Raw genomic sequence first — 72,089 nt, forward strand, 5'->3', positions numbered from 1 at the left:
TCCTCCGCCGGCGCCACCGCGCCACCGCGCCGGTTAGGGCCCCGCACTGGTGCGGCCCCGCCCCTCCGTCGCCGGCCCTCCCGCCTCCGGCGTCCCCCGCCGAACCCGCGCCTCGCCAACCTTTGCCCCAGCTCCGCCACCGGCCCCGCGCCTCCCTCAACTCCGGCGAGTTCTCCGGCCGCCTCGATATCCGTGCAACAGGTTGACTTTCCCCCCTCCAAAATTCGTCTAAGTCCTGATTATTTTTGCATAATCATGCCATGTTCATCGCGTTGTATCTCTGCATCCGTAGCTCCGTTTCGTGCGTGTAATATGTCAAATTGTTCGCCTCGACGAGTACTTCATTTCATTACATTGAATCATTTTCATTTAAGCTCATCTTGATGCCCGAAATGCTGTTGGAAGAGTGCATGTTGCTGTTAATCTGCTGAAACTGTTATAACTTGCTCATTTGTCATTTTTGCCATGATTGATGTGTGCATCATATGAGGTTGATGTCTACATGTGTTTGATCTATGATATGCCATCTTTCCAGGGGTGCCAACCATGTATTTTTGTGATGCTTGTAGTGAGTGCATCGAGCTTGTTAAGTAGTGTACTTGCTGTTGCTGTTTTCCTGACAGATTCTGTTATATTTTGTTGCTATGTTAACCTGCTGCTACAAGTCATTTCGTGCATTATTCTGGAGATGTTCACTAAGGATGTTTTGTTATACATGTTATGATCTATCCATTCATGCCCTTGGTTGCAATTATAGCATGCTGGAACATTTTGTTATCTTGCTCCAAAGTTGCTAAATAATGTTGTTGTCAACCTGTTAACATGAAGTTCAGTTTTGGTCATGTGTTTTTCTAGTGACCCATGCACTCTATGAACTTGATCTTGCCATGCTTAGCTTCATAAACATGTCTTCTTACTGTTGGTTACCTTGCCATGCCATGTATTGCTCTGTGGTGAGTGGTTCAAGCTCATGAACATGCCTACTTATTGTTGTTTCTGCCATGTATGGATCTGTCATATAACTTGTCATGTTTACATGGGTGCCATCATATTTTCTGTGCCTTTTGGCTCATGGTCAGTAAGGGACTTTTGATATATGCTTTTATTAGATTCATGCCATGCCTTTGTTTGCCATGATAAGTTCCTGTAGCAGGTTGTTTGATAGCTCTAAACATTGCAACCTGATGTTATTTCTGCTAAAGTCTGAAACTGTTATTATTTGCAATCTTCCCATGTGTGTTTGAACATGTTCTAGTGATTTCTGGAGATAGCTCAGTGTTTATGTTTTGTTATGCTTTACCTGTACTTCATGCCCATGCCTTTTGTTATTATGTTGGGGTGTTGTCGCATGTTGTTTTGATGCTCGCAATATGCCTAGTTGCTGTTTTGGACAGATTGTTGTTATGACTTGTATAGAGTGTATGTGTTGAACCGTTGCTCCGTTTTGAGTGTGCTCTATATGAAACTTGCTTGATTTTGCATGTAGCTTCATATTAACATGTTGCATCCTTGTTTTGGTGTGTTTGCTTGATGTTTGTATGCATTTTGCATCAATGCCATGTTTGACTTGTTTTGCTCATATTTTCTAGGCCGTAGCTCCGAATCTAATGAACTTTATATGTAACTTGACTAGAATCTCATGTAGATCATCTTGGTGCATCTTAACTTGCTGTTTAACAACTTGAACATAAGGTTTGTTCAGATCTGCACCAATTTCGAAATTTACATATGAGGACTTACCGGAATTGTTATATGTTGTTCCCGGGCTCATTTAAACTTGCCTTGATGTGTTGTTCTTGTTTGCATCATCTCTTGCCATGAGTAGCTTCATCTAGTTTTGTCATGCATCATGCTTGTTGTGCATCATGTCGTGTCTATGTGTGGTGTGTTTACCATGTTATGTGCTTCTTCTCGATAGTTCCGGTTTCGTTGCGATCGTGAGGATTCGTTTGTCTACGTGTGGTTTGTCTTCGTGGCTTCATCTTCTTCATGGACTCGTTCTTCTTCCTAGTGGGATTTCAGGCAAGATGACCATCACCCTGGATCTCACTACTATCATTGCTATGCTAGTTGCTTCGTTCTATCGCTATGCTGCGTTACCTATCATTTGCTCTTCAAGCCTCCCAAATTGCCATGAACCTCTTACCTTTGACACCATTCCTAGCAAACCGTTGTTTGGCTATGTTACCGCTTTGCTCAGCCCCTCTTATAGCGTTGCTAGTTGCAGGTGAAGTTGAAGATTGCTCCATGGTGGACAGGGTTATGTTGGGATATCACAATATCTCTTATATTATTAATGCATCTATATATTTGGTAAAGGGTGGAAGGCTCGGCCTTATGCCTGGTGTTTTGTTCCACTCTTGCCGCCCTAGTTTCCGTCATACCGGTGTTATGTTCCCGGATTTTGCATTCCTTACGCGGTTGGGTGATTTATGGGACCCCCCTGACAGTTCGCTTTGAATAAAACTTGTCCAGCAAGGCCCAACCTTGGTTTTACCATTTGCCTCACCACCACCTATACCCTTCCCTTGGGTCGGCCAACCCAAGGGTCATCTTTATTTTAGCCCCCCCGGGCCAGTGCTTGTCTAAGTGTTGGTCCGAACTGAGCTGCCTGCGGGGCCACCTCGGGGAAACTCGAAGTCTGGTTTTACTCGTAGCTAGTCTCATCCGGTGTTGCCCTGAGAACGAGATATGTGCAGCTCCTATCGGGATTGTCGGCGCATCGGGCGGCTTTGCTGGTCTTGTTTTACCATTGTCGAAATGTCTTGTAAACCGGGATTCCGAGACTGATCGGGTCTTCCTGGGAGAAGGAATATCCTTTGTTGATCGCGAGAGCTTATCATGGGCTAAGTTGGGACACCCCTGCAGGGTATAAACTTTCGAGAGCCGTGCCCACGGTTATGTGGCAGATGGGAATTTGTTAATGTCCGGTTGTAGATAACTTGACACCAGATCCGAATTAAAACGCATCAACTGAGTGTGTAGCCGTGATGGTCTCTTCTCGGCAGAGTCCGGGAAGTGAACACGGTTTCTGTGTTATGATTGACGTAAGTAGGTGTTCAGGATCACCTCTTGATCATTACTAGCTTCATGACCGTTCCTTTGTTTCTCTTCTCGCTCTCATTTGTGTATGTTAGCCACCATATATGCTTAGTCGCTGCTGCAACCTCACCACTTTACCCGTTCCTTTCCCATTAAGCTTTGCCAGTCTTGATACTCATGGTAATGGGATTGCTGAGTCCTCGTGGCTCACAGATTACTACAACAACAGTTGCAGGTACAGGTTATGCGATGATCATGACGCGAGAGCGATGCTTGCTTGCGTTGAGTTCTTCTTCTGCTTCTTCTTTGATCAGGGGATAGGTTCCAGGTCGGCAGCCTGGGCTAGCAGGGTGGATGTCGTTTGAGCTTCTGTTTGTGTTTCATCCGTAGTCGGATGTTGTTCTTGTATGTTGTATTGTTGTTTTCGTGTGGCATTGTATGCCTTATGTATGTATCCCCATCTATTATGTAATGTTGATGTAATGATATCCACCTTGCAAAAGCGTTTCAATATGCGGGTCTATCCTTGGTGGGACCTTCGAGCTCCTTTTGGATAGGGTCGCATATTGGGCGTGACAAGCTAGGTTTGGGCCAGGTAGGTTTCCCTGCTCTGTTTTATTTCTGTTCTGTTTTCCTTTATTAATTCATTTTGCCACTATTTTGAACTCCAAACAAATTGAAAACAGTGACAACATTCTCTAAATATTTTATATTGCACAATGGGACTATCCAAAGGCACATAAATTATTTCAGAGTTATCTAAAATTATATTCCACATATTAAGAATATAAAACCAAATCCAAATACAATATTGATTTAAATTCAATGCCCAAAATAATTCCTTAAAAATGTTCATTATTTTTGGTTTGGAACAAAGCCCTTGCCAAAAATACCAAATATCAATAAGGATCATTTTGGTTTCATTGAATGCAAATTTTAATTGAACCTAGTTGATTCAAGTGGTGCTTTGGTTTGAACATCCCCATTTCAAAATTAAGCAAAATTTAAATATGATGCACACATGAAGCTAGCCTAGTGCAATAGCAGAAGCTAGGGATGTGACAACTCGCCCCCACTAAACAAGAATCTCGTCCCGAGATTCAAGCGTAGGGTAGGATGAAGGGGGAACGCAAACTAACATAATCTTCATGATCCAAGTGGCACTTCATCAGAACGTTTGAATCGATCACCATCTTTGACCCGATGTCTTCCTCTGAGAACTCCAACTAACATGACAAGAAGAGGAAAGGAAAACTCTAGAAGAATCGATCTTCTCGAAGACCGAACAACTCAAGATCAACTCATGGGATGAGACATTGACACATCTCTCGAGCTGAGACACGAAGCATACATCTGAAGAAATGGAGTGAGACAGATGTCGAAGGCTCGCTAGGTAGACAACAATTCCAGACTTAAGAATGTGGTGATCGGTTGTCGATGTAGCGAGGAGTTGAATTGCCATGATAGCATAACGGGGCACCTTAGGGAAGGTGACTCGTAGGAATATCCCTTAAGTGGCAAAAAGAATTACCTTTGATTCAGAGATCATCGAAACTCTTCTCACTAGCCTAAGGCAATTTACAATTGATCATTTGAAAGAGCTCGAAGGAATAGCATACTCGGACTAGGATGGATGATGTGGACTACCTTGTTGAAGACAACGCAATGGATGACTTTTACTTATCACCGGAAATGGATGGGACCCATGACAAGTCCACTTTTAAAGATGATCTTGGACAGCAACCGCTGAGAAGGGCAGCCCATGGGAAATTAGTACAATGGCGGTGCAAGCTGGGAACAAAATGCAACTGTTGGGAATGTTCCAACCATCATATCTTCCTGAGATTCAGATCTGGTTGGTGTCAGAATATTCCAGACTCATCAAGTCTAGAAGGAAAAATGAAAGTTTGCAACACAAATCGACGAGATGGCGTTGCAAGATTCTCAGGTAATGGACTATGGTAGTAATCTCCAAAACATGAGCGGGTTCTGCTACACACATGTGAACACGCTGTCCCAGACAAACATGATCACATGGTAGTCTTACAATAAAACACTACCGAGTTCTGGTAGGGAACCATCATTTAGGATATCGAAATCTTGTGCATGAACTAGTATTTGCACAACAACTCCTTTTCCTTGAACAAATCAGTCAGTGGCTTGGTGTGCTACGGAATTCATATGGAATGAAGATGATCAGTCTAATAGACCACAGAATACTTCGCACGAGCATAACTGACTTGGGATGATTCCAGAGGAGGTAAAAATATACTTTCTCGAATTCACGGCGGCAACTTGCATCAAATGCACATGAATTAGAGGAAGTCACTTCTTTCATCCAAGCATAAGCTTCATGAACGGAACACGAAGGCATTGCTTACAGAATTTTCCAACACTAACTTGATGTTCAACATGTGTCATGGGGGAGACAAAATGCTGCTGATGGGCTCAACAGCAACTCATCGGAATTTCCATATCACTGGACTTCCGCCATCATGTGAACACGGTGATAGTGTTGGTCAGACCAAAAGATGTAATGGTGTATGCTCGAGGGATCAACCACGAGTAAGACAACATTACGAATATCGTTGGTTCTGATTTGATTTGACGATATCCCATAATCAAATTAAGGATTGGATAAGATATAGCACCGACAACTGATCACGAGGATCAATCAATGAAGATATCATCTTTCTTCAACAAACACACAAACGCAAGGATATCCCTTTGGAAATGAACTAAGAGGGACAAGCTTTCATCTTCCAACTCTCCATGTTGTTGTCTAGCTCAACCAACTAGCTCAGGGGTATCCAACACAGATTCTTGGAGACTGGGTGGCTTGGAGGAAAACCAACATGATCACGAACTCAACATAGCGGTCAGGTGAAACCTGGTCATACTTCCAAGAAGATATTCGGAACATCACGAACCACCGATATGTTACTAAGCTCGAGAACAATCTTGCTTTTTAGGGCAAGACGATGTGACCAAACAAGAGAGGGATTGATGCAATCCTAACTCTTGATCGAAGGGTGCACCAGGAAAAATGGACTAGGTAGCACGATCAGTCTTAGAATGATAATTCAGTAACCAGCACGCTAAGAATGAGAGTATTGTCCATTAACTACCAAGCAACGGAGTTGCTAGGAGTATTGATTTCGCACATCATGATTCACTTGTCGGTATTCCGGTCACAGCAACACGGGAACCGAGGAATGAACAACGATGGCAAGAGGTATCACTGTATCAAGAATTCATAAGATGGTGTGCAATTCCCATGACATTCTTGACATAAGACGGTAATACTTCAGGGTAGAACAGAATCAAAAGCTGGATTGGCATTTTGATCTGCGAAATACAACTACTTTGACCCAATCCTAGATATGGATGAGGTACTGGAGTTTGTTTCTCCTAGTCATTCTGAAATAGAATGGCTTGACGGACCACAAGAATAATAAGTATCGATGAACACGATTGCCAACTACTCCTTACTATCAATTGATAGACGAGGGCCAGAAAACAACTAAAGAGGGACAACTCAAAGGAACATACGATTTTCTGAGTTGTGGATGCATAGACTAGCATGTCGAACGAGTTCAACATATTTCTTCCGGATAACCCATGCAGAAAGGTAGAACTGACAGAGTCACAATTATGAATGGAGAACTCCTCAAGAGTACTCTGATTGTCAGCTTTTGGTTCAAAGAACTTCTGCCTTAATGGTTCATGGTATTTGGAAGAAGGAAATACCACGGACCTCGAGGACTATCGCAAAGGTTACTAATATCCTAAAGGTACGAGCAACACTATCAACACGAGGTAAGTAGAGTGAATCTTGGGTCAAGAAGCCCGGAATAGAATGCCTACTGACTAAGTGGCATCACGGGATGCTTTTGAGAATGATGGCTAGAATCATCACACTGGGAACACAAAACATGGCTAGATTACCTGGTGATCCTCTAAGACACCTAGGGTCATAATACTAGCTCCAACATATATGTCAAGGCAACATAGTACCTCAACTCAGCAATTTAGTGTGGTTAACCTGGCCTAAAAGACATCGGAATGAAAAGAAGGGATTTGCAAATGCATCAGACTATTTAGAAACCTGGGATGACTCGAACAGCATAACGGCTGTAAATGCTCGAAAAGATTTGAGACATCCTGCAAATGGTCGCATAACCACTCAACATCACCATATCAAGGTTCTGAGACCAGCTATGAACATACCGAAGTAGTAGGAACTGAACCGAGGCTTAAGTCCAACAATTCTATAAGTCTACGGATTAGAAACACGTGATCCTAATAGAAAGAAGAGATAGCCTAGTTCCTTAACCCCGTAGGAAAGATAAGATGACTCGGATCAGAGGGCATGAGGTATAAGGAGTAAAAAGAGCCTTTCGTTCCATCCCACAATCAATTCCCCTACATATAACTAAAGCATTTCTAGACTCAACTTCGACCAGTTCGGCTTGGTAATCCTACAGGCAGTCAAGCTCTGATACCAAAGTTGTCAGGACCCCGACTCAATGCCACATCGATCTAGCATGTAACACCTCATATCACTTTGCGGCCTCACGCACGGTATTCCCACGGGTGTCGCCTTACCTTTGCCCGGGACCGTTTGCGCCTTTTGGCACACGTATATGATAGTGTCGCTAGCATCCATATGATAAGGAGCCCGGGTGACATGGCTAGTCGTAAACCCAAAGTGGCACAAACTTACAGGGACAGGCATCCATGACCCAGCATCGAACGTGTCGGTCATCAGCGAGTGAATCCAGGCTGTAGCACTGGGCTAGCAGGACTCCGGTGAACCGGGCTGTAGCAGGCTAACAGGACTCCGGTATTCATCGCGTGACATTTCCCCGAAGGGACAGACACAGGAACGAAGAAGGACACATGCCGGCCAGCCTAAGTGTTCCGGAGCAGTAGCAAGCTACCATGGCTCAATGGAAGCACTAGGAGACATTTCCCGGTAAGAGAGGCTACTAAGGATAAACAACTAGATAGTCAGATCCCACACATACCAAGCATTTCAATAACATACACACAATATGCTCGATATGTGCAAATACAACATGGCATCACAACATGACTCTACAACTCAAGTATTTTATTCAATAGGCTCCGAGGAGCAAGATATTACAAACATGGGTCTCATGACCTAGCATTCAGAGCATACAAGTCAAAGCACAAGCGGAAGCTCAACATGTCTGAGTACAGACATCTACAAATGAAAAAGGCTGAGAAGCCTGACTATCTACTAGATCCTGCCGAGGGCACAAGATCGTAGCTGAGGTAACAAGCTAAACGTCGAGGTCCAAGCGGAACTACTAGCGAGACTGAAGTCTCTCTGCAAAAACATAAAATAGGCAAACGTGAGTACAAATGTACCCAGCAAGACTTACATCAGAACTAACTACATATGCATCATTATCAACAAGGGGATGGTGGGGTTTAACTGCAGCAAGCCAGCTTTGACTCGGTGGCTATCCTAAACTACGACTGCAAGTAACTCTTTGAGGTGGCGCACACGAGTCCACATATTCACCATATCAATACACCACTATGGATCCGCTCCCGTCTCCCTATGAGGACGCCATCCATAGCACTCACGCTTATCTTGCGCATTTTAGAGTATCCACTTTCACTTGTCTATGAATTGTTTACAGGGACAGGCATACATGACCCAGCAACGAACGTGTCGGTCATCAGCGAGTGAATCCGGGCTGCAGCAACTGGGCTAGCAGGACTCCGGTAAACCGGGCTGTAGCAGGCTAACAGGACTCCGGTAGACACCGCGTGACATTTCCCTGAAGGGACAGACACAGGAACGAAGAAGGACACATGCCGGCCAACCTAAGTGTTCCGGAGCAGTAGCAAGCTACCAGGGCTCAGTGGAAGCACTAGGAGACATTTCCCGGTAAGAGAGGCTACTAAGGATAAACAACTAGATAGTCAGATCCCACACATAGCAATACACATTACACGTACGCATAACATGCAAGTATGTGTTGTACAACATGGCATCACAGCATAACTCAACAACTCATATAGATAAGGCTCAAAGAGTCATCATAGCATTATTACAAACAGGGGTCACATGACCCAACATTCAGAGCAAACAAGCAACAAGCGGAAGCATTACATGTCTGAGTACATACATCTACAAATGGAAAAGGCTGAAGAGCCTGACTATCTACAACATCCGATCAAGATCGTAGCTGAGGTACAAGCTACTTGTCGAAGCCCATGAGATCACTAGTAAGACCGAAGTCTCCGCTGCAAAAACATAAATAAAGCAACATGGGTACAAAGGTACTCAGCAAGACTTACATCAGATCCTATCATACATGCATTTGTATCAAGAGGGTAATGTGGGGTTTAGTTGCAGCAAGCCAGCTTTGACTCTGTGGCTATCCTGTTCTACGACTACCAGAACTTCTTTGAGGTGATATGGCGCACACGAGTCCACTAATCACCACACGATACACTACTATGGATTCATCCCCGTCTCCCTACGAGAAGGCCATCCATAGCACTCACACTTGTCTTGAGCATTTTATAGTATCCACTTCAAGTTTTCTATGTACCATGTAAGCATCCAAGAAGTCCATAATCGCGGACCCGGCTATTCGAATAGATCATGTTAACCCTGCAGGGGTGTACTTCTTCACACACGCTCTCGCCACTTACCGCCATGTACACGTCATGTATCTCGGCAACCTTCAAGCGGAAGCCTGGTGAGGGTGTCGGCCACGACCTAACTAACCACACAAGACTCTAGCCCAGGTTTATCGCCTATTCGGGTTCCATCCGCAAGGAGATCCGGCCGGGGTGTCGCTCATAGCCCCAAACGATGTGTGCAGGGTTCCCGAGCCCACCATTCGGGTGCCACTCGGTACACTAGGCCACGTGTGCCTAGTCTGTCCCAAGCCCACCCTGCCGGGTGCCACTTGGTAGAAAAATAGCACTACCTACAAACACCAGAAACTAGTTGCGACTCCTGGACAGAGATCAAGTTGGTTACTAAGTCGAGAGGGGTCGAGTTACCGGAACCCAATGTGTGGTAGTATCGAGTCATTGGACAACATACATAGAACTCAGTGCTTAAGGACGGTTCCAGTGAGACAACCCACCATGTACTCCTACATGGCCTCTCACCGCTACCTTTACCAAATCGTGTTCACACACTTCACTCTCAGCATCAGAACATATCGTAACACTCCAATTCATTCCCAATGAATCAGACCTGACACAACTCTAAGCAATAGCAGGCATGGCATGGTAGGAACACAACATGGTTCAATCAACTCCTACACATGCTAGTGGGTTTCAACTATTTACTGTGGCAATGACAGGTCATGCAGAGGAATGGGTTCAACTACCGCAGCACAAAGTAGCAGATGAATCGTTGTTGTCCTAATGCAATAACTGAGAGCAGGAGCGAGAGAGTAGGATTGTATCGGAATGAACAAGGGGGTTTGCTTGCCTGGTAGATCAACAAGGAAGGCACTGCTCCTCACACAGGTACTCTGGAACGGTCTCCGGAGCAGGACCTATCAAGAAGGAACGGTGTCGGCAATCAATACACAAACATATGCAACAATATTATGCATGAACATGGCATGTAGATGTGATGTTGTTTGAGCTAATGCAACTAGTATTCAAATTGAATGAAGCCCATTTGAACCAAGGGTTCAAATGCAACTCCAAATTAAGCTCTTATATATGCCATTTATATGATTTCACTTATATAGTAGGTATAAGTTGGTTTGTCATGCATGAAACTAGTACAGATGGAAAGATTGCATTTTTCTGATGATTTTTCATATATAAATTATCTCAATCTGAGCTACGGTTGAATTTCTACGATTTTTTGAAGTTTAAATCATTTTCTGGAATTTCCTGAGTTAAAATAATTCCAGAAATCATTATTACGTTAGCATGACGTCAGCACTGCATCAGCAGTCAACCTGGCTCAAACCTGACATGTGGGCTCCACACGTCAGTGACACGGTGGTTAAGCCGGGTCAAACCCGCACTAACCAGGGTTTGACTTGGCCCTGGGGCCCACGGTCAGCGGCTGGTGGGGTGGTTTAGGCTGCGGGATTAGGCGCTAATGACAGCCATGTCGGCCTCGCCGGAGTTCGGCCGGCGACGACCTCGAGCCGCGGCGGCGACTTGCCGGACTTGCGCTACGAGCGGCGGATGGACGCGCGGAGACCACCGGGGCGTAGCCCGTCGTCATTCGCATCCAGGGGAGCAGGTGGGAGGCTGCGGGGGCACCGGAGCTCGCCGGAGTGGAGCTCGCCGGAGTGGAGCTCGTGGCGGCGGCCGGAGCATGGTTTCGAGCGGGAGCGGCCTACAGAGCGCGGGGAGGCAGGGAAGAAGGGGGAATCGATGCAGGGGCTCACGATGGACTCGAAGGTGTCGAAGGCGAGCTCGGGGACAAAGCTGTCAGGACCCCGACTCAATGCCACATCGATCTAGCATGTAACACCTCATATCACTTTGCGGCCTCACGCACGGTATTCCCACGGGTGTCGCCTTACCTTTGCCCGGGACCGTTTGCGCCTTTTGGCACACGTATATGATAGTGTTGCTAGCATCCATATGATAAGGAGACTGGGCTGGCATGGCTAGTCGTAAACCCAAAGTGGCACAAACTTACAGGGACAGGCATCCATGACCCAGCATCGAACGTGTCGATCATCAACGAGTGAATCCAGGCTGTAGCACTGGGCTAGTAGGACCCCGGTGAACCGGGCTATAGCGGGCTAACAGGACTCCGGTATTCATCGCGTGACATTTCCCCGAAGGGACAGACACAGGAACGAAGAAGGACACATGCCGGCCAGCCTAAGTGTTCCGGAGCAGTATCAAGCTACCATGGCTCAGTGGAAGCACTAGGAGACATTTCCCGGTAAGAGAGGCTACTAAGGATAAACAACTAGATAGTCAGATCCCACACATACCAAGCATTTCAATAGCATACACACAATATGCTCGATATGTGCAAATACAACATGGCATCACAACATGACTCTACAACTCAAGTATTTTATTCAATAGGCTCCGAGGAGCGAGATATTACAAACATGGGTCTCATGACCTAGCATTCAGAGCATACAAGTCAAAGCACAAGCGGAAGCTCAACATGTCTGAGTACAGACATCTACAAATGAAAAAGGCTAAGAAGCCTGACTATCTACTAGATCCTGCCGAGGGCACAAGATCGTAGCTGAGGTAACAAGCTAAACGTCGAAGTCCAAGCGGAACTACTAGCAAGACTGAAGTCTCTCTGCAAAAACATAAAATAGGCAAATGTGAGTACAAATGTACCCAGCAAGACTTACATCAGAACTAACTACATATGCATCATTATCAACAAGGGGATGGTGGGGTTTAACTGCAGCAAGACAGCTTTGACTCGGTGGCTATCCTAAACTACGACTGCAAGTAACTCTTTGAGGTGGCGCACACGAGTCCACATATTCATCATATCAATACACCACTATGGATCCTCTCCCGTCTCCCTACGAGGACGCCATCCATAGCACTCACGCTTATCTTGGCATTTTAGAGTATCCACTTTCACTTGTCTATAAACTGTACAGGCAACCCAGAAGTCCTTTACCACGGACACGACTATTTGAATAGATCATATTAACCCTGCAGGGGTGTACTTCTTCACACACGCTCTCGCCACTTACCGCCATGTACACCTCGTGTATCTCGGCAACCTTCAAGCGGAAGCCTGGCGAGGGAGTCGGCCATGACCTGACTAACCACACAAGTCTCTCGTCCAGGTTTATCGCCTATTCGGGTTCCATCCGCAAGGAGATCCGGCCGGGATGTCGCTCACGGGGCCAAACGATGTGTGCAGGGTTCCCAAGCCCACCATTCGGGTGCCACTTGGTACACCGGGCCACTGTGCCTAGTCTGTCCCAAGCCCACCTGTACCGGGTGCCACTTGGTAGACTACTAACACTACCTACAAACACCAGAAACTAGTTGCGACTCCTGGACAGAGATCAAGTTGATTAATAAGCTGAGAGGGGCCGATTTACCGGAACCCAATGTGTGGTAGTAGCTGTTCATGGATCACAAACACAGAACTCCGTTCCTGAGGACGGTTTCAATGAGACAACCCACCATGTACTCCTACATGGCCTCTCACCGCTACCTTTACCAAATCGTGTTCACACACAATAGGACATGTTCACACACCTCTAATTCATTCCCGATGAATCAGGCCTGACTCAACTCTAAGCAGTAGCAGGCATGACAAACAAGCATGAATGAGTAGGCACAACAGGGCTCAAACAACTCCTACTCATGCTAGTGGGTTTCATCTATTTACTGTGGCAATGACAGGTCATGCAGAGGATAAAGGGGTTCAGCTACCACAGCAAGTAACAGATGAATCGTTGTTGTCCTAATGCAGTAAAAGAGAGCAGGAGCGAGAGAGTAGGATTGTATCGGAATGAACAAGGGGGGTTTGCTTGCCTGGCACTTCTGAAGATAGCATTGAGTCTTCATCAGTGTCAACGATCACAACGTCGGTACAACATCTACCGAGGGGGAACAACACCGGCAAACAGAGAAGAAACACGATCAATGCAATGCACAATATGATGCATGCTATGACATGGCAATATGAGTGTGTTGGCCTGATGCAACTACAACCAGATGGGTTTGAACCATTTTGAATCAAAGATTCAAGTTTCAAGCTCATGCATGGTCATTATTAGTGCTTTATCTTGTTCTGCACTAAACAGCAGGTTAACTTGCTTAAACATGCATGAAACTAGTACAGATGGATAGATTGGATTTTTCTGATAATTTTTCATATATAACTTGTTTAATTTGGAGTTACGGTTGAATTACTATGAATTTTTGAAGTTTGCAACATTTTCTGGAATTTTCTATATAAGAATAAATCCAGAAAATAAGTTACTGCGTCAGCATGACATAGGTATGATGTCAGCAGGTCAACTGGGTCGGCTAGGTCAAACCTGACATGTGGGACCCATACGTCAGTGTCACAGGGCTGTTTAGGTCGCTGACATGTGGGACCAGTTAACGCTGACTTGGCCAAAGTCAAACTGACACGTGGGGTCCGCAAGATTAACACTAATCTAAACAGGAAATAAAGCTGGAGTTAATTAGGGAGTGGGGTCCATGTGTCAGTGCCTTAGGGGGTTGGTTAGCGGGGTGATTAGGCCCTAATGGCGGCGCCACGTCAGCACGCCGGATTGTCGCCGGCGATGACCACAACCGCGGCAGGAGCTCGCCGGAGTGGTGCTACGGGCGGTGTTGGGCAAAGCCAAGGGCACCAGAGGGTTTCCCTTGCCTGCGCGCATCCAGGGGAGGCACGCGGGAGGCGCGGGGTGGCCGGAGTCGACGGCACCGACCAACAGAGCGGTGCCGGAGTTCGAACGTTGATGGATTCGACGCCGCAGGGCACAACAGGAGCAACATATGGCCGCTACGGCCCCGTGGTGACGCGCTGAGCACGGTGATGCGCTTGGTTTCGAGCTCGAGTGGAAGTGGACTCGGCAGCGAGGAGCTCAGGCGGCGGCGCGTGCGGGCGAGCGCGGTGTGGCGACTACGGCGTGTAGCAGAGCAAATGAGGAGGGGGAGAAGGAGCAGGAGCTCACGTCGAATGCAGAGGGCGTCGAAACGGGCTCGGTGAAGGATTGGAGTTGGCTGGGCGGCGAAGTCAATCTCGCCGTCGGGAGGTTGAAGACGAGCCCGGTGAGGACGTTCGGGTCTTCTAGCGGGGCATGGCTCGGTGAGGGGGTCGAGGACGAAGTGGTGGAGCTTCTGGGCTACTCGGGAGGACGAGGGAGAGGCGTTGGCTGCGGTGGTGCTCGTCGGTGGCGGTGGCAGCGCTCGGACTGCGCGCGAGGGGGAGAGACAGAGGAGGGGATAGAGCACGGGGAGAGTGGGGAGAGGTGCAAGGGAAGCAGGAGACCGCGTGGCGCTCGGGGCTGGTTCCAGAAGCGGCGGAAGCAGGAGGTGGCTCGGGCGCGTGTCGGCGCGCGGTGGCCACACGCCTCGCGTCTTTCTGGCGCGAGGTGGGAGACGGTGGCGGCTCTGGTGGGCTGGGCTAGGTAAGTGGTCGCCAGGTAGGTTTGGGCCAGGTAGGTTTCCCTGCTTTGTTTTATTTCTGTTCTGTTTTCCTTTATTAATTCATTTTGCCACTGTTTTGAACTCCAAACAAATTGAAAACAGTGACAACATTCCTCTGAATATTTTATATTGCACAATGGGACTATCCAAAGGCACATAAATTATTTCAAAGTTATCTGAAATTATATTCCACATATTAAGAATATAAAACCAAATCCAAATACAATATTGATTTAAATTCAGTGCCCAAAATAATTCCTTAAAAATGTTCATTATTTTTGGTTTGGAACAAAGCCCTTGCCAAAAATACCAAATATCAATAAGGATCATTTTGGTTTCATTGAATGCAAATTTTAGTTGAACCTAGTTGATTTAAGTGGTGCTAGGGTTGGAACATCCCCATTTCAAAATTAAGCAAAATTTAAATATGATGCACACATGAAGCTAGCCTAGTGCAATACCAGAAGCTAGGGATGTGACAACCGGTCGTTTGGCAGAAGATGCCCTAGCCCGAGCAAGACGAGGGGATTGGCGACACGCTCCCTTGGCCTTGGTAGTATTGGTGGAGGTCTTCTTCACCTTCTTGGTGGGTGGCGCTGGGCTGGAGGTCGCCGCTCCTCGGACTGCGGCGCGCCTGCGGGTGCGCTGGTCTGGATCCGGTGCGGGGGCTTGCGGTCCTGCCACAAGCCACTCCTCCTCTTCAAGGGCCGCTGCGGCGCCCTCCTCCCTCTCCTCCTTCCCTCTTGGAGCTCTGTGGCCGCCTTGGCTAGAGCGTCTAGCCCGACAAAGTTATCCCGGCAAGCTCTTCCCTGGCAGTATCCTCTCTGGCTTGCGCCTCGCTGCCTCCCTGGGAAGATCCCCCGTTCCCAGTGTTCCCTTTGCCTTTCCCGGCCTTTGTAGCCTTCTCCATTTCTGCGCGGCAGGCAGCCTTGTCCTCCGTGACTCTCTTCAAAATATATGCTACCTCCGCAGCACAGGTGCATTTATACATTCCATCTTCAGCCCTGGTGGCCTTCTATAGCGTCCAAGATGCGATTCTATCCCAATCACGTGATGAATTCATGATTGGGGCACAACCGAATTTCAAGCGCATAGCAAGGTGGATATCATTACAACATACCATGTACTGAATAGATGAGAATACAAGATAAAGGCTTACACTCGCCACAAGCTACATCATGAATACAACAGTTCATCAATACATAGCAATCATCATACAGAAGAGCAGGATCTGACTACGGATGGAATCAAACGAAAAAAAGAACGACATCCACCCTGCTAGCCCGGGCTCCCGACCTGGAACGTATTTCCCTCAATTTAAATGGATCGAAGATCCATATGATTTATTTATGTGAGTTTTAGTTAGTTTGTGAAATTGGTGGCATGATGACATGATGCAATGCAAAAGATGCTAAGAAGAATGCCACAGACAAAACAAATCACACGGCGACAACGAAAAAGCTGGAAGTCTTCTGGAGCATCGTGATTGGGATAGAATTGCATCTTGGGCACTACAAGTTGGTATCAGAGCAACATACCATGTACCGAATAGATGAGAATACAAGGTAAAGGCTTACACTCGCCACAGGCTACAACATGAATACAACAGTTCATCAATACATAGCAATCATCATACAGAAGAGCAGGATCTGACTACGGATGAAAAAAATGAAAAAAAGAACGACGTCCACTCTGCTAGCCCATGCTCCTGACCTGGAACCTATTTTCGTCAATTTAAATGGACCGAACGGTATAGTGAGCATGGTGGTGACTCGGGAGGATACCGATGCACACCGGGTTTTGTAAAGTATTGCGAAGCAAAGGGAACATCACATGATAACCAAAGGTTCACTCGAATGTCATTCGTGCAACCATAGGGACCGATATGGATGTCCACGGTTCCGCTATCGGTCATTGAACGGAGGAGTTTCGTTCATGTGTATGGTTTACCAAACTACGGGGTCACAAGCTTAAGGTAATCATTATCTGCTATGTTTAGTGGCACGAGGGTGATGGGAATTTATTCGTGGAATTGTTTCATTAATATCTGTAATAGTTTCGAGAGGTTCCGGAAGCGTTTTGCGGTCACCGGAAGGGTTTCGATGAATATCGGGTATTATCAATTAATTATATGTAGGTGGAAAATGTTTTAGGTGATGCTAAATTATATATATAATGCTCTAAAAAATTAAGGCATTTTATATTTAATTTAAATATCAACAGGCCTAAAAAGGTCAAGAGGCGGAAGGCAACTTGGGCCACAAGGCCCAAGTAGGAAGTGGCGCCCCCCTTTCCATATAGGGGGGTGAATTGGACTAGGGGAGGAGTCCTCCCCCTTAGCCGGCGCACCAAAAAGGGACTTTCCCTCCTTGGTGGCTACCTCTCATCCCCTCTTAACCTATACATACTAGAGGATTTCTCCCTATTGTAACACAAGTTTTGGAGTCTCCTCTAGTTGATCTAGTATTAGTTCTAGTTGGTCCTACTTGACTAATTAGAGCTAGCCCTAGCCACCTCTAATCCTCATAAGTAGAAGCCCAGTGTGGTTCTAATCTTCTCCCTTAATTCTCCGACGTCGATTAGCTCTGGACGGCAAAGCGCTGCCAAATCGTGAAGACCGTACGCTTGCAACCAAGTAGAGAGGTCGTGCTTTCGGTCTTCCGTTCGAGGGATCGTTCGGGGGCGGTTCGCGGGATTGTCAGCAAAGTTCCGGCGACTTCAAGTACGATCTACACCGACTCATCTACTTCCACTACACTCCGGAGTTGGTAACGGTCTTTGATCACAACCAGATATGCATCTTCATATTGTTCTTGGGTGATCATAGGTGCAATTTTTTTTGCTTTCTACCACGTTTCCCAATAGGGGCATCTTGGTGAGCCTAGAACAGGGTTGTGGGGCCTTGCCTCACTGCCCACATTCATGAGTATCCCCCCTGCAGGTGGTCCCCAATCTGGAACCTTCTAGAACCTTCCTGGTACAATACCAATTAATCTCGAACATTTTCTAGAACCCCGATAACAATTTTCCATATATAAATCTTTACCTTCGGACCATTCCGGAGCTCCTCGTGACGTCCGGGATCTCATTCGGGACTCCGAACAACCTTCGGTCACCAGCGTTAATATCTCATTACTAACCTAGCGCTACCGAGCATTAAGCGTGCGACCCTACAGGTCGAGAATCATGTAGACAGTGAGACTCAACCTAGCAATCCGACCCATGGGTTCGACCGCCCATGGGCACCCGACCCAAATGAGTAGGGTATGGGTTGTCATCTTTGCCCATGGGTAACCCGATTAGTCATGGGTAGGGTATGGGCACAAGTTTATGCCCATGGGTTACCCAATGGGTCACCCAATTATCTGACATGGGCTTTGCAATACTAAATTCCTAGACATATAGTGATATGTTCCAGTCCAGTACTCAAATCCTCGAAGGTCAACACCCAATCGATAGCCCAACTTTTTTGCCCGTGACTGCCCCAACAAAACATTGCTATTTTTTCACCACACATGTACAGCTAGTACACATGTTTGTCAATGCTAGGCCATTGATCCATTTATAGGTTTTGAGCATTAGGGCCCGAATACATGTTGAGCCATCGGCCCATTCTGTAAATAGACACACCGCACGACACAACAGGAGGCAGTAAGCATTGGCTGCTGCATCACTTCACGCAGCAGTTTAGTATCACCTTGCATAGCTATGAGAAACTGGGGAATGGGGGCATTATAAGACTAATAGGTGGCAATCCATTTGGTTCCAACATGCCTGTATGAAGTGTACTACATTTATTTTATAGGTTTTATGTATTGTACAGCAACCCGATGGATAACACAGTGGGTCGGGTTACCCGATGGGTATGGGCGTGGGTCTGCTCCTATGCCCATGGGTAGGGGTGTGGTCGTAGGGGTAGGCCCATTTAATTATAGGGCATGGGTCTGGTAGAGGTCGACCCGACCAAACCCGACCCGATTGCCACGTTGAACTGAGACACCTCTCCTGTCAATAAACAATAGCGGGACCTGGATTCCCATATTGGTTCCTACATATTCAACGAAGATCTTTATCGATTGAACCACGATGTCAAGGATTCAGTCAATCTCGTATGCAATTCCCTTTGTCTAGCGATATGTTACTTGTCCGAGATACAATCATCATTATCTCCATACCTAGTTCAATATCGTTACCGGTAAATCTCTTTATGCATTCCCGTAATACAAGATCTCGTGACTACACTCATTAGTCACCTAAAGCTTCTTGTGATGTTGTATTATCGAGTGGGCCCAGAGATATCTCTCTATCACACGGAGCAACAAATCTCAGTCTCAACCCATGCAACCCAAGAGAGACCTTCGGAGATACCTGTAGAGCACCTTTATGATCACCCAGTTGTGAAGTGACGTTCGATAGCACACAAATCATTCCTTCGGTATCCGGGAGTGGCATGATCTGATGGTTAAAGGAACAAATAATTGACATGAAGAAAGTTATAGCAAATAACTTAAACGATCTGATGCTAAGCTTACGATTGGGCCTAGTCCATCACATCATTCTTCTAATGATGTGATCCCGTTATCAAATGACAACTCATGTTTATGGTCAGGAAATCATAACCATCTTTGATCAACAAGCTAGTCTGGGAGAGGCTCACTAGGGACATTGTCTTGTTTATGTATTCACACAAGTATTTAAGTTTCCAAACAATAAAATTCTAGCATGAATAATAAACATTTATTATGAACAAGAAATATGATAATAACCATTTTATTATTGCCTAGGCATATTTCCAACAGAAGAGGCGAAGGCGGGAAGCGACGATGGCCCACCAGAGTACAGCGTCGTCCTGTTTGGTTGGAGGTGGCAGACGATGCAATGTGCGTCGATTTCTAATCGAACGACTATTGATGATCAGCAGAATATACAAATTAGTAGGTTGGCATCATATGCTTGATATCCTCTCATAGCCTACTAGAAAGACCGCGCTGACACAAAAATCAGGTCCTAGTTCGAGTCCCAGTATCACCCAAATTTTTTGGAGCATATTTTCTGCAATATTTGAAGTGAAAATAGAGAATACTAGTACCATATTTGTCCTCAATATCTTTTGCATATATTTGTACGAGAAATGCAAATGCAAACTTGACAGTATGATGCATATATTTGTACTACAAATGCAAATGCAATGTTGGTTGTATGAAAATGTGAGGCTGTGATCATACTGACATATGTTGTTATTGCAGCAGTTCAAACAAGCATCTAGTTCACCAAATTAAGGTCATACATGCATAATATTAAAAGATCCATCATGGCCAAGATTAAGGTCATGCATAACAAAAGTTGTTGTTCTAGTTCATACATGAACAGTGACATTTTTTGCAGTTAATGGAGCATGGCATACATGAACTAATGTTATGGAGTCCTAGGAGCATTCTGTGTCATTGGAATCTCTTCATTCAGGTCTGGGATTGCATTCCTTGCTCCATCATGTCCAAACAGCAGTTGCCATAGAGGATAACCTTCAACTATTCTTCCTCCTTCCCCAGCTCCTCTTCTAGCTGCTTCTGGTCCTACTCCTCTTGCAGTTTCTTCTGCTCCTACTCCTCTTGCACTCCTCCCAGCTCTTCCACCTCTTGCTTTCTTCGCTACTCTACCTGCACTTGAACTGGTACCTACCTCATCTGCAAAATTCAGTTGGTGTAAGATTCAGACAATGTAAATTTAAGGGGCATGCAAGATTCAATTAGAGTACTCATTGAATTGTTGCAAGATTCATTTAATGTACCTACATTTGTTTGAACTGCTATTGTTGCCCTTCTTTTACCTTTGCTTGCCCTTCTACCAGCAGTTGTTGCAGTTGTTTGCCTCGTCCTTTGAAGGATCAAATCCCAAGCTGCAGCTACAAAGCTTGACTCCTCTGGCAGTGGTCTAGGTGGTCTGATATTTGTAACATATGGTCTCTCCTACAAACCAGGTGTGCCATTCAGCATTTACAAATATTTTATACACTCAGAAAAACTTGTATCTCTCTCTTACCTCCTATCCCATCTTGTAAACCATGCTTGTCCTGTCATTAATTGGGTCCAAGCTAGGGTTCAGTCTGCAATGCAAAATGGCCTACAACAACATTCAGAAAAGCAAAAATATTCAATACAACAACATGCAGAAAAGCAACAATGTTTAATAGAGCAACATTCAAAATATACCAATGACATGCAGAATAGCTTCACATGCAAATTCATCCTCTTCTTCCTCGTCTTGTTGTTCCACTTGTTCCCTCTGCATATATTTCTCATGCCCCCTGCTATTGTGGTCATCTTTGCCACGAACTGAACAACGCATAGCCACCCCTTTTCTTATTCAGATACAATGTTCATCCTTCTTTTTCTCTTCAGGAGTTTTCTCCTATTCTTAGGTGGCCTGCACATCTGTTTTGTGAAAACTGGTGGGTGAATATATGTTCCATCCATCTTCTCCCAGTGGGCCCTATCTCTTAAGGGCATGATAAAGTATCCATATGCTTGCAAATATGACTCTACTATATATAGCATTTGTGAACCAGGTCTTCAGGGTCAATTATTACAGCCCTACACACTACAATTGCATGACTGCAAGGCAATCCCTTTTGCACTTACAAGTCCTTCCTATGGTGTCAACAATGTATGTCTTGGGCTCAGACTGCACATGAAATATTCTATTGCTAGCATTTGTTGGAAAACAATTGGCAGAAAATTCTGCATTTTTCTCTAACTTCTTCCTACTTTTTAGGCAAATTCTTCCTTTCCATTTCTCAACTGCTTCTCTCCGTTTGCTTGCATGCCTCAGTGATATCTTTGCAAGGATGCACTCCAATATTGACACAATACAGAGCTCTCTAGCTTCAAGTATGTAACTGTCATGGAAAGTGAAACATGCTATTAGAGCACTAGAAGATGCAGTTGGATACAACAACTAGAACATGCAAATGCAAACTACAACTTAAAGATGCACATGCAAACTACAACTTAAAGATGCAGTTAGGACATTACCTATTATACACTTCAGACATGTTGTTCAGAAGAATATCACATTTAGGAAAATCACTGAAGAAATTTTTCACCCATTGATTAGATGGCTTGCCCTCTAGCTAGTTGTAAGCATCAATGCAAGCCTCTCATTTTCTCTCTGTTCTCATTCCATCTTGGTAAGTTTGTGGATCTGGCAATGGCCCACAACTGATTCTTCAATGTCTCACCTTTGAACAACTTGTGGAAGTTTTGGTATATGTGCCTAACACAAAACCTATGCTCTGCATCTAGGAAAACTTTTTCAACAACATTTATCAAACCCTGCATATGCAATGGATTTTCACATCAGTTCATATGAAATAGCCCATGCAATTCATACATAAAGCATGCATATTAATGCAATGGATGAGTTGCAATACCTTCTGCTTGTCACTCATGATGGTGTATGGGCTTGTGTTGATAATGTTCAGATCATTTTCCAATGTTGACAAAAATCATTCCCATAAGTGGATTCAACCTCTATCATTCTCATAGCTATTGGATAAATGCAATCATTGGGTCAATTCCCACAGCTATCAACAATATACCTTTGTACCTACTTTTCAAGTGGCGGCCATCCACAAATATAATTGGCATGCAGCCCTTTAGGAGAGCTCTCTTGCAAGCATCATATGACCAATAGAGTGAGGAGAGGTGATCCTTTGGCAATGCATCATCCTTCTCCTTAGCCTTGGTAGTGGAAACTATGAATTTGTTGCCAGGATTAGCTCTTTTGAGTTCTTGCCCATAGTCCCACAACATGTTGTATTGCTCTGCTTCATCCCCATGAATAATGTTGAGAGTTGCCTTCCTGGCCCTTCCCAATTTCATCTTGTATGGTAGCAGTTTGAACTCTCTTTGAACTTTGCTACCAAATGTACCCAAATCCATCTTCTGGTTGTCTCTGAATTCCTCAATGCAAGAATTTTAACTGTGAAACACTTGGAATCAAATGATTTCTGACATTTGTGAGTGCCATTGTACTGCCTTATCACAATGCTACTAGTCCTATTGTCTTTTGAAGCTTTTGATTGCCAAGGACAACCTTTTAAGCAAACTGCATTAAGGCTTTCAAATTTATTTCTTGGCTTATATATCTTCACTCTATTCCTAACAGTGTATGCATCCAAAGCCATTCTCAGCTCTTTCATGTAACCAAAACCAAACCAACCCTGAAAACTGGATTATTCAAAACCACTTCTGGATTGTAGGCTTTGAAAGTGTACTGCAACTTTGACAATTCATCTTTGTTTAGGTTGAGATCATCATCATCTAAAGGGTCTTCTTCTTCAATGTACCCTTCCTTCCCATTATTATCATTGACATATATATCCATATTCTCCACAAACAAATCATCATCTAGAACTTCAACATCATATTCACTCATAAAAATCACTGTTAGTTTCTTCTCCTACATCCTCTCCCTCTCCCTCTCCTTGCTCTGTTTCCTCTACCTGAACTTCATCCTCTCTTTGTTCTTCTCCCTCTCCCTGCTATGCTTCATGTCCATGATCTCCCTCTCCCTGCTCTTCTTCCTCTCTTGCTTCTCAATTCTCTTCTTCCTCTCCTCCTTCAGCAGACCTTGGCAATTTCCTTGGAGTAATTACCCTTGGTAGAGGGGAGCCATCTATGATCACATCATCATACAAAGTTATGATCTTATTCTCCTCATCCACTATCAACAAAAGTGTCTTGCATTCTTTGCTTGCATTGACCATAGCAGCAATTACCTCTTCAGTATCCACACAAACAAGGCCATCTACAATTTCCTTGCCTGGCAAGCACCAGTACACTTGCCGATGAGGAAAACCATGGGAGTAATCCAACTTGTCCAAGCAAAACTTCAACATATCTAAGGTCCAAGTGTCAGCATGGCAATAGTCAAATTCACAATAAGTGTTGCCAATATATGATTTGTTCACTCCTTGTCCAATGAACATGCCATTGTGCTCAAATGCTACTGAGAACAAGAGAGATTCTTCTCCTGAAGTTACTGCAAAAAAAAGACAACTTTTTGTTTAGACTATGATGCAAAACACTATAGTAAATGAATTCCTTTTGAATATAGTACTACCTCTGTCCTGGTTTATTGGTCCCCATTGTATTCCGTGCCAAAATTTGACCAAAAAGTTGACTAACAAAATATTAATGCATGTCAACAAAAATTATATTGTTGGATTCGTATTTGAACATAATTTTCAATGATATAATTTTTGTTAACATGCGTGACATTTTGTTAGTTCAATTTATAGTCAAAATCTAGCACGGAATACAATGGGGACCAACAAAACCAGCACGGAGGTAGTACAACAATAACCAATTAACAACATTTTTCATCACTTAACTGAATTCACTACAACATTTATCGACAGCATTCACTTAACTGAATTTTGACAAAATTCACTAACTGAATTTCGACAGCAAGTACAGAGCAATATCTGAAGAAAACCAATTCACACCGATCACAGGGCATCCATCACAACAATCACATGGCATACATCGCAACAATCACAGCATCCATCATAACAATCACATCTTCCTTCAATCCAATAACTATATTAACCCTAAACTAACCCCCAAATTGTCATCACCGGCAAGCCAACATAGAAAGCAACGAAACAACAATAAACGTCCTATCAAACGCCTAGATTCCCTTCATCGCATGAATAGCAGCAACAAAACATCAATCTTTCCACCAAAATCATGAAAAACTAAGCCCGATGAAAACCTAGGAGAAAGGGGCAACCCAACTCAGGAGGAAACTCCCCAAGCCCCCGTAGGAGCGGCTCCATGCCGTGTTGATGGACGGCGGCGGCGTCCAACGGCGTCGAGGCAGCGTCGGGAAAGAAGGCCAGGGGTTAAGGAGGGTTTCTGAGCACCGGGTCGAACCGTCTTGTACTTATCTGAACGCAGGGACCCCATCTACATATTACTTCACCACACAAGGGGGGGTGCACAAAACTACACAGACCAGCCGCGTGCCTTCTTCCCACATGGCAGCCCAGTTGGCACGTTTCGAACAAAAATATTACCGCATGAGAGTTGGTGTACTACTTTTATGGGGTTTTTTTTTTGTGTGTATGGATCTGTGACAGACACGCAAGTTTCTGTACTCTAGGTGTAATTAACTCTTTCTGATCGATCATGGCCGGTTACCTCTTGGCCGCCGGCTACACACTTGTTATATACAAAACGCACGCCTTCCATGCGTGATCTTCTTCATGGTCAGCTTCTCCTCAGACGTCTACCTGTCTCTCCATCAGCGCGGTCGCTGGCTCACGGCTCACCTCAGGCAACATCATCGTCTACAAGACCACCTCCGAGGCTCCGACCCCAACCTCACAACCGTGACTGTGGCAGACCCCAACCTCACAACCGTGACTGTGGCAGGCTCCGGCTGCGCAGTAGTCAGACACTCCCATATCGTGCGACGGCTGAGGGGCACCAATGCATTCCTCTCAATCTTCGCAGGCAATAGCATGGCCATCATCGCCCGCCTGGCTCCCTTGTTCAAGCTGATGGCAACGCACTTCACATGGCCGATATGGGCGTGCGGCGGCGCGGGAAGCTAGGCAACCAGATCGCCGCGCCATCGGGTCCGCCATGGCGGAGCTCGTGGAGGAAACGGATGCCGTGACGCGACACAGTGGCTGGGTTTTACGTCCGACGTTTGGGATTCGTCTTGTTGTACGGCATGTAGGCCACGACCACGGACCCAATTGGTTCTTCTTACCGAGCTCTAATGGCTGCTCAAGAGTCCGTGAGGAGAGGAGATAAGGAATTTCAGTAATTTATTTAGATAGAAAAATATTTTCTGTACGAGATGGGGCAGAACAAACAGCATGTCGCATATCTCTCATGCTAAATCGTTATGTCCACCCGAACCGTGCACCCCGCCAGACCCCATTAATAGCACGTGGCACCTTCCCATTAGTCAGTTTTAGTTATGAAAAAAATAAAAAAATAAACCAGAAAAAAGATCCCTAGCTTGATTTAAAGAATTTAGTATTCCTGTTTTAGAACCGTAGAATGTACTGGTTATGAGAGAGTATGAGAGAATGTTATGTTTGGAAATAAGAAGCATATTCATCCATGCGAAACGTGTACCCGTGGAATTGAGTGAAACTTGAACTTACTCTTCCAATTGAGGCAGTCAACATCCCAGTCGTGTAATTGTCAGTCATGATTTTATGTTTCCTCTTCAGAAATAGGGTAGCAAATATTAATAATCCCAAACTTTCTCTGCCACCAAAACATTTGTCTGCATTGAATAAAAGTACGACGTGTTATATTTGATACTTTTGCTTGGTTAAGAGTCACTTAGACAGAGAAACCAGTTTCAAAAAATTCCTGAAACAAACTACATGGCAGACCACGTAGTGAGCATCAAATGCAACTCGTAACTAAAATCTTAACTAGTCTATCACTAAAAGGCGCGTTCTGACATTGGTGGAAAAAAATTAGCATTGTGATGTTTGAGCAATACTTGAGCAATACTGGTCGTTCAGCTAGAATCATAATGAAAACGAAAGTAAATAAATACACTACTGGCAGTATTATAGGAGCACTTATTTAGGACTTATTAAGCTACCATTAGTCATGCAAATCAGTACGCAGTTGCGCTATTACCACCTCTACTATACTCTAGAGGTGCTTACAGAATCCAGCAGAGCAGGGGCAATTAGGTCCGGATGCTTTGTTGTTCTCATCTGAAATAACATTCTGTCTCTTCTGCACTAAACTCAGCAGTCAAAAAGTCTTTATCCTCTATATACTCCCTCCGTCCCAAAATAAGCGTCTCAACTTTGCACTAACTTTAGTACAAAGTTGTACTAAGGTTGAGACACTTATTTTGGGACGGAGGAGTACTTAACACCAGGAAGTGGTTCACCAATGTCCCTCTCCAACACCAAAAGGACAATGTCTTTGGATCCTCGGATCTGACATGTCCCTATGAAGAAATCATCTCCCTCTGGCAAAATCATCTCCCTCTGGAGAAATCATCTCTCAGCGTAGGTCTCGAACATTTTGTTGAACCTGAAATCAAGGTTAGACATTAGATAGTGGTGAGGAATTAAACCAACAAAGAACAGCATCATCAGACTTAACACTTACTGCGTGATATGACGGAAGAACCTCACTAAGTCGACAAGTTTGGGCAAGGCGAATGGAAAAAAGAACTCTATCAAATAGACTATATCAGTCATGTCATCTATTTCAAGCACCTTCTCAATGTCAACAAGTAACTCAGGGGCATGCACAAAGAAGTTCCTGAGCTCGTAAAGTAGATCAGGAAGATTGTCCATAACCAGCCAGCCATCCCTGCCTTCTTGATCCTCATTCTCATCCTCCGTGATAGTCTTTGTTTCAGATTCTGGAGGTCTACTCCCTCTACCCTGCAGAATTCGTGCAGACTGCTGCTTCCCCGGTCCTTTAGACAGCCAGCCCTCCCTGCCTTCTTGATCCTCATCCTCTGTGATAGTCTTTTTCTCAGATTCTGGAGGTCTACTCCCTCTACCCTGCAGAATTCGTGCAGATTGCTTCCCCGGTCCTTTAGACGCCAGCCAAGCATGCCAGCTCTGCTGCGACTTGTCAACCCCACTTCCCTCATCAGCCATTTGACTTTTTCTCTTCAGACTCTGTTTTTCTTTGGTTCCGTCTTTACTCCATGTCTTCGCCTTCTTGGCAAGCCCCTGCTGACTTTCCTCAACAGCCATTCGGCCTTTTCTCTTCAGCATCTTTTCTTCTTCCCCTTTGTCATGGAATTCTTTGAGAAGAGGAGTGGATTGGACCTTACGCGTCCAGCTTTCTTCAAGCTCAAACTCACGGATTTTAGGATTCTTTTGTCTCACAAGAGTCAGGAATTCCCTTACTTACTTACTTACTTACGAAGCCTTTTATCCCAAACAAGTTGGGGTAGGCTAGATATGAAACCCTTTCACGAGGACTTCCCAGGAGGTCACCCATCCTAGTACTACTCTCGCCCAAATGGGTTTTATACCCAAAAGACTGGCTAGTTTTTACGTTGGCTCGCCAAGCCTATCACAACCCTTAGATATGAAACCCTTTCACGAGGACTTCCTAGGAGGTCACCCATCCTAGTACTATTCTCGCTCAAATGGGTTTCATACCTATGGGACTGGCTATTTTTCCAGTCAGTCATACTAGTACTCTGGCTATATAAATGGGTTTCAACCCTTAGAAGAGTCAGGAATTCCCTATTCATTATTTTTCCAGGGCTTGTCCGGCAAGCTTCAGCAAAACTTGATAAAAGCGTAAATAACTTGGGAAGTGATGCAAACATGGCATGACTGCGGATTTTTATCAAGTACTCTGACCTTGCCTCCTCATCATCATCATAGTTAGCTGGGATATTGTCCAGCAACTGAAGGAAGGTAGGAAAGAAAGGAGGGGACTTTCTTGGTGGGGTGTCAAAGTAAGAAACAAACTCTCGTCGCAGATTTCGCAGAGCTGCTGTGTCTCTACTCGATATCGAAGAACTAGCATCTCTGATCCCCCTAACCAGAAGCTGACATCTTTCATCCGCCACCTCAACATCATCAAAGGACCACTGCCCATCCCACTGGGGATCTTTCAGCAGTTTTTCAGTGACTTTCCAGACCAAGTCCCGAAAAACTGATCTTCCTGGTCCAGAGAAGGGATATATCATTGTTCCTTCTGGAATACTGCCCTTGGCAGCTCCTGCACGAGTTAAAAGTCTCGGCAATTGAATACTCCCAGCATTCTGAGCCAAGAACAGTGGTAGAGACAGACGAGGATTCACTTCGCGCCACATCTGATCCTGCAAAAATTCATATAACTTAGCAATAGAAGGAGCCCCTCCTAGATGCTAGCTTGCTGGAATTAAGTGCTACTGCTAGGTGCTAGGTGGCTAAGGCCAGATTTGAGATTTAATAACAAGCAAGTTGCATGAACAGACACAAATATAAAGGACAAGATTTTTTTTGTACGTTCTTACTGAACCATGTTTATCACTTGTACTTCATGGATTAATCAGAAGCACAAGTAGTATATCATAGCATTTGCAACCCTATTTGCCAGGAAAAAAGAAAGAGACATATATATCATTTTTAATGCAAGGCATCAGATAATAAGCGGAGATTATTAGTCCACATATGCAATTGTCCATTGAGAGTGTAGGATATCTGATCGTCAATTGCCAGCAGGAAGAGCCAGAAGATTTCGAATTTTTTTTTTTGAGAGAGAGAGAGAAATATGTGAAACGGAAAAACTCGGTTGGACCATTTGACTCCAGAACAATGGCAGACGCTACAAACCAGCTGCGCGCCCCTAAGATCTGAGTCCAGTAAAAAAACTGCAACTCCGTCTATGAGGTAGAATATGAGCTAAGCGCAAACATGACAAGAAAAACAGCAGAAAATATGAGATCGGAAACCTAATGCTTTCTGTCAGATGCCAACCACATGGGAAAGCACGGATGATGCAGACATATCAACATGGCATCAGTACTCTCTTCAAGAAATATTAGACCATCAAGAAAGATTAAACAACAAAAAGGATTTGAAGACTGATGCTTGAATCTAGAGATCATAAAAACAACAGAAGAAATCTCAATGGCAAACGGATAGGAGCTCAAACGTAGCTAAACACACCTGGAAGATCATACTGAGTGAATTTCCTCATCACTGCTACTCCCTCCGTTCTAAAATAGATGACTCAACTTTATACTAACTTTAGTATAAAGTTGGGTCATCTATTTTGGAACGGAGGGAGTACAAAACTAAGAAATAAAACTAATCAACTATTTTGTTCAAGTAGTCGCATTTGTGGTCAACTACTTGTTCACCCGACCTCAGACAAAGTAAAGAACCACAAAACCAAACAGGTTTTGACCTAAATTAGTAATTCTGCTTTCCACAAAGAGAATTGAAACAAAGGTTTATCTAATAGTTTGGTTTAGTTACAGGAAAAATACAACAAAATATTAATAATGTCAACCAAGATCACTGTATGTACTGGCTTGGTTTGGTTTAGTTACAGGACGAATAAAAGGTTTAAGAATATGGATGGTGATATAGCAGGATAATCTTCACCATCCTCACATCTACACCTTATCTACACGGTACTAATGTAAAGTCTTGCATGTAAAAAGCAAAAAACTATCCAGACTTTCTTCAAGTTGATATAGCAGGAAACACTTTCAGCAAGAAATGAACGGTAAAAGGCATTTAACCGATACACACTTATCCTGCAACTGCGACAAGGGAGAAAAGAATGAAACAAATAAATGTGCAAAGCAGATAGATTCAGAAGCATTTATCACATACAAAAAACAGAAAAGGCAAGCATATTGTTATGCTGTCATGGAAAAAGAACAATCACGCAGAAAACATAGAAATGTTAGATTAGCTGAGAATAAAGTGATTGTTAAAGAAAGCATATAAAAGCTTAAACCAACTGCCCACTTTTCCCTTATTGGTATAGAATGAAACACTAAAGCGTATACGCACTATCCTGCGGGGTGATGCATAGAACTTGTAACTGATTGTAGTTTATCACATCATGGTAAATAAAAACAAACGACATGGAGCAACCTTACTTAGAATTCAAACAATGATTTAATGAATTTGCAGAAGGCCATTAAAAGTTGGAACTTAAAAAGAAACGGCAAATTAGTAGTTGACGAATTTGGAGAAATAATAGTTGACTATGCTCTCACCAATGCAGATCATCAAGTATGAGAGTATCCCAGCAACTACCAGACAAGCATTATCAAACATGTTATTTGTGCAGGGTGACCAAGAAACTAAAATCAAGCACCAAAAAACTAATACATAATCAATAGGATATTCTCCTGATACGTCACATGAACTGCTACGGAGTACATCATGATCTAACCTGTGTAGATATTTACCTTGGTTTTATCATCAAGTAGGGGCTGTTTTCCCCGGTCGAGATTTGAGGCGCTGCACGGATCCGAATGTGGCCTGCTCGCGCTGCCTTCGTCGCCCTGCTGCTGAGGCACAGACCGTAAGTGGAGGTTCTGGGATACATTGGGCAGCAGCGGTTGCGAATGCGAAGGCGAAGGCGAGTATCCCCTGGCGGGCGGCGGCTGCTGCGGCGGCCACTGCATAGGCGGCTGCGGATGCCCGCCGCCTTGCTGCGGACACTGCCAAGGGCGCAGCGGATGCTGCTGCTGCTGATGCTGCCAAGAAGGCAGCTGCTCGATTGCCCTGGCGGGCGGCGGCTGCAAAGGCAACGGCACATTTCCCATGTTGGGCTGCGGCGGCGGCGGCGGCGGCGGCGGATTGCGCATCGTGTGCTCGGGACTTGGGCCAGCTCTTTTGAGCTATCCTGTGGAAATAAGCTCCAGTTATAATCAAACATAAGGAAGATCATTGTCTCGCATACCAATATCATGCATGCATCACTGTCTCATATAATATGAGTACTTGAGAAGAAGTACTGAATGAAAAAAATCTGTAAATTATTACATGGTCCTCCCAACAAAAGCATACACCCTAGAGCTAACCATCAAGGGAAAACACTCTCAACCATTATAATAAAAGTTCTAAGACCCACATTATCCCATTGTGCTTTCATCTATTTTCATCATGTCAATACAAAAATATTGGAAGAATTAATACGTAGCACAAACAATATCTAGATATTGCTTTTATGGTAGCATATATAAGCAACGCATCATGTCAATATTTCTTCTATGCAACCAGAGGGCAACAATTATTTCTGCCATATATAAGCAACGCATCATATATAAGAAATCACAGCAGGGGCTGCTCACCTTGGTGGCTCACGGCCAGTAGGAGGGGAGGGGGAAAGGGGTCGCGTCCGCCGGAGTGGGGCGCCGTCCGCCGGAGTGGGGCGCCGTCCGCCGGAGTGGAGCCCTGGCCGGATCGGGCCAGGAGCTGCTGCTGGACAACGGGGACGGAGGGGATGCGGCCGAGGGAGGGGTCGCGCCCGTGGGAGCGGGGGTGGAAAATGCAGGCCTACCCGCTGGTCATGTCGCCGGAGATGGGCTCGTCGAGGAGCAGAGGACCTGAGGACCGGCGGCGGCGGCGGCGGTTAACAGGAGGAACCCTAGGCGGAGCGACAGAATAGAGGTGTCGAGTGCGGGAGGGAGGGGATCGAGCGCCCTATTTTTTTCGCGTCGGGGACGGTTATGTGCGGGACTGGGGATCGGCGTTATGGGGATTTTGATTTTTCTTGCCACCACTTATTTGGGACTTTGACAATTTGCCACTGTCTACTTTGCAATTGATATATTTTGCCACTTCTTTTTTATTGAATCACATCACCGTTTATTGCTTAAAACAAGTTCGGAATGTCATCAAAAACACAAGAAAGAATACAGTCTGGTGGCATATTCAGCCAAACCGTATTTAAATTTAAACACACGCCCTCCCGAGCTAGAACATGAGCAGCTTTATTCCCACTTCGTGGAACACAGGTTACCTTGGAAGCTTGTTTTGATTGAAGCAACTCCTTATCTCAATGATTGATCCAGCAGCTGTAAAATTCTTCTTTCCGTCATTAAGCATGGCCACTACGCTCTTGTTGTCCACCTCCACATGCACCCGGGGAGCGTCTATTTGCATCGTCAGCTTGATAGCTTCCCTGCAAGCTAGAATCTCGGCTAGCTCTGGGTTAGTTACGCCCGGAAAGGTAAAGCATGCGGTAGCTCTGAACGACCCGTCGTGGTCTCGAGCAACTACACCGCCACCGCCTCGATCGTTATGCTTGGACAGCGCTCCGTCTGCATTGACCTTTATCCATCCTTGCTCCAGTGTTTTCCACCTCACAGTCAGTGTTGGGTGGGAGTTTTTACCTTGTTTCCATGTACTAGCCTCCATTCTTCAGCAAGCCTGGTTACCGAATCAGCAACATCCCGAGCATCAGCAATCCTTCGTCCATCACGTGCCTCATTCCTCGCTAACCAAAGACTATACACCGCCTGGATCATTAACTCCTTTGAATCCTCGCCCGCCTCCGCAAACCACTATTGTAGCCATTTTGATAGCGCGACTGGGGACTCGTCCATCTCCGGTGGGATCGCCACCGATGCCCCATTTTCCTCACGCAAGACCTTCCAGAACAACACAGAGTGCGGACATGCCCAGAAGCGGTGGTATAGTGTTTCCTCTCTGCCACATGCCGCACAAAACACTGCAGGCTTAATTCTTCGCCGATGCAACTCAGAACCAACTGCCAGTCCATTTTTCATTAAGCGCCACATGTGGATTTTGGACTTCCCTGGAGCATTTGTATTCCACAACGAGAGCCAACTTCTATGTTGTTGTACTGAGGACAAGGATTCTGGCCGTCCAGACTTCGCTCGCTTTATGTTCATGCACTAATGATACGTTGACCGTACGGAAAATTGACCACTCTTTGTATAGTTCCATGCCAAGAAATCACTACATCCAGGGCCTCCAATTACCACATGCTTTATGTCAGTTGCGTCATCCACAGAGAACATAGCGTCAACTTTGGTTTAATCCCAAGCTGTGACATCTGCAGTCATTAAGTCGTTAACCCTAGTAACTACATGCATATAACTCTGCCCCAGAGGTTTGAGACTACCACTCCTTGGTATCCAGTTTTCGTGATGTATGTTTACACTTGAACCATCTTCAATGCGCCACACTACTACTTCTTTGAGTAAATCCCTTCCAAACAGAATACTTCTGAACTATATGATGCGGCACTAGGACATGTGGCATTCGTAATAGATCCATCCTTGAAATACCTTGCTTTCAACACACGTGCACACAGGGAAGAAGGGCATTGCAGAATTCTCCATGCTTGCTTGGCCAACAACGCTTGATTAAAAGCTTCAAAATCCCTAAAACCCATACCCCCTTCTCTCTTGGTTGTGCACATTTTGTCCCAAGCAATCCAATGCACTTTCCTTTCACCATTTACTGCACCCCACCAGAATTTCGACGAGATCGTAGTCAGGTTCCGACACATCTTCTTTGTGAGTTGAAATCAGCTCGTGGTGTAGGTCGGTGTTGATTGCAATCCAGACTTTACTAAGACTTCTCTAGCAGCTTTTGATGGCCCTTGGCCCTTCCATCCAGAGACTTTGCCCTTAGATCTCTCTCTCACATATTTAAAAGAACCATCCTTTGATCTCCCAACCACTGTTGGGAGTCCCAAATAGCACTCACTTAGGGCCTCCGAGTCGATTCCGATACCTTGCTTCAATGGGTCTTTATCCTCCTCTTTGCACCCTTCTCCAAAGAAAATGGATGATTTTTGTAAGTTCACTTTCTGCCCAAATGCTTCTTCATACACAGTCAAGATGTCCCTCAATGCTTGTAAACTTGACTGAGAGCCTTCCAAGAAAACCACGTTGTCAGCGGCGAAGAGGAGGTGGGTAACAAGTGGGCCAGTGCCACCAAAGTTAACACCCTTTATTTTACGTTCATCTTGCGCCTTCTTCAATAACAATGAAAAACCTTCAACATAGAAAAGAAACAAGTAAGGGGATAGGGGGTCGCCCTGTCGTAAACCTCTCGTTCGGCAAAAACCTCGGGAGACCCCTCCATTTAGCTTGACCGAAAAACTTGCACTTGTAACACATCTCATAATCATATGCACCCATATAGGGGAAAAGCCAAAGAGTTCCAGTGACCGCTCTATGAAGCTCCACTCCACCCTATCATAGGCCTTCATCATGTCCAACTTCACTGCGCATAAGGGTTTCTTTCTTTTCCTTGTCCTAATAGCATGTACACACTCATAGGCCACAAGTACATTATTAGTGATCATCCTTCATGGAACAAATACGCTTTGCTCTTCCGAAATAAGGATAGGTAGTCTCATCTTTAGCCTATTTGCAAGAACTTTGGCTGCAATTTTGTAAAGCACGTTGCACAAGCTAATAGGACGAAATTGGGTCAGTAACTCCGGCGAGTTTACCTTTGGGATCATCACTATGACAGTGTCGTTGAAACTATCCGGTGTACCCACACCATTAAGGAAATCACGCACTGCCACACACACATCATCTTTTACCAACGACCAGTGTCTTTGGTAAAAAAATGGGCTGGCAAACCATCCGGCCCCGATGCTTTCGTCGGCCCCATCTGAAAAAGGGCCTCTTCAATCTCTTTATCAGTAATCGGTGTCGTCAACTTCTCGTTCATCTCATTAGAAACCGAACCCTCAACTAGGTTCAACACCCTATCTGCTTATGTTGAGCCCCATGTGCTAAATAATTGCTCATAAAATGTTGTTGCTAGCTCTCTCATCTTGTCGTCTAAAGTGCAGCGGGTGCCATTTTCCTTGTGCAGCGCATGTATCGTGTTCTTTCGTTTTCTATGGGACGCTCTGTTTTGGAAATATTGGGTGTTTTGGTCTCCCTCTTTCATCCATCCAACCCTCGACCTTTGCTTGTACATAATATCTTCCCTCTCATAAATCTCTTTCAATTGTGCTTCAATGTCTCTGACTTCTGTTAAATATCCAGTACCTAGAGCTCTCTCCTTGGTATCACGGAGTTGGGTTTTTAGCATAACAATCTGTCGCCTGATTGAACCAAATACTACACGTCCCCAAGTCTGCATGTGATAACCCACAAGTATAGGGGATCGCAACTATTTTCGAGGGTAGAGTATTCAACCCAAATTTATTGATTCGACACAAGGGGAGCCAAAGAATATTCTCAAGTATTAGCAGTTGAGTTGTCAATTCAATCACATTTGGATAACTTAGTATCTGCAGCAAAGTATTTAGTAGCAAAGTAGTATGGAAGTAACGGTAACAGTGGCAAAAGTAACAGTAGCAGTTTTGTAGTAATTGTAACAGTAGCAACGATAAAGTAGATAAGCAAAGAGCAATATGTGAAAAACTCGTAGGCATTGGATCAGTGATGAATAATTATGTCGGATGTGATTCCTCATGTAATAGTTATAACATAGGGTGACACAGAACTAGCTCCAGTTCATCAATGTAATGTAGACATGTATTCCGAATATAGTCATACGTGCTTATGAAAAAGAACTTGCATGACATATTTTGTCCTATGCTCCCATGGCAGCAGGGTCCTAATGGAAACTAAGGGATATTAAGGCCTCCTTTTAATAGAGTACCGGACCAAAGCATTAACACATAGTGAATACATGAACTCCTCAAACTACGGTCATCACCGAGAAGTATCCCGATTATTGTCACTTCGGGGTTGTTGGATCATAACACATAATAGGTGACTATAGACTTGCAAGATAGGATCAAGAACGCACGTATATTTGTGAAAACATAATAGGTTCAGATCTGAAATCATGGCACTCGGGCCCTAGTGACAAGCATTAAGCATAGCAAAGTCATAGCAACACCAATCTCAGAACGTAGTGGATACTAGGGATCAAACCCTAACAAAACTAACTTGATTACATGGTAAATCTCATCCAACCCATCACCGTCCAGCAAGCCTGCGATGGAATTACTCACGCAGGGCGGTGAGCATCATGAAATTGGTGATGGAGGATGGTTGATGATGACGACGACGTCGAATCTCCCTCTTCGGAGCCCCGAACGGACTCCAGATCAACCCTCCCGAGAGAGTTTAGGGCTTGGTGGCGGATCCGTATCGTAAAACGCGATGAATCTTTCTCTGTGATTTTTTTCTCCGCGAACGTGAATATGTGGAGTTGGAGTTGAGGTCGGTGGAGCTTCAGGGGCCCCACGAGGCAGGGAGTGCGCCCCCCACCCTCGTGGATAGGGTGTTGGCCCCCTGACGTTGATTCTTTCGCCAATATTTTTTATTAATTCTGAAAAGTTGCTCCGTGAATTTTCAGGTCATTCTGAGAACTTTTATTTCTGCACAAAAATAACACCATGGCAGTTCTGCTGAAAACAACGTTAGTCTGGGTTAGCTCCATTCAAATCATGCAAGTTAGAGTCCAAAACAAGGGCAAAGGTGTTTGGAAAAGTAGATACGACGGAGACGTATCAATTCTCCCAAGCTTAAACCTTTGCTTGTCCTCAAGCAATTCAGTTAACAAACTGAAAGTGATAAAGAAAAACTTTTACAAACTCTGTTTGCTCTTGGTGTTGCAAATATGTAAAGCCAGCATTCAAGTTTTCAGCAAAGATTATGAACTAACCACATTCACAATAACACTTAGGTCTCATGTTTACTCATATCAATGGCATAATCAGCTAGCGAGTAATAATAATAAATCTCGGATGACAACACTTTCTCAAAACAATCATAATATGATATACAAAGATGGTATCTCGCTAGCCCTTTCTGAGACCGCAAAACATAAATGCAGAGCACCTTTAAAGATCAAGGACTGACTAAACATTGTAATTCATGGTAAAAGAGATCCAGTCATACCCAATATAAACTAATAATAATGCATGCAAATGACAGCGGTGCTCTCCAGCGGGTGCTTTTTAATAAGAGGGTGATGACTCAACATAAAAGTAAATAGATAGGCCCTTCGCAGAGGGAAGCAGGGATTTGTAGAGGTGCCAGAGCTTGATTTTGAAATAGAGATAAATAACATTTTGAGTGGTATACTTTCACTGTCAACATAACAACTGAGAGATCTCGATATCTTCCATGCTACACACATTATAGGCGGTTCTCAAACAGAATGGTAAAGTTTATACTCCCCCACCACCAACAAGCATCAATCCATGGCTCGCCCGAAACAATGGGTGCCTCCAACTAACAACAATCCTGGGGGAGTTTTGTTTGTAATTATTTTGATTTGATTTGAGCATGGGACTGGGCATCCCGGTGACCAGCCATTTTCTCGTGAGTGAGGAGCGGAGTCCACTCCTCTTGAGAATAACCTGCCTAACATGGAAGATACAGACAGCCCTAGTTGATACATGAGCTGTTCGAGCATACAAAATAGAATTTTATTAGAAGGTTTGGAGTTTCGCACATACAAATTTACTTGGAACGGCAGGTAGATACCGCATATAGGAAGGTATGATGGACTCATATGGAATAATTTGGGGGTTTATGGAGTTTGGATGCACAAGCAGTATTCCCGCTTAGTACAGGTGATGGCTAGAAAGAGACTGGGAAGCGACCAACTAGAGAGCGACAACAGTCATGAGCATGCATTAAAATTAATCAACACTGAGTGCAAGCATGAGTAGGATATAATCCACCATGAACATAAATATCGTGAAGGCTATGTTGATTTTGTTTCAACTACATGCGTGAACATGTGCCAAGTCAAGTCAGTCGAATCATTCAAAGGAGGATACCACCCTATCATACCACATCACAACCATTTTAGTAGCATGTTGGCACGCAAGGTAAACCATTATAAGCTACTAGTTGACTAAGCATGTCATAAGCAACTATAATCTCTAATTGTCATTGCAAACATGTTTATTCATAATAGGCTGAATCAGGAATGATGAACTAATCATATTTACAAAAACAAGATAGGTCGAGTTCATACCAGCTTCTCTCATCTCAATCAGTCCATCATATATCGTCATTATTGCCTTTCACTTGCACGACCGAACGGTGTGTATAATAATAATAGTGCACATGGACTAAGATGGAATCTGCAAGCATTCAATTCAAGGGCAAAGACAAGGTAATATGGTCTCTTGGTTAAATCAAAAATAATGCATATAAGAGCCACTTAACATTTTCATTATGGTCTTCTCCTCTCGACCCCCAAAGAAAAGAAAGAAAATAAAACTATTTACACGAGAAAGCTCCCAACAAGCAAAAGAAGAACGAGAAATCTTTTTGGGTTTTCTTTTAATTACTACTACAAGCATGGAAAGTAAACTAACTATTTTTTTGGTTTTTCTTAAGGTTATTTAAACACACAAGAAGAAAACTAGAAAAGGAAATTAAACTAGCATGGATAGTACAATGAAAAAGTATGAGCACCGACAACTAGAATGAGTGTGTGAACATGAATGTAATGTCGGTGAGAAATACATACTCCCCCAAGCTTAGGCTTTTGGCCTAAGTTGGTCTACGCCCATGGATCATGGCTACTCTCTCCGGTGTACTGAGGAGTGTCGTCCTGGTACCACTGGCTGGCAATCTCCTCCGGATCCCACTGATAACAGGATGGTCAATAAGGGTCAAGTGGTGGTTCCGGCTCAGGCTCTGGAGCTGATGTTTGGCCCCGGTACGCATAAACGGCCGCCGGCAAGACAAGGTAAGTGCCTGCAGTTAAATCAAACAAAGAGGGTGCAGGCAGGATAATAGTCTCACTGTGAGTTTTATGAAATCTCAAACTATACTTAAGCATCTTCTCATCATTTTTAACAATAAACTCATGCGCTACCATGCTCTTATAATCTAGAAAAGTAGGGGGCAACAACTTTTCCTCTTTCTCAAAATGTCTAATAGGTAACCTGAAGTGTTTAGCAAGGCTTGAAGCATAGATACCCCAAAGATGGGGCCCTTTGTACGGTTCAGTCTTAATCGTTTAGCAATAATAGCGCCCATACTAACAGAGTTATCACGAAATAAAGCATGGAACAAAATAATAATATCCGGAACACTAAGGTTTCCGCAGTTTCCGCGACCAATTAAGCATCGACTAGCAAATATTGCAAAGTAACGTAAAACAGGAAAAATGTATGCTAGTAATTATTGCATCGGAAACCTTCCTCATTTCCCCTATAGTAATCGTGTCAATAAATCCATCCACATCTTTATGATGTGGTTCCTCTAAGCTGCCCTCGAAGGGTATCTTGCAAACCGCACAAAATTCATATAGTGACATCTCCCTAGCCACATCATATAAATGAAACTCTACTGAGGGGGGTGATTTCTTAGGATGAAAGTAAACATTTTGCATGAAAGTATTAGTGGGTAAGAGATACTGATTGAGCTGGTCGTGGAGGAAGTCGGTGAGGCCAGCATTATCAGCCAGAGAATAAAAATCATCATGAATATCGGTTGCTCTCAAGAAATCATCACAAGGCCATTCACACGGCCGAACTTCCGCGATGCGAGGGAGATTATACTTGGGCTTCTTATTCTCCTTAGCTTGTTTCTCCTTTGAGCTTTGGCTAGAAGAGCCCCTCAAAACTCTCTTCATCATTTTCTGGAAATTTCTGAAATTTTTAGTAACTCAAAATAAAAGTGAACCAAACTCAATAAAATTGATAGCAACTACTCCCACAAGTGCCTAGAGGCTATATCATGCATTAGAATTACTTGGGACCATATAAATTTGACATGCAAGCTCAAGAACAGGGTCACCTAGGCAGCAAAAATTTGCAATGAATAAAGCACTAGAACAAAAACTAATTGGACCATTGGAGGAGTCACATACCAAAGAACAATCCCCCAAAGCAGTTTTGTGAATGGAGCTTTGAGCAAGGAGATCGAAAATGGCAGCAAAATGAGATAGAACTCGCGCTTAAGCTGGATAGTGATTTTTTTGGGAGGAAGAAGAAGTGCATGGGTGCAGGAATAAGTGGAGGGGGGCCACCATGGGCCCATGAGGCAGGGGGCGCGCCCAGGGGGTAGGGCGCGCCCCTAACCCTCGTGGCCAGGTGCCAGCTCCCCCTGATGTGTTCTCAGTGCCAGATATTCTCGAATATTCTAGAAAAAATCATATTAAATTTGCAGGGCATTTGGAGAACTTTTATTTTCGGGGCATTTTTTTATTGCATGGATAATTCAGAAAACAGGCCGAAAATGCTATTTTTGCTTTATTTATTCTAAATAACAGAAAGTAAAAAGAGGGTACAGAAGATTGTGGCTTCTAACTTCGTCCATCTCATGATCACCAAAAGGAATCCACTAACAAGGTTGATCAAGTCTTGTTAACAAACTCATTCCGAATAACATGGAACCGAAGAAATTTTGAATAACACTAGGTTACCTCAACGGGGATATGTACATCCCCAATAATAAGAATATCATATTTCTTCTTGACAGTAGGAAGAGGAAATTCAAAACCTCCAATAATAATTGTTGGAATTTTTCCAATAGAATTGATGCTATGAACTTGAGGTTGTTTCCTTGGAAAGTGTACCGTATGCTCATTACCATTAACATGAAAAGTGACATTCCCTTGTTGCAATCAATAACAGGCCCTGCAGTATTCAAAAAGGGTCTACCAAGGATAATCGACATACTATCGTCCTCGGGAATATCAAGAATAACAAAGTCCGTTAAAATAGTAACGTTAGCAACCACAACAGGCACATCCTCACAAATACCGACAGGTATAGCAGTTGATTTGTCAGCCATTTGCAAAGATATTTCAGTAGGTGTCAGCTTATTCAATTCAAGTCTACGATATAAATAGAGAGGCATAACACTAACACCGGCTCCAAGATCACATAAAGCAGTTTTAACATAGTTTCTTTTAATGGAGCATGGTATAGTTGGTACTTCTAGATCTCCTAATTTCTTAGGTATTCCACCTTTAAAAGTATAGTTAGCAAGCATGATGGAAATTTCAGCTTTCGGTATCTTCTTTTATTTGTAATAATATCCTTCATGTACTTAGCATAAGGATTAACTTTAAGCATATCAGTTAAGCGCATACGTAAGAAGATAGGTCTAATCATTTCAGCGAAGCGCTCAAAATCCTCATCATCATCTTTCTTGGATGGTTTAGGAGGAAAGCGCATGGGTTTCTGAACCCATGGTTCTCTTTCTTTATCGTGCTTCCTAGCAACAAAGTCTCTCTTATCATAATGTTGATTCTTTAATTGTGGGTTATCAAGATCAACAGCAGGTTCAATCTCTACATCATTATTATTGCTAGGTTGAGCATCAACATGAACATTATCACTAGGCTCGTGTTCATCACCAGATTGTGTTTCAGCATCAGAAATAGAAATATCATTAGGATTCTCAAGTGTTTCTATAGCAGGTTTACTAGAAGCATGCAAAGTCCTATCATTTTTCTTTTTCTTCTTTTTAGAAGGACTAGGTGCATCTACATTATTTCTCTGAGAATCCTGCTCAATTCTTTTAGGGTGGCCTTCAGGATACAAAGGTTCCTGAGTCATTTTACCCGTTCTAGTAGCCACTCTAACAGCAAAATCATGTTTATTATTTAATTCATCGAGCAAATCATTCTGAGCCTTAAGTACTTGTTCTACTTGAGTGGTGACCATAGAAACATGTTTACTAGTGAGTTTAAGTTCACCTTTAACTCTAGACATATAATCACTCAAGTGTCCAATCATAGAAGCATTACTTTTTAATTGTCTACCAACATAAGCATTGAAGTTTTCTTGTCTAGCCATAAAGTCATAAAATTCATCCAAGCATTGGCTAGCAAACTTAGTAGAAGGGATTTCAACTTTATCATATCTATAGAGAGAATTTACCTTTACTACTTGTGTCGGGTTATCAAGACCATGTGTTTCTTCAATAGGTGCTATATTAAGACCATGTATTTCTTCAACAGGAGGTAAATTCCTAACATCTTCATCTTTAATACCTTTTTCTTTCATAAATTTCTTTGCATCTTGCATATCTTCTGGACTGAGAAATAGAACACCCCTTTTCTTCGGAGTTGGCTTAAGAATCGGCTCAGGAATCGGCTCAGGAGTTGGCTCAGGAAGTGTCCAATTATTTTCATTAGTCAACATATTATTCAATAGTAATTCAGCTTGATCGACTGTTCTTTCCCTAAAAACACAACCAACACAACTATCCAAGTGGTCCTTGGATGCATTGGTTAGTCCATTATAAAAGATATCAAGTATTTCATTTTTCTTAAGAGGATGATCAGGCAAAGCATTAATTAATCGGAGAAGCCTCGCCCAAGCTTGTGGGAGACTCTCTTCAATTTGCACAAAATTATATATTTCCCTCAAAGCAGCTTGTTTCTTATGAGTAGGGATATATTTAGCAGAGAAGTAGTAAATCATATCCTGGGGACTACGCACACAACCAAGATCAAGAGAATTAAACCAAGTTTTAGCATCACCCTTTAATGAGAATGGAAATATCTGAAGGATATAATAGTAGCGAGATTTCTCATCATTAGTGAATAGGGTGGCTATAGAAAGGATCAGATTCAACCAGAGTAATTATCTCAGGATCGACAGAGAAATCATAATCCTTATCAGTAACAAAGATGGGTGAAGTAGCAAAAGTAGGGTCATATTTCATTCTAGCATTTAGAGATTTCTGTTTCAGTTTAGCTAATAACTTCTTAAGATCAGATCTATCACTGCAAGCAAGAAAATCTCTAGCAGTTTCTTCATCCATAACATAACCCTCAGGAACAACAGGCAATTTGTATTTAGGGGGAGAACCTTCATCATCACTATCATCAATAATATCAGTTTCAATAATTTCATTCTCTCTAGCCCTAGCAAATTGTTCATCAAGATACTCACCTAACGGCACAGTAGTATCAAGCACAGAAGTAGTTTCATCATAAGTATCATCCATAGTAGAAGTGGCATCATCAATAACATGCGACATATCAAAATCAATAGCAGAAGCAGGTTTAGGTGTCGCAAGTTTACTCATAACAGAAGGAGAATCAAGTGCAGAGCTAGATGGCAGTTCCTTACCTCCCCTCGTAGTTGAGGGATAAATCTTAGTTCTTTCGTCCTTCAAGTTCCTCATAGTGATTAGCAGATATAAATCCCAAGTGACTCAAAGAATAGAGCTATGCTCCCCGACAACGGCACCAGAAAATAGTCTTGATAACCCATAAGTATAGGGGATCGCAACAGTTTTCGAGGGTAGAGTATTCAACCCAAATTTATTGATTCGACACAAGGGGAGCCAAAGAATATTCTCAAGTATTAGCAGTTGAGTTGTCAATTCAACCGCACTTGGATAACTTAGTATCTGCAGCAAAGTATTTAGTAGCAAAGTAGTATGGAAGTAATGGTAACAGTGGCAAAAGTAATAGTAGCAGTTTTGTAGTAATTGTAACAGTAGCAATGGTAAAGTAGATAAGCAAAGAGCAATATGTGAAAAGCTTGTAGGACATTGAATAAGTGATGAATAATTATGTCGGATGCGATTCCTCATGTAATAGTTATAACATAGGGTGACACAGAACTAGCTCGAGTTGATCAATGTAATGTAGGCATGTATTCCGAATATAGTCATGCATGCTTATGGAAAAGAACTTGCATGACATCTTTTGTCCTACCCTCCCGTGGCAGCGGGGTCCTAATGGAAACTAAGGGATATTAAGGCCTCCTTTTAATAGAGTACCGGACCAAAGCATTAACACATAGTGAATACATGAACTCCTCAAACTATGGTCATCACCGAGAAGTATCCCGATTATTGTCACTTCGGGGTTGTCGGATCATAACACATAATAGGTGACTATAGACTTGCAAGATATGATCAAGAACTCACATATATTCATGAAAACATAATAGGTTCAAATCTTAAATCATGGCACTCGGGCCCTAGTGACAAGCATTAAGCATAGCAAAGTCATAGCAACATCAATCTCAGAACATAGTGGATACTAGGGATCAAACCCTAACAAAACTAACTTGATTATAGGGTAAATCTCATCCAACCCATCACCGTCCAGCAAGCCTACGATGGAATTACTCACGCACGGCGGTGAGCATCATGAAATTGGTGATGGAGGATGGTTGATGGTGACGACAACATCGAATCCCCCTCTCTGGAACCTCGAACGGACTCCAGATCAGCCCTCCCGAGAGAGTTTAGGGCTTGGCGCGGCTCCGTATCGTAAAACATGATGAATCTTTCTCTGTGATTTTTTTCTCTGCGAACGTGAATATATGGAGTTGGAGTTGAGGTCGGTGGAGCTTCAGGGGGCCCACGAGGCAGGGGGCGTGCCCTAGGGGGGGCGCCCCCCACTCTCATGGACATGGTGTGGGCCCCCTGACGTTGATTCTTTCGCCAATATTTTTTATTAATCTAAAAAGTTGCTCCATGGATTTTCAGGTCATTCCGAGAACTACTATTTCTGCACAAAAATAACACCATGGCAGTTCTGCTGAAAACAGCGTCAGTCCGGGTTAGTTCCATTCAAATCATGCAAGTTAGAGTCCAAAACAAGGGCAAAAGTGTTTGGAAAAAGTAGATATGACGGAGACGTATCCGCATGTCTCTAGATAGATGTTTGAACTTGTTGCACACCGCAGCTATACCACCCCCAGCGCCTGCCTCCTTCCACGCACCATCAATCATCTACTGGTAGGTCTCATGCCCCGCCCACATTTCCTCATACCCAAAAGATCGTGATGCACCTCTGTTCATGCTTGGGGCCGTCTCTGCAACACGAACCAGAATGGCCATATGATCTAATTCCTCAGAAATGATGTGTTCAACCGATGTTTATGGGAAAAAAGACGTGAAACCAGCATTGCTTGTTGCCTTATCCAATCGACACTGCACATTCTCTCCATTCTCTCTCTTATTGTCCCAAGTGTAGGGGTATCCCGAGTAGCCTAGATCCGCTAATCCGCAGTCAGAAAGGCAGTCTCTGAATCCTTCTATCTGCTTAAAATTACGGGGGTTCCCACCAGACTGTTCCGCTTGGATTAATATCTCATTGAAATCACCAACACACAACCATGACATATTATCTTGGCCTTTCAAATAGCACAGAGCGTCCCACAATTTATTCCTTAGCTCAGTCTTGGGTTCCCCGTAGAAAGCAGTGAATCTACAGGTCTTCCCATCTACTACCAACTCGGCATCAATCAAATATTGGCACCAAGGTCTGACCATTGCTTGAATATTATCTCTCCACCAAAGCGCTAATCCCCCACTCTTACCTTGATAATCCACTGCTACTCCACTTTGAAACCCAAACTCCATTTTAACCGCTCCATAGCTCTAGCCTTTTTCTTTGTTTCACTAAGGAATACCACCGCTGGGTTGTACGACCGTATGAGTGTTAAACATTGTATCCTATATGTACGGTGTATATAAACCGTATATAGGTGTGTAGGGCATTCATGATGTATTCCGTTAGGTACAAAGATAAGATCCCGTCTAGGTTTACTTGGAGATCAATCCTATACCTAACTACCTTGTAATATATTGCCCTATATTAACACGAACGCGTCCCTGCGCCAAGCATACGCTTAACCCTAGTTTTCACATGGTATACAGAGCCACTCTTCTTCATCGCATCTAGCCATGTCAAGCTCGTCCTCTGTCACCATGGTTGCGCCATCCATCGCTGCTCTCGGCCACACCATCACCAAGAAGCTCACGTGCGAGAACTTTCTCGTATGTAAGGCCCAGGTCCTGCCGCACATCAAGGCGACAGGGATGATGGGCTACATCGATGGCTCCATCCGCGAGCCCCCCGTTGTGATCGTCACGGAGAAGGACGTCTCCGGCAAGAAGGAGGTCACCTCCACGCCAAACCCCGAGCACGCCCAGGATCACCAGGTTCTTACCTTTCTGATTGCATCTCTGTCTCGGGAGGTTCTACTGTAGGTCAGCACATGCACCACGACCGCCGCCATCTGGACGACGCTCCTACAAAGCTTCTCGTCACAATCCAGGGCGAGAGTGATTCAGCTTCGCTCACAGCTCGAGCATACCCGGAAAGGCGATCTCTCGGCACAGCTTACTTCACCAAGATGAAGGTATCTCCGACGAACTTGCAGCCGCCGGCAAACCACTTGACGAAGATAATGTGGTTGACCACATCCTCCAAGGCCTCCTCCACAAGCCCGACTACAACGGGTTTGTCTCCACCATCTCCACCCGCATGGCGACGGAACAACCGATCGGCCTCATCAAGCTCTTCTTGCTGCCGCTCTCGGCTGAGGCTCGCATTGCCGCCCAGACTGCCTCCTATTATGCAAACCTTGCGGCCAGGGGAGGTGGTCGCGGCGGCGACAACTACAGCCGCCCTAGCAGCAGCAACGGCGACGGAGGTGGGGGCTCTCGCGGCTACAACAACAACGCTGGTGTCCCTCGCTACTCCGGCAACTCTGGCAGCGGCGGTTTGGAGGCGCGCCAAGACAGGGAGGCAGTGACCGTGCACTACAAAAAATACACTTCCGTGATGATACGTGTTTGTCATAGTAGATCGCGTTTTTTGTCATGCATGTACATCCATGACGATTTTATGACAGAATCAAGATAGTCATACATGTGTTGTTGTAGAAGTGTTCCATGACATTACCAAAATTATCATCATGGAAGTGTCCACTTCCATGACGATAAATCGCGCGTCACAGAAGTGCTTTCGTCAAGGGTGACCGACACGTGGCATCCACCGTAATGGAACACCGTTAAGCTATCGGGTCGAGTTTTGGATCCGATAACCCGTTAACAGCCCCGACCAATGGGGATTTTCCATGTGTAAAATCATCATTGGCTGGAGCAAACACGTGTCGGCTCACCGTTGGGACAGATGTCATCCACTCATTGGACCGAAGGCGCCTATGATACGGCGACACGTGGCACGACCCAATAGAGGCCCATTCCTGTGAAAAGTCCGGCCCGTTTGACTTGGTCAAAAGGTGGCGGGCCGGCCCACGGAAAGCCTGTTAACGGCCTATTCGTATATAGCCCATTTACAGCCCGCTAACCCAGGGCCCGTTACGACCTCTCCGAATTAGGCCCAGTAGCGTCATCTAGGCCGTCCAATATGATTCCAGCCCGTTTTAACTTCCGGCCCATGTGTGGTCCATGACTTCTTTTGGCCCATATGAGGCCCTTTGTAACACTTGGCCCATTAATGGCCCGTGGTGAAACTGGCCCGTAATGAACAGTGTATCACTTTATACCCATTAACGACCCGTTATTCTATTGGTCCGTTTCCAGCCCAAGTTATCTTTCAGCCTTCTCATGGCCCATTGATTCTTGGGCTCATTTGCAGCATTCGGTTACATACGGCCCGTTAGTGCTTGTGGGCCAAATTCAGCCCGTCGTTACAGTCGGCCCGTTTGTGGACCGTACATACGTTGGGTCGTTTTCATGTAAAAAAACTGTTGGGCTGTTTCATAGAGTTATCAAATACGGCCTATTAACGGCCCGTTATGGTCCACGAATAGTACGGCCCATGATTGGCGAAATGATGATACGCCCCGTAGAAGGCCCATGGATCCTACGGCCCGTATGAGGCCCATGGATCGTACGGCCCGTAGAAGGCCCATGGATCGTATGGCCCGTAGAAGGCGCATGGACCCTACGGACCGTAGAAGGCCCATGAATCCTAAGGCCCGTATTGAAGACCAATGGATCCTACGGCCCGTATAGAAGGCCAATGGATCCTACGGCCGGAAGAAGGCCCATGGATCATACGGCCTGCAGGAGGCCCATGGTTACAACAGTCCGTGTGTTGCCATGATTATTTTGGCTAGTTACCAAAAATAGGCTATTGTGGCCACTAGAAAAACACAGAAAAAGAACTACAGTGACTACAAGCAAACAACTAAACAAGACAATAAGGAAATAAATAAGCAAGCAATTAACACTAGCCTATTACCGCTATTACACATAGTACATCCACTGGGCATCAAAGTTTGCCACCAGTGCAAATATAGGGAACAAAGCAGCATATTACATACACTGGCCGTCAAAATTGGCCACCAATGCAAATAAACGCGGCAGCAAAACAAGAGCACAACTGAAACAACTTCAGAAGAGCTCAAGAAACGTTATCCTGGGTATCCACCATGCTGGCAATAAGCTTAGCAAGCTTATTAGCTTTGTCCTGTTTGGCACTAAAATCCTCCAACGCTTGCTGTTGCACCAGAAAGTATGCATCTGAATGCTCCAGGGACTTCCGCAGTCCTTCCGCTTCTTGTCGCAGCACAACTGATTGATGCCTTTCAGCTTGTAGTTGAGACTCAAGAAACCGAACTGATTCAGACAGTGAGTTTGAATAGTTTGTGCAAGCGGTAGTGGCCAGTAACTCGAACACTAATCCAAGACGGGACTTTGGGGTTGTCTCGCTGTCTTCAAGATAGTCTTCCTTAGCTGTTTTATCAGCTTTGTTGGAGACCAACAAGGATGTGTCACTATCCTGAACCTTATCTGCATTACTTCCTTTACCATTGCTTAATAAGGCACTCTTCCCCAATATTCTGTCAGCATTCTAAAAGAAGAAACAAGCAGACACATAACAAGTTTAGCATGTACTGGTATATGAAACTCATTTCGGTGAACCAGTTCATTAGTAAGGTGGACAGGATTAAACCACCAAGTCTTCTATTGCCAAGTACTAGTACATAACAAAAGCATCAAACAAACATATATCTATGTCCTATGGTCACTTCATTGTCTTGCCAAATCAAAATAGAGACACGATTCAAATCATATCAGTTCAAGACAAAGCAGCAGTGAAAGAATACAAAGCGTGGGAAACTACATGGCACAACAAGATTTCAGATGGGTACCACGGGTCTACATGTACAACAACACTATTGGCTCTGTTGTGATGCTAGTAATGTGCATGATATGAAAGTCAACTATATACACAATTGAAATTGAAATCAACATAGCTATTGATAAGAGCAAACCTGTTAAAGAAACATGCGTGAACATACCTGCTGTGCCATTGGAGTTTCGATTGGATCCTTCAATTTAAAAATAAGTTTGTATGAGTAAATACAGTGATACAAGAGCAAAGCAATCGTAGTTAAAAAAAGGCGCGCCTAAGCGAGCGCTTAAGCGCGCCTAGGCTCTAGGCGTTGGCAAAACGCATTGTGCATAACTACGCTTAATCTATGCATAACTGCGCATAAGCATGCGCTTTGGTTAGTAAAGCGCAAGGCTGTGGCAAAACGCACAATTAACGCCTAGTGCTTTTTTGAACTATGATAGCAATGGAATCTTAAATTATAACAGTTGTTCTTCAGGTTTAGGCACTTGTTCTACATGAACAGAGTACAGTAAGATGCAAGAATATAATACTTAAAAATAGAAAATGAGCTCATAGACCTTACCACATTCTTGGTTCGGGACCAGTACAGAACAAGGCGTTCCCAGTCATCGTCCAATAAATGTGTCTCAGGAGAACATAAGGGAATTTGATGAGTTTCTTTGTCGGTGAAGTACGTTTTCTTCAGGTAATTCCGATACTGCCACCAAGCATTCTTGAAGATAGCAGAGGTATTAGCACAGGTTACCTCATCCCGAGTTTCCAAATCGGTCCTTCTCTATAGAGAAAAATGGGAAAATTTGCTGTATTATAACTATCATGAAGGTAGGATGTATGGGACAAAGCAAAGTAATTGCCATGAATACCATTACTTACACACAACTCCTGGACAAACACCTGCAACTGGCATTTTCCTTCATCTTCAGTATAATATTTCCAAGATGGAAAGATACACACATACGATTTAACAACATCAAATGCGATAGCTGCTAAACTACGACTAGCTGGTTGTGCTTCCTCCACAGGAATAGGCATACTAACTGGTGGAGTTGGGGTTCGCTGTGGTAGTACTGGCCCTTTGGAAACTGGAGCTGTCTTACTAACTGCTTTGTTTGGGAGCTTTGTGGTGGAGATGGTGCTGTGTCAACAGGAACTGGGTTACTATCTGCTGGGGTTGGGGTTAGATTGGGTGAAGCTGGTTCTCTGTCCATTGCAGTAGGGGTACAATCTGCGAGAGTTTGGGTTATGTGTGTGGTAGGGCTGGTTCTTGTGCATGTACAACCGGGGTGCTATCTCCACCAAGAGGTAACACTGTTTTATTTAAAGACCGTGTTTTTAGTCTGCTGGATACTGGCATCACCCGCTCCAATTCAAATGGCTGATAAACAGGAAACATAGTTGAATGTACAGACATCGTATGAGAGATAGATGCAATAGATAGTGTGGAAAGAGGCATGAAATAGTCGACATGTATATTGTTTAACTAAAACGGATAGCATGACATAATTTCACATATATGATGTCTATCTAAACTGGATAGCATAGCATAACATAATTCAAAGATATGATGAATAACTAAACATGATCGCATGACATAATTCACCTACATGGTATCTAAGTAATCAAGATCGCATCATTTAATTCACATATGTGATTTATATGCTAAACAGAGGGCATTCGATATGATGTCTGAACTAAGAACATGGTGTTGAATATTGTGTATATGATGTCTAAACTATGCAAGGCAAGACACCATATGCATGATATGAGCAGTATAACCGTGCCAAGTTTGAGCATACACCTCGGTGGGGGAATAGGACTGGTAATCTGTCTCTGAATCCATCTCTGAGGAGCTATCGGGACCCAACAAGAGATATGCTTCGACAGGTAGCACTGCCTACTCTGAAGGCCTTGTTTTCACTCCAGATTTTTACATCTCCCACCCAAATGGCTGATTCACAGGAAGAGTAGTTTAATGTACAAACATTGTCGACAAATGGAAATGTAATGAAGAAAAGGATGGGCAAGATATCATTCAAATATATGATGCCTGGTTAAACAGGATGGCATTGCACATTTCACATATATTATGGCTGGCTAAAAGACATGAGACTGCATAATTCCCATATATGATATAGAAACTAAACAGGTGGCATTACAGAACATGTCTAAACTAAGCAGATGACATATATGATGTCAAAAGTAGGCACTGCAAGGCAACATATGCATGATATGACTAACATCATCATGCCAAGGTAGAGAAAACACCTTGGGGAGTAAATAGGAGTGGTCAGCGGCGTCTGAATCTGCCTAAGAACAGATATCTTCCTTTGGATTACAATCTAGAGAGGGGCGGGGAGGGTTTGCCATTGAACCCACCATGGAGCGATGTCTGCATGACATTGTATTGCGGCACAAAACTCTTCTCTTTTTCTCTACATGTTCAGCAGACTTTGTACAATATCTGACATGCATACGAAAAAAATATGGTGAGATTATGTAAGGAGAGCATGCAGAAATTTAGAGTGATGGTAACAACCAGTCGATGGATCCAAAAATAATGATAGCAGGCTGATGATTGCTTTAAATTAATAAAAAGACAGATGATCATTGCTTTACTATTTGTTTCCCACCCAAGATGAACAACATAGGCATACCCTAGGTGAACCAGATATTAGACAGCCATACTATTCATTGCTGCCTCGATATGTGCCCCACAACTAATTTAGAACTCAAGTTTGAACATTAATTTGGACCTGACTTGGGAGTCCAAGAGCTGAACAGGACGATAAAGTAGCAGGTAAGTTTAAGCAATGCATAACATAAGCGGAAAGAAAAGAGTGCGACCTCTCTTGTGGACCAGTGTACTCCTCAGGTTCATCTGCTAAGTCGATGATGGTGATGTCGTTGCGGTGGGTGCTGGCGATGCTACGTCTTGAGCTTGCGTTGGTTTTCCTTGAAGAGGAAAGGGTGATGCAACAATAGTAGCGTAAGTATTTCCCTCAGTTTTTGAGAACCAAGGTATCAATCCAGTAGGAGGCTCCTCAAAAGTCCCACACACCTACAAAAACAAACAAAGAACTCGGAACCAACACAATAAAGGGGTTGTCAATCCCTTCACGGCCACTTGCAAAAGTGAGATCTGATAGAGATAGTATGATAAGATAAATATATTTTTGGTATTTTATAATAGGGATATTTAAATTAGTGCCCCTGGTTCCTTAGTTGTGCTCACTTTTCCCCATGCTCCAAATGTTTGCTCACTTTCCCCCTCTTCCTTAGCTGAAACTCTCACAAATGCTCATAGCGGGCGTTTGCCGTCTTGAACGTCCATTGACCGTTAATTGCTGACGAGTGGGGCCGAGTCTTCGTCTGACTATTGCTTGCTGATGGGTGGGACCGCAAGGAGACACGTATTGGGCAGCTTGTCTGAATCTGAAACAGATCTAGACAGGCCGCACTGCACCGCGCCGCCCCGCCCCCTCCGCCGGTGTTGTTCCGCGTCCACCGCTGTTGTTTCCTCCACCCTATGCCCTTTTCCGTTCGTCAGCGATGCCGCGTCTCCGCCAGATATAGCCCACCTCCCCATCTGGGATTACATAGCGATGTTGAGTGAGGATGCTCGGAATGCAGTCGACCGTGGAGAGGATTGGGTCGAATCCGTGGTAGATAATTCATGGATTAAACCTAGGTAAGCATTGTTTCCTCTCGAATTGACGTTCTAAGTCGTATTGTAGGCCGTATTTGACTTCTGTTTGCTTGAATCGTTCGAATTTGTGCTCGATTTTACTCGGCTAACTGAAGCCTTTGTTTCCTTCCCCCAACAAAATAGGATTGATCCCGCGCTGGCTTTCCGGCTGGCGATTAGAATGGAAACTAGTGTGCTGCGTGGTACTAAACCGCATTTGATTTCATCATTTTTCTATCCCAAAGTGGTAGAAACCAACATATCTTTCAAAGATTTGCGAGCTGAGCTCCGAAACACCTATCCCTGGAGTGATGCCGATGTTGTTGAACTGAATTACTTCAGCAGTGACAAGCAAAGATTTCTCCCACTAACTTGCGACGATCATATGCCGTTGCTTTTTGCTGGGATTGCTGGTTGCCGATTCGGTAAACTCCAAATCGATGTGCTTCAACCACGCGCAGAACGGGCGAAGGGGAAGGGAGTTCAGACATCATCTGTCTGTGCTAATAGCCAGCACCCCGGCACTCCTTGTAGGTCGACACCAAGTAAAGCAAGTGGTTCATGGAGCCACAACATGCCTGCTGCCAATTCTGGTTCCGATTCAACTGCTGCTTCTCGTGTACCTTCTGCAGTTGGTGTAGAAGAAGATGCAGAACCTGACGAGGCAGTGCCTACAAATGATGATGAAGACGAGATGATGTTTCCTGAACTGGTCGATGTAGCCAGTCAGCAAGCAGTGGATGACGAATATATGGAGGAGCCCATCAGCCAAGCTAGGTTTGATGACACTAACGATGAAGAGAAGGTGGAGAACATGGACAGCTTAATCGAGGATGAATACGATGGTGATGACATGCCAACAATTGAGTGGAACAGAGAAAAACCTGAGCTTACTGTAGGTACCATTTTCCAATCAATGGTGGACTGTCGGAATGCAGTGACAACATGGTGCATTATATCTGAAAACACCTATAAGATTAAAAGGAGTGAGCCAGCAAGGTTCACAGTTTTTTGTCCATATCCTAGGTGTAGGTGGAAGTTGCATGCATCTCATATGAGAAAGAGCAAATATATTTAGGTAATCCAAGTTCAGTTAGTAATTTAGTTTCAGATCGTTGAGTAAGGTTTCTTAACTGTTCTTTACCCTTTTATTTTGTTTCAGATAAAGAAAAACGCACACAAGCACACTTGTCCACCTGGAGGGGGAGGGGGGAAGGCCAAAACCAAGCTAGCAAAAACTAGGTGGGTGGCAGATGCTATATTGGATTGGCTGAGAGAAGAACCTGGACTTGGTCCAACAACACTCCATGGGAAGCTTTTTGAGAAGTACAAGATAGAAATTCCTTACATGAGAATTTTCAATGCTAGGGAAAAGGCTCTTGACAGAATTAATGGTCAATGGAATGACAGTTTTCAGCTGCTTTACACTTTCAAAGCTGAAGTGGAGATGGCAAGTCCAGGGAGTGTTGTGGAGATTGACAAGCATACAGTTCCATTCAAAATAAAAAGGAAGTCATTTCAGAAGGAGTGCTTCAGAAGGGCTTTTGTTTGTTTCAAGGCTTGCTGGCAGGGGTTTCTAGATGGTTGCAGGCCCTATTTGGCTGTAGATGCTACACATTTGACTGGAAGATGGAGAGGACAACTAGTAGCAGCTTCTGCAGTTGATGGACACAACTGGCTATTCCCAGTTGCATTTGGTGTGGTGGAGGCAGAGTCTGAGGAAAGTTGGGTCTGGTTTCTGCAGCAGTTGCGCAACATTATAGGCACACCCCCAGGTTTAGCTATACACACAGATGCTTGCAAGGGTTTAGAGAGTGCAGTGGAAATTGTATTCCCTGGAGTGGAGCATAGGGAATGTATGCGACACCTAGCGCATAATTTCAAAAAGAAGTTCAAAGGTAAAGTTTATGATGAGAACTTATGGCCAGCATCATACACATGCAGCAAAAGGAAGCATGAACACCATTTGAGAGTGTCGTATGCTCAAAATCCTCTTGTGAAGGAGTACATGGATGCACATCATGGCAAGGTGTGGTCAAGAAGCAAATTCAACGAAATCTGCAAAGTAGATTATGTGACCAGTAACCTTGCAGAATGCTTCAATTCAAAGTTCAAGTCAGTGAAAGGGCTCTTGTTGTGGCAAGCATTTGACAAGATGAGGCAAATGATCATGATAAAGATGGCTCTTCGCAAAAGAATTGCAGAAACACAATATGTTGGTCATCAAATGCTCCCATCACTGATTAAGGCATTACACTTGAAGGCAAGAGGACTGAAGATGAAATGTATTCGATCTGGTACATATGAGGGAGAGGTTACCTATACTGACACTAAAAATAGGGTATGGAGGTATCCTGTGAACCTAAGTACTAGAGAATGTAGTTGTAGGCAATGGCAGATCCGTGGGAAGCCATGCATACATGCCCTACATCTGATGACCATTATCGGGGGTGCAGATGGTGAAGTTGATCAATATTGCTCTGAGTATTTCTCTATTGCCAAATTTATGGCTGCTTATGCTGACAATGTGCCTGCACTATTGGGGAAAGATCAATGGAACATAGTAGATCCAGGGTTCAAACTCCACGCTCCTGTCATTACTAGACCACCAGGAAGACCAAGGAACCAGAGGATTAGAGCAGGTGAGGAGGGTCGTCTACCAAAGAAGCGTGCTTGCAAAAAATGTGGAGTTCTGGGGCATATTGCTAGGCTTTGTACCAATGCAGTGGATGCATCATTTGGAGAGGAGGAAAGATGGATAGCAGCCAATGCCGAGGATAATACAGCAGCAATGGAGACTGAAGATGCAGTGGAGAATGCAGCAGCAATTGAAGTAGTGGAGAATGCAGCAGCAATTGAAGCAGTGGAGAATGCAGCAGCAAATGAAGCATCTTGGTATGTGTTTGCACCCTTTGTAGAATGCAGCTACCCTTTTGTTTGCATTTGTTCTCTTTTTTGCCTATGGCTTATAATTTTATTTACCAGCTCTAGGGAGAAAAGGCCAAGAGATGAAGAAGCAGAAGATTTTGAAACCATGGCCTTTGATGGTTTTGAATCTATAAGAGAGGAAGAGGAGGGCGTAATTATTCCAATTGTGCCTTTAAAGATTACTGAACCCATAGATGACCGTCAAATGGTCGTCAAGTGCTCGGGGAGTGCAACTACTCCATCAACACCTCCACGAGGAAAACCCCAAGTAAAGCCCAAGATCAAAAGGAACAAGAGTCTGGAAGAAAAGAGCATCTCAACTAGGGAAACCAGGAGCAAGATGGTGAAGGCAGCTGCAAACACAAGGAGCAAGTCGAAAATTTGAATTAAGTTGTTGGGAAATGTATGTGTTGTCAATTTGAGGGCGAGTGGATCGCTTAAAACTTGGTAGATTTGTATTAAGATGTTGGCATCTTAAAACTTGGTAGATTTGAGCTACTGTGAAAACTTATCAGTTGTAATAATGTTGCTTCTACTTTGGTTTCTTATTTGAGTCAGAATTCAAATTTCCATCAAAATTTGAATTTAAATCAATATTTGAATTTGGGCCCAAATTTGGATCCGAGTCAAAGTTGAAGTTGAACATTGGAGGTTCATTTCTCTGTGCGGTGTATTTGATCGAGCATTTGAAGTCCAATATTCGTAGGTGAACAGTCCAAATGAGAAATGTGCTAGAAACGAGCTCGAAAGCTAGGGTAAACAACCCTATTTGAAATCAAGTTTTTCTTGACCTTGCCTAAATGAGGCATATATATTTTTATTAACACTTGTTCCATATATATAGGGTAAAAACGAAGTCTCACTATTTATTGATTAATATTCATATTACTACATTTTTTTTGAAAAAATATGCTTTTATTTCAAAACCGTCAAATAACACGTTTTAGATATGAAAATGAAAAAGTAAGTTCAGATCCTTCTTACTCACTCCAAAATGAAGCTATGGAGACTTTTCTGAATTTTTTTAATTATTTTGAAATTTTTTCAAACCCTAAACCCTCTCTCCCTATTCTACGAACTCTGAAAATGTTCATAGGTGATAGCTCATTTGTGTGAAGACTTTTTTCATGAAAATGACCTACACAGAGTTTATATTTTTTTCTCATAACCTTGTCACATATGACGGCTATGTGCACAAGAATTACAACATTTTGAATTTTTTTTGATTTTTTAAAAAACATTTGAACTTGATTTCGACAGATCACTTCAAAAAATGATTTTTCGAAAAAATGCCCCTATACCGAGTTTATATTTTTTTATGGTAACTAGGTCTCATAAACGGACGAACTACGTTTGTTTTATATTTTTGCGATTTTTTCTAATTTAGTTATGGCCATTTGAAATCTGGTCAAACCCTAATAACCCCGTTGACTCGCTCATAACCCCGCAGAAATGCTCCAAACCCTAGCGTCGAACGTGCGCCGTCAGATCCTACCAAGCGTCAAACACCACCCGTCAGATGTGGGGCAGGCATGCGCGATCCGCGTGATCCATCCTAATTCGCTACTGCACTGTCCTTCTCGGGTTTTTTATGATCTGCCCCACTTTACATATGAAATTGTATTTTTTGCACATGACCACCACATGTCAGTGTTAAGAGTTGGTTCAAATATTCAAACTGCAAAATACAATGTGGCAAATCGTCAATATAGCTTCCCCTTCTCCTCTTCTCCATCTGACAGACAAAGGCATCGAGCAGATCGAGCAATTCCTCTGTTTCTTTCCCCATCTTCTCGTTCTTCTTCCTCTCGAGCAACTCCTCTGTTTCTTCCTCTCGGGCGATATGTCGACCTCCTCATCAGCCCCTCGTTCCACGTGGCTGGTGTATGGTCCAGTGCCGATGACTCGATGCCCTGACTGCCCACGGACTGCGCCATTGAAGCGGTTAACTCCGAAGGAGGAGAAGAATGGGAACTTTGGGCGTGAGTTCGTCAAATGCGAGAGCAAGCCGGAGGGGCAGGTTAGATCTGAGTTTTCCTTGCATCCTTTATCTCTAATTTCTCAAAAAATCTGTCAGATTTGGATTTAGGATACATGATTTCGTTTTCAGGTCATGAAGAAATGCCACCATTTCGAGTGGATGGATGATTACATCTAGAGGCTTCAAGGGTCGGGCTTGCTGGATTCGAGGGGGAATGCAATCCAAGAGTCCAATCTGCCCCATGACAGTGCTGCTCCGGCAGTAGCAGCGCGTTCGGAATACCCGACGGCGTTCGAACTAAAGACGGAATTGAAGAAGATGAACAAGAACTTCAAGGAGCTTATTGAGTTGAAGAAGCAATCCAATCTGATAACTTTAGGAATACTTGCTCTAGGAATTTTTTACTTGATGGCCATCTCTCGTTAGAGATGTTTGTCTACTGTTGTTGCCACTGTTTAGCAATCCAAGTCTGTTTATCTCAAATGCAACTCTGTTTAGTGCAACTGTCGATCTCTGAATGTATGCAGTTTACTGTTAAGTTTCGACACTTTCAGTTTGGCAGAAAACAACTACCAGTTCAGTGATAGGATTATTTTGTTAGCTAATAACCTCGAGTGTTGGATCATACCCTAGCTCGTCAGATGACAGTAAGTAGTACTAGATCAGCACAAGGGATATATATCAAGTTCATCTCTTCTCTCTCGCACTTGCCAAACTTTTGTCCTCGAGTTCGCCAGTTCTGCTAAAAAAACCTAGTTCGCGGACCCAAAGAGAAAGCCCAGAAACAAGCGATGTTTCTTTTTTTGTTTAGGAAGGATTGATTTGTTCTTTTTTGTTTCTAATTGCTTTTTTCATTAATTTGATTTTCCAATCTCTTCTATCTCATTGAGGAATTTCTTTGGCTTTCCTTTATGGGTCCCTTCATTTTTTAGAATCAAAGTATTTGCAAACCGCAGTATTATTATGCCTAGTGAACCAATACTTCATGATTAGAAAAAGGAAAAGGAGGTCTAACCCTCTTTTTTATATACTTCAAACATAGTGTAGTTAAAACTACACTTTTGACTACCTAAAAAATATTTCTGAAAACCAAAGTATTCTTTGAAGGGAGCCCTTCTTTGAATACCTAAAAAATACAGAGCTCTCAAACTAAAGCCGTGTACAAATGTACAATATGTTCTTATTTTTAGAAGGCCTCTATAAACACATCATTTTTAGTTTATTTGGTTAATTTTTCCCACGCCAATTAGCCGTGTCTAAACTTGGGACAAACAAAATACTCCCTCCGTTCGAAATTACTTGTCATTAAAATGGATGTATCTAGAACTAAAATACATCTAAATACATCCATTTGAATGACAAGTATTTCCGAACGGAGGGAGTACAAACATAATAAAGCATTAATATAACACACATAACTTAACTTAGATAGGGTTGCTAGGGCAACATAAGTTCTTACATAGACACCGATAGATAATACCTAATAATTAACCTTACATACATAGGGTAGCTAGCTCGGGCAACACACACACCAAACTCACAGTACATAGTAGATAGATAGGGTAGCTAGGGCAACACCGCCATGTCTTCACTGTCGTCTTCACCTTAACCGCCGGCTTCACCGTCTTCATCGCCGCCGGCTTCAGTACTCCTCCTCCTCAAGGCCGTTGTCGCCGATGTAGTACGGGAGGCTGTGCATGCGGTTGCGAGCGGGGAAGACGCTTTCAAAGTCGGTGAAGATGTTATAGGTCGTGAATGTGATGAACTCGCACCCACACCAATACACCTTGCCGAGCAGGTAGTAGGCATCGAACCTGTTGGTGAAGTGGACGATGAGCCCTACCACTGGAGCGTTGGCGTGGGGACGCTGCTCCACGAGGTTGAACATGGGCGGCGAGCCCGCCGGGAGGTGGTGGAAGCCCGCACGGAGGAACCCCCGTGCAAGCTCAGTGTTTCCCCTCCAGCGGGAGAACGCCCACACGCGGAGGGATTCCTCGACGACGACGTTGGCGGGGTACTGCCGTTCCGGCACGGTGGGCGGCGCTTGGAACGTCGGCCCGTTGTACTGCATCTTGCTCGCTTCGCTGAGTGGAACGGCTTTGGCTTTTGGGGGAAGAAGAGAAGTTGGAGGCGCAGATGGATCTGTAGAAGAAGAGGCAATGAAGGGCAGTTTAAATAGCCGGGGGAGACGAAGTGGGTACACGCGCAACCGGCGTAGATCGTGACTCAGTCCGTGCGTGAACCGATGCGATCATCAATTTGTGAACGTGAATCGATGCGAGCGTGCTTTGCGTGCTCTGCGTTGGCGGCTGCCTGCCTCCCCCTTCTGCGTGCTCTGCGTTGGCGGCTGCCTGCCTCCCATTCACGAGTGTGCGTGCAGCCTGCGGCGTGAACCTATGCCTCGACATATGGACGCGACCGTGCGTGCAGCCTGCCCCTTCTGCCACCGACACGTATGCCTGCGACGCGTGAAACGACGCTGCGGAGCGACTGAATCCACCGGCAACCGTGCGGCACGGATCGATGCATGTGTGTCGGCGTGCATGCATGCGATTAGGTCTAGGTCACTAGATGCGTGCGTGGCGGTGTTCGCATTCATAGCAGGCTACATCGATGCCAAAGCCGGGCATGCATAGCAGGCTGCATCCATCCATAGCAGGCTTTTTTAATTGGGCTCCCTTTTTAATTTATTACCAACCAACTAACGGGCCCGTCCTATGAACACAAACACGGCCCAACCAGCGAAGCCACAACCACAGTCAACAGAGTCCAACGTGGCCCCACAAGTCAGTTAACGACCAAGACAGCAAACGTCTGTTATGAACATTTGTGAGAGTTTCAGCTAAGGGAATGGGGAAAAGTGAGCAAAAGTTTGAAGCGCGGGGAAAACTGAGCACAACTAAGGAATTGGGGGCACAGATGGAATAAGCCCTTTATAATATAGATGCAAAAAGTAAAGATGCAAATAAAAGTAGATTGGAAGCAAATATGATAAGAGATAGACTCGGGGGCCATAGGTTTCACTAGTGGCTTCTCTCAAGATAGCATAAGTATTACAGTGGGTGAACAAATTACTGTCGAGCAATTGATAGAAAAGCGAATAATTATGAGATTATCTAGGCATGATCATGTATATAGGCATCACGTCCGCAACAAGTAGACCGACTCCTGCCTGCATCTAGAGTATTAAGTTCATAAAGAATAGAGTAACGCATTAAGCAAGATGACATGATGTAGAGGGATAAACTCATGCAATATGATATAAACCCCATCTTTTTATCCTCGATGGCGACAATAAAATACGTGCCTTGCAACCCCTGTTGTCACTGGGTAAGGACACCGCAAGATTGAACCCAAAGCTAAGCACTTCTCCCATGGCAAGAAAGATCAATCTAGTAGTCCAAACCAAACTGATAATTCGAAGAGACTAGCAAAGATAACTCAATCATACATAAAAGAATTCAGAGGAGATTCAAATATTTCTCATAGATAAACTTGATCATAAACCCACAATTCATCGGACCTCGACAAACACACTGCAAAAAGAGTTTACATCGAATAGATCTCCACAAGAGAGGGGGAGACCATTGTATTGATATCAAAAAGAGAGAATAAGCCATCTAGCTAACAACTATGGACCCGTAGGTCCGTGGTAATCTACTCACAACTCATCGGAGGGGCTATGGTGTTGATGTAGAAGCCCTCCATGGTTGATTCCCCCTCCGGCAGAGCGCCGACGAAGGCTCCAAGATGGGATCTCGTGGATACAGAAGGTTACGGTGGTGGAAATTGTGTTTCGTTTGCTCCCTGGATGTTTTCGGGGTAAGTAGGCTTATATAGGAGGAAGAAGTACGTCGGTGGCCGCCCGAGGGGTCCACGAGATAGGGGGCGCGTCCTATAGGGGGGGGTTACCCTCTCGTGGCCGCCTTGGCTGATTCTTGACTTGCACTCCAAGTCCTCTGGATCACGTTCGTTCCAAAAATCACGCTCCCGAAGGTTTCATTCCATTTGGACTCCATTTGATATTCTTTTTCTTCGAAATACTGAAATAGGCAAAAAAACAGCAATACGGGATGGGCCTCCGGTTAGTAGGTTAGTCCCAAAAATGATATAAATGTGTAAAATAAAGCCCATAAACATCCAAAAGGGGTAATATAATAGCATGGAACAATAAAAAATTATAGATACGTTGGAGACGTATCAAGCATCCCCAAGCTTAATTCCTGCTCGTCCTCGAGTAGGTAAATGATAAAAACAGAATTTTTGATGTGGAATGCTACCTAGCATAATTATCAATGTAATTTTCTTTATTGTGGCATGAATGTTCAGATCCAAAATGATTCAAAATAAAAGTTCATATTGATAAAATAAATAGTAACACTTCAAGCATACTAATCAAAGTAATCATGTCTTCTCAAAATAACATGGCAAAAGAAAGTTCATCCCTACAAAATCATATAGTTAGGCTATGCTTCATTTTCGTCACACAAAGATGTTCCCAACTTCTATACCCCCGATGACAAGCCAAGCAATTGTTTCATACTTAAATAATCTCAAACTTTTTCAACCTTCACGCAATACATGAGCGTGAGCCATGGATATAGCACTATGGGTGGAATAGAATATGATGATGGGGATTGTGTGGAGAAGACAAAAAGAAAGAGAAAGTCTCACATTGACGAGGATAATCAACGGGCTATGGAGAGGCCCATCAATTGATGTCAACATGAGGAGTAGGGATTGCCATGCAACGGATGCACTAGAGCTATAAATGAATGCTCAACAAAAGAAAACTAGTGGGTGTGCATCCAACTTGCTTGCTCACAAAGACCTAGGGCATTTGAGGAAGCCCACTGTAGGAATATACAAGCCAAGTTCTATAATGAAAAATTCCCACTAGTATGAAAAAGACAACTTATGAGACTCACTATATGAAAAACATGGTGCTACTTTGAAGCACAATATATGAGACTCACTACATGAAGAACAAGGTGCTACTTTGAAGCACAAGTGTGGAAAAAGAGATAGTAACATTGCCCCTTTTATTTATTTTCTTTCTTTTCTTTTTTTTCTTTTCTTTTTTTTGGGCCTTTTTTTTCTTTTGGCCTTTCTTATTTTTTTCTTATTTTTTCTTTTTAGGCAATGCTCTAATAATGATGATCATCACACTTCTATTGATTACAACATATGAATTACAACTCGAAACTAGAACAAGATATGACTCTATATGAAGGCCTCCGGCGGTGTACCGGGATGGTGCAATGAATCAAGAGTGACATGTATGAAAAATTATGCATGGTGGCTTTGCCACAAATACGATGTCAACTACATGATCATGCAATGGCAATATGACAAAAGTAAAGTATGTCATGATGATGATGAACGAAGCGATGGAAAGTTGCATGGCAATATATCTCGGAATGGCTATGGAAATGCCATAATAGGTAGGTATGGTGGCTGTTTTGAGGAAGATATAAGGAGGTTTATGTGTGATAGAGCGTATTGTATCACGGGGTTTGGATGCACCGGCGAAGTTTGCACCAACTCTCAAGGTGAGAAAGGGCAATGCACGGTACCAAAGAGGCTAGCAATGGCGGAAAGGTAAAAGTGCGTATAATCCATGAACTCAACATTAGTCAAAAGAACTCATATACTTATTGCAAAAATTTAGAAGTCATCAAAAATCAAGCACTACGTGCATGCTCCTAGGGGGATAGATTGGTAGGAAAAGACCATCGCTCGTCCCCGACCGCCACTCATAAGGATGCACAAGCCAGATACACTTCATGTTTCAAATTCGTTAGACAAATTTAACCATACGTGCATGCTACGGGACTTGCTAACTTCAACACAAGCATTCTTTAAATTCATAATCACCCAACTAGCATGACTTTAATATCACTACCTCCATATCTCAAAACAATTATCAAGTATCAAATTGATCATAGCATCCAATTCACTTCCTATGATAGTTTTTATTATACCCAACTTGGATGCCTACCATTCTAGGACAATTTTTTATAACCATAGCAAATACCATGCTGTTCTAAAATACTCTCAAAGTAATATAAGTGAAGCATGAGATACTAGCAATTTTTACAAAAATAAGTCACCGCTCTAAAAGATATAAGTGAAGCACTAGAGCGAAAACTATCAAGCTCAAAAGATATAAGTGAAGCACATAGAGTATTCTAGCAATTTCTAATCAAGTAGGCTTCTCCCAAAAGGTGTGTACAGCAAGTATGATTGTGGTAAACTAAAAAGCAAAGACTAATATAATACACGACGCTCCAAGCAAAACACATATCATGTGGCGAATAAAAATATAGCTCCAAGTAAAGTTACCAATGAACGAAGACGAAAGAGGGGATGCCTTCCCGGGGCATCCCCAAGCTTAGGCTTTTGGCTATCCTTGAATATCTTGGGTTGCCATGGGAATCCCCAATCTTAGACTTTTGCCACTCCTTATTCCATAGTCCATCAAAGCTTTACCCAAAACTTGAAAACTTCACAACACAAAACTCAACAGGAAATCTTATAAGCTCCGTTAGTGAAAGAAAACAAAACCACCACATAAGGTACTGTAATGAACTCATTATTTATTTATTTTGGTGTTAAACCTACTGTATTCCAACTTCTCTATGGTTTATAAACTATTTTACTAGCCATAGATGCATCAAAATAAGCAAACAACACACGAAAAACAGAATCTGTCAAAAACAGAACAGTCTGTAGCAATCTATAACTAATGCAAACTTATAGAACTCTAAAAATCCTACCAAAATAGGAAGTCCTGGAAAATTTGTCTATTGATCAGCAGCAAAAAGAATCAACGCAAAAGCACCTTTCTGTGATTTAACAAAACTAAATTCATACGCGCAAAATTTCTGTTTTTCAGCAGAATCAGATCAACTATCATCATAGGTTATCCTATAGGTTCTACTTGGCACAAACACGAATTAAAAGATAAAAACACATCTAAACATAAGGTACATGCAAGATTTATTAATAAACAGGAACAAAAACAAAAAAAAACACAAAGAAAATTGGGTTGCCTCCCAACTAGCGCTATCGTTTAACGCCCCTAGCTAGGCATAAAAGCGAAGATAGATCTAAGTAGTGCCATCTTTGGCACTAAATTCATAAGTAGCTCGCATGATAGATTCATAAGGTAATTTGACTTTCTTTCTTGGAAAGTGCTCCATGCCTTTCTTTAATGGAAATTGGAATCTAATATTCCCTTCCTTCATATCAATAATCGCACCAATCGTTCTAAGGAAAGGTCTACCAAGAATAATAGGGCAAGAAAGATTGCAATCTATATCAAGAACGATAAAATCTACGGGCACCAAATTTCTGTTTGCAACAATGAGAACATCATTGATCCTTCCCATTGGATTTTTAATGGTGGAATCCGCAAGGTGCAAATTTAAAGAGCAATCATCAAGATCATGGAAACCTAGAATATCACATAAAGTTTTCGGAATCTTGGAAACACTAGCACCCAAATCACACAAAGCAAAACACTCATGATCTTTAATTCTAATCTTTATAGTAGGCTCCCACTCATCATTAAGTTTTCTAGGTATAGAAATTTCCAAATTAAGTTTTTCATCATAAGATTGCATCAAGGCATCAACAATATGTTTGGTAAAAGCTTTATTTTGGCTATAAGCATGAGGAGAATTAACAACGGATTGCAACAAGGAAATACAACCTTCTAAAGAACAATTATCATAATCAAATTCCTTGAAAACCGAGATAGTGGGTTCAATACTATTTAAAGTCGTGACCTCTCCAATCCCACTTTTACCAAATTTAGCATCAAGATCTAAAAACTCCGAATTCTTGGGATGCCTTCTAGGTAAAGTTGACTCATCTTCAGTCCCATAATTATCAAGATTCATATTGCAAAACAAAGATCTAATAGGAGACTCATCAATAACTTTAAGATCTTCATCATTATTTTCATGGGAACTAGAAGAACACGCCTTTATAAAGTAATCTTTCTTAGCACACAATCTAGTGGTTCTTTCCTTGCACTCATCAATGGAAATTCTCATGGCTTTGAGAGACTCATTGATATCATTCTTAGGAGGATAAGATCTAAGTTGAAGAGAATCAACATCAAGCGAAAGTCTATCAACGTTCCTAGCCAAATCATCAACTTTGAGCAATTTTTCTTCAAGCAAAGCATTAAAATTCTTTTGAGAGATCATAAATTCTTTCACACTATTCTCAAAATCAGAGGGCATCTTATTAAAATTACCATAAGAATTATTGTAGGAATTTCCATAATTATTAGAGGAATTACCAGGGAATGGTATAGGATTAAAGTTTGCTCTATAAGCATTGTTTCCAAAACTATTCCTACCAACAAAATTCACATCCATAGATTCATTATTATTCTCAATCAAAGTAGACAAAGGCATATCATTGGGATCAAGAGGAGTATTTTTTAGTAGCAAACAACTTCATAAGTTCATCCATCTTTCCACTCAAAACATTGATTTCTTCTATAGCATGCACTTTTTTACTAGAAGATCTTTCGGTGTGCCATTGAGAATAATTAGCCATAATATTATCAAGAAGTTTTGTAGCATCTAACGTGATTTCCATAAACGTGCCTCCCACGGCCGAATCTAAGAGATTTCTAGAAGCAAAGTTCAAACCGGCATAAATTTTTTGTATGATCATCCATAAATTCTAACCATGAGTAGGGCAATTGCGAATCATCAATTTCATTCTTTCCCAAGATTGGGCAAGATGCTCATGATCAAGTTGTTTAAAATTCATAATATCGTTCCTAAGAGTGATAATCTTAGCGGGAGGAAAATACTTAGAGATAAAAGCATCTTTACACTTGTTCCAAGAATCAATACTATTTTTAGGCAAAGACGAAAACCAAACTTTAGCATGATCTCTAAGTGAAAACGGAAATAACTTCAATTTAACAATATCGTTATCCGTATGTTTCTTCTTTTGCATATCACACAAATCAACAAAGTTGTTTAGATGAGTAGCGGCATCTTCACTAGGAAGGCCGGCAAATTGATCTTTCATAACAAGATTCAGCAAAGCAGTATTGATTTCACAAGACTCAACATCATTAAGAGGAGCAATCGGAGTACTAAAGAAATCATTATTATTGGTATTCGAGAAATCACACAATTTGGTATTATCTTGCGCCATGGCAACAAGTAATCCAACACACAAGCAAACAAAAAAAGGCAAGCGGAAAAAGAGGAGGAGTTTGGGAAAGAGTGGGCGAATAAAACGGCAAGGGTGAAGTGGGAGGGAGGAAAACGAGAGGCAAATGGCAAATAATGTAAATGCGAGGGAGATGATTTTGTGATGGGTACTTGGTATGTCTTGACTCGAGCGAAGACCTCCCCGGCAACCGCGCCAGAAATCCTTCTTGCTACGTCTTGAGCTTGCGTTGGTTTTCCTTGAAGAGGAAAGGGTGATGCAGCAATAGTAGGGTAAGTATTTCCCTCAGTTTTTGAGAACCAAGGTATCAATCCAGTAGGAGGCTCCTCAAAATTCCCACGCACCTACACAAACAAACAAAGAACTCACAACCAACGCAATAAAGAGGTTGTCAATCCCTTCACGGCCACTTGCGAAAGTGAGATATGATAGTGATAGTATGATAAGATAAATATATTTTTGGTATTTTATAATATAGATGCAAAAAGTAAAGATGCAAATAAAAGTAGATTGGAAGCAAATATGATAAGAGATAGACATGGAGCCATAGGTTTCACTAGTGGCTTCTCTCAAGATAGCATAAGTATTACGCTGGGTGAACAAATTACTGTCGAGCAATTGATAGAAAAGCGAATAATTATGAGATTATCTAGGCATGATCATGTATATAGGCATCACGTCCGCAACAAGTAGACCGACACCTGCCTGCATCTACTACTATTACTCCACACATCGACCGACTCCTTCCTGCATCTAGAGTATTAAGTTCATAAAGAACAGAGTAACACATTAAGCAAGATGACATGATGTAGAGGGATAAACTCATACAATATGATATAAACCCCATCTTTTTATCCTCGATGGCGACAATACAATACGTGCCTTGCAACCCCTGTTGTCACTGGGTAAGGACACTGCAAGATTGAACCCAAAGCTAAGCACTTCTCCCATGGCAAGAAAGATCAATCTAGTAGGCCAAACCAAACTGATAATTCGAAGAGACTTGCAAAGATAACTCAATCATACATAAAAGAATTCAGAGGAGATTCGAATATTTCTCATAGATAAACTTGATCATAAACCCACAATTCATTGGATCTCGACAAACACACCGCGAAAAGAGTTTACATCGAATAGATCTCCACAAGAGAGGGGGAGAACATTGTATTGAGATCCAAAAAGAGAGAAGAAGCCATCTAGCTAATAACTATGGACCCGTAGGTCTGTGGTAAACTACTCACAACTCATCGGAGGGGCTATGGTGTTGATGTAGAAGACCTCCATGGTCGATTACCCCTCCGACAGAGCACCAACGAAGGCTCCAAGATGGGATCTCGCGGATACAGAAGGTTACGGTGGTGGAAATTGTGCTTCGTTGGCTCCCTGGATGTTTTCGGGGTACGTAGGCTTATATAGGAGGAAGAAGTACGTCGGTGGCCGCCCAAGGGGCCCACGAGACAGGGGGGCGCGCCCTATAGGGGGGGGGGCGCCCTACCCTCTCTTGGCCGCCTCGACTGCTTCTTGAGTTGCACTCCAAGTCCTTTGGATCACGTTCGTTCCAAAAATCATGCTCCCGAAGGTTTCATTCCGTTTGGACTCCGTTTGATATTCCTTTTCTTCGAAATACTAAAACAGGCAAAAAAACAGCAATACGGGCTGGGCCTACGGTTAGTAGGTTAGTCCCAAAAATGATATAAATGTGTAAAATAAAGCCCATAAACATCTAAAAGGGGTAATATAATAGCATGGAACAATCAAAAATTATAGATACATTGGAGACGTATCAGGCGACAGGGAAGGAGATCTGAGGCGGCGAAAGACGGTCAGGAGTCGTGATGTCTGGTTTGGTGGATGCTTCTGTTGATGGAGCAACTCAAGTGAGGTGGACGACGTTGCGGCAGGAGCAGGAAAAACCACACAAAGTTCCCTTCGACACGTACCTGTAACTGAAGTAATTCTGTAAGGGCTCATTTGGCTTGCATGATTCTTAGAACGTAGGGATAGGAAAAACACCGGAATAGGATAGAAAAATGCACATGGTAGACAGAGCATTTGTAAACACAGGATTTCTGTCAACTTGGGTGTTTGGTTTACAGGAATTGGAAGAGCAGAGGAATGCAAAGAAACATGGCCAAAATAAAGTGAAACCATATGAAAGCGTGTATAGTTACAATGTTATTCTGGCACTAATGCACTTGTTCTTGTTTTCATGCATAGGATTCTGAAAAGTAGGTCCAGGTGGATGTTTTGCTTCATTCCTTTCAACAAAATGCATGAATAATTGAATAGTAGAGTGCCATTGGAAAATTCCCTATTGCTATGTTTTTCCGTTGAACCAAAATAGCCCTAATGGATCAACGTGAATGTATAGTAATAAGTGATGCAACAAGTGTACAACCTCTTTGCCGTAGCCATGTCGACCTCAGCATCATTGGGTTGGTCGCTGAAGCAGTTGAGGCAGAGATGGTTGTCGGAGGTGTGGAGGAAGATCTGAGGAATCTGTAGACGGCGTCTAGGGCACTGCTCTATTGTGATGGATCGTTCTGTCGTTAGAGCAGCTCCAGTGAGCCGTAAGACGTTAAGGCTGAAGCAGCACAAGACAAACATCGTCAATCTCAAGTGGGATTCTAATAGCATCTCCAATAGATGATGTAAAATGGATGTAAAATTTACATCACCAAAAACCACCTGACTACAACAGACGAGGTAAAAACTGTTGACTCTGAACTTAACTCTCGAAACTGAAATTTACTGTGGAATATGAATGCTACTGTCGAAACTGAACGCAATGGTAGCAGAGAGGTACTTGACATGTAGTTTAGGGAGGGCCTACAGTTCATCTTCAACCTGCATCCCCCTGAGCCGCCAGCCACCACCGGCCGAACCGCCGGCCCCAGTGCCGCCTCGCCGCCCCGAAACAACTCCCCACCGCCGCCTCGGCCAGCCCTCTAGGCCCCCCGCTCCCACCCTGAACCCTAAGATAGATAGTGGGGTACCTCTCCGACGAGCCCCCGTCCCTGCTGTGGGTGGTTCTTCCTTAACTCCGGCGTGCCCCCCCAACCCCTGAAAATCGACTGACCCAAAAGTCGATTCAGTCGACTGAAGTGTGGCTAAGTCAAAGCAGAGCAGCAGCACGAGCGAGGGGGAGAGCAGCAGCAGCAGCTGGGCGAGTGAGCGATCGAGCGAGAGCCGGAGCAGTAGCAGCAGCACGAGCGAGCAAGCGAGAGCCGGAGCAGCAGCAGTAGATCCGGCTGGTATGGACGCTGCCGCCGAAGGGGCCTCGCACTGGGGGAGAGCCGCCATGGAGATGTCGCCCATGGCGCCAGCTTCAAGGTAGCCGCTCCATGGGGGTGCAGGATGGAGCACCGTCGTTGCCTGGAGGTCGAGTTAAGGAGAAGGTGTGATGCGATGAGTGTACAACCTCTTTGGTGGCGCTGAGTAGGCTTCGGCTTCGTCCGAGGAGTCGGTGAGGATGCTGCTGTTCCGATGGAGCAGGTTAAGGCGACACTGTGGGGATGGAGCAGCCGCGATAGACGAGGCGATCATCGGAGCATCTCCTTGGAGGTGGAGGACGGGGCGGCTGAATCGACGGGACGACGAGATGGACGACGGATCCTCATCCGGGGAGGTGGACGAGGGACATCGAGCTGTTGCGGTGGACGACATCGTCGGGGAAGAGGCTCCGGCTAGGCAGCGGTGACGTGGCGGATGGAGGAGGGTGGGGTTTCACGGCTGGAGCGGAGAGGTTATGGCGGCCTGGGATTTCGAATGGCGAAAAGGGGGTGATGGGAGGGGGTGAAGCATGACTTAGGGACGCGCTTGTCCAAAATGTAGGGTGTGTTACAAAAGTACCCCTCCACCGATTTGAACTAGCGGCTCTTTTGGCTCAGGGTTAGAAGGGGGATTTCGCATGTCGGGATTTGGCAGCTGGAGGGAGTTTTCGTGCGCGTTGTAATTTCGGGATAGCAAGGCGCGGTTTGTGAAGGCGCCAGTTTTGGGAGCACGATATCTGAATTTTCGGGATATAACAAGATGCGGGTTGAATTTTAGGGACAAGCCTAACATGTAGTAATATTGTACTTGGACGTACCAAATCAATTCACACTGCCCTCAACCAAAAAGAAAACAAAAAACATAAAACTATTCACACCACATAAAGAGAGAGTCTTGCCCCGTTTTACTATACAAATGCTATTCAAAGCTACTCCCTCCTTCCATCTATATAGGGCCTAATTCGTTTTTCGATGCTAACTTTGACCAAATATTAGAGCAATAATATATGCCATGCAACTTACACAAAGCACACCGTTAAACTCATCTGTGAAAGGTTCTTTCAATGATATAATTTTCACATTGTGCATGTCATGTACTATTAATCTTGTCAATAGTCAAAGGCGGTCTTAAAAATCTCATTACGCCCTATATAGATGGAAGGAGGGAGTATGAATCCATGTTATGTCCGATTAAATTTTTTTGCTTGCTGTATAATGCATGTAACCTACTCATACCAACATTTTAGTGCATTCCAAATGTCTATACTACCACTGCAAATTCGAACTAAATTTGAATTCGTTTCTCTATTTCAATAAGAATCTACAATCATGATTGTTGCCAACTTCAACCATCATTCGTGTATTACCTTAATAACACACCACATGATTACTACAGAGATAGATATGAACTATGTGTACTACATGAACTCGAATTCTATTTTTTGAATACACTTGATGTTGATTCCAAATAATAGTACA

At 43.7% G+C, this 72,089-nt stretch overlaps 1 protein-coding gene, 1 non-coding gene and 2 pseudogenes across 5 annotated transcripts; all 4 read right to left on the reverse strand.

The window, feature by feature from the left end:
• Nucleotides 1–21,012: 21,012 nt before the first annotated feature.
• LOC123137488 (uncharacterized) lies at nucleotides 21,013–32,393 on the reverse strand. Of its 4 annotated transcripts, XR_006468326.1 has the most exons (11): nucleotides 32,020–32,393; nucleotides 31,132–31,571; nucleotides 27,351–29,037; nucleotides 26,894–27,272; nucleotides 26,372–26,496; nucleotides 23,966–24,228; nucleotides 22,616–23,862; nucleotides 22,218–22,517; nucleotides 21,396–22,081; nucleotides 21,226–21,306; nucleotides 21,013–21,152 (listed from the first exon to the last, which is right to left on the reverse strand). XR_006468326.1 is itself a non-coding variant. In XM_044557268.1 (4 exons), exons 3-4 carry the CDS (start codon nucleotides 27,971–27,973, stop codon nucleotides 27,236–27,238), a joined length of 660 nt encoding a protein of 219 aa, XP_044413203.1. In that variant the 5' UTR covers nucleotides 27,974–29,037; nucleotides 31,132–31,571; nucleotides 32,020–32,389; the 3' UTR covers nucleotides 26,792–27,235. The 4 variants fall into 4 exon arrangements, 1 of the variants encoding a protein (XP_044413203.1); XR_006468327.1 differs by having other exon boundaries at nucleotides 22,616–24,228; nucleotides 31,132–31,566; XR_006468325.1 differs by having other exon boundaries at nucleotides 22,616–24,228.
• On the reverse strand, nucleotides 29,333–29,420 carry LOC123140356 (small nucleolar RNA R16). The gene has a single exon (XR_006469962.1). It is a non-coding gene; the product is annotated as a small nucleolar RNA R16 (small nucleolar RNA).
• Nucleotides 30,344–30,472, reverse strand: LOC123140466 (uncharacterized; annotated as a pseudogene).
• On the reverse strand, nucleotides 30,625–30,738 carry LOC123140465 (uncharacterized; annotated as a pseudogene).
• Nucleotides 32,394–72,089: the final 39,696 nt, after the last annotated feature.

This window comes from Triticum aestivum, chromosome 6B (assembly GCF_018294505.1).
Source record: "Triticum aestivum cultivar Chinese Spring chromosome 6B, IWGSC CS RefSeq v2.1, whole genome shotgun sequence".
NCBI lineage: Eukaryota > Viridiplantae > Streptophyta > Magnoliopsida > Poales > Poaceae > Triticum > Triticum aestivum.

Bases quoted from the DNA above. Each gene is read 5' to 3' on its own strand.
- LOC123137488 (XM_044557268.1), bottom strand. From the start codon at position 27,973: ATGCTGAAGAGAAAAGGCCGAATGGCTGTTGAGGAAAGTCAGCAGGGG. The intron at 27,273-27,350 runs GTAAGTGTTAAG...CCTTGATTTCAG, and splicing joins TTCTTCCGTCATATCACGCA to GTTCAACAAAATGTTCGAGA.